The sequence below is a fragment of the Pecten maximus genome, chromosome 18 (assembly GCF_902652985.1).
Source record: "Pecten maximus chromosome 18, xPecMax1.1, whole genome shotgun sequence".
In the NCBI taxonomy this organism is placed as follows: Eukaryota; Metazoa; Mollusca; class Bivalvia; order Pectinida; family Pectinidae; genus Pecten; species Pecten maximus.
In genome coordinates, this window is record NC_047032.1 from 15,695,546 (window position 1) to 15,767,634 (window position 72,089).

The 72,089-nt window shown below is 35.7% G+C and overlaps 3 protein-coding genes and 1 long non-coding RNA gene across 4 annotated transcripts in view; 2 read left to right on the forward strand and 2 right to left on the reverse strand.

Annotated features, from left to right (window-relative positions):
- Nucleotides 1-858: 858 nt before the first annotated feature.
- Nucleotides 859-5,166, reverse strand: LOC117316759. The gene is made up of 5 exons (XM_033871527.1): nucleotides 4,777-5,166; nucleotides 4,414-4,543; nucleotides 3,380-3,526; nucleotides 2,386-2,556; nucleotides 859-2,010 (listed from the first exon to the last, which is right to left on the reverse strand). Exons 1-5 carry the CDS (start codon nucleotides 4,942-4,944, stop codon nucleotides 1,130-1,132), a joined length of 1,497 nt encoding a protein of 498 aa, XP_033727418.1. The 5' UTR covers nucleotides 4,945-5,166; the 3' UTR covers nucleotides 859-1,129.
- A 9,964-nt stretch (nucleotides 5,167-15,130) lies between these two features.
- LOC117316255 lies at nucleotides 15,131-47,760 on the reverse strand. The gene is made up of 12 exons (XM_033870794.1): nucleotides 47,510-47,760; nucleotides 41,538-41,755; nucleotides 40,915-41,071; nucleotides 40,541-40,685; nucleotides 39,180-39,365; nucleotides 37,563-37,727; nucleotides 35,875-36,719; nucleotides 20,651-20,803; nucleotides 19,547-19,691; nucleotides 17,929-18,114; nucleotides 16,930-17,100; nucleotides 15,131-15,684 (listed from the first exon to the last, which is right to left on the reverse strand). Exons 2-12 carry the CDS (start codon nucleotides 41,570-41,572, stop codon nucleotides 15,131-15,133), a joined length of 2,742 nt encoding a protein of 913 aa, XP_033726685.1. The 5' UTR covers nucleotides 41,573-41,755; nucleotides 47,510-47,760.
- LOC117316760 lies at nucleotides 25,798-27,268 on the forward strand. Its single transcript, XR_004529996.1, has 2 exons — nucleotides 25,798-26,047; nucleotides 27,125-27,268. It is a non-coding gene; the product is annotated as an uncharacterized LOC117316760 (long non-coding RNA).
- A 2,600-nt stretch (nucleotides 47,761-50,360) lies between the features above and the next one.
- The window catches only part of LOC117316256, a 28,047-nt gene continuing 6,318 nt past the window's right edge, over nucleotides 50,361-72,089 (forward strand). The window contains 12 exon segments of the mRNA XM_033870795.1: nucleotides 50,361-50,621; nucleotides 51,765-51,821; nucleotides 53,948-54,103; nucleotides 55,068-57,197; nucleotides 57,199-60,034; nucleotides 60,813-61,001; nucleotides 62,523-62,572; nucleotides 63,064-63,201; nucleotides 63,572-63,672; nucleotides 64,685-66,019; nucleotides 67,851-67,958; nucleotides 70,756-72,089. The exon segment at nucleotides 70,756-72,089 is cut by the window's right edge and continues 6,318 nt beyond it. Of these exon segments, the coding sequence (XP_033726686.1) occupies nucleotides 50,582-50,621; nucleotides 51,765-51,821; nucleotides 53,948-54,103; nucleotides 55,068-57,197; nucleotides 57,199-60,034; nucleotides 60,813-61,001; nucleotides 62,523-62,572; nucleotides 63,064-63,201; nucleotides 63,572-63,672; nucleotides 64,685-66,019; nucleotides 67,851-67,958; nucleotides 70,756-72,089 (8,474 nt within the window). The 5' untranslated portion in view covers nucleotides 50,361-50,581.

Consider the following 72,089-nt stretch of genomic DNA (forward strand, 5'->3'; position numbering starts at 1 on the left):
TTCCGTAAGGCAAATAATATCATATTCTCCAGCTAAATCCTTAATGTATTCCATTTTGTTTCTAATACTTCTAATATTTAAATGGAAAATAGCTAATTCAATTGGCCCTGGATTGGATTCTATATCCATGTCAGTTAGTATCAATAGCAAGATTATTAAAGTAAATTCAATATTAAGAAAATATGAGTTTAACAAATGAACTACGGAAAGGGCAAGCCATAGTATATTTTTTCTTAAAGAGTGGAGACAAGTTAAAAAAAAGAATTTATATAAATTTACATGTATATTCAGAAGAATAAAAATAGATTTAATCAAACATCTGCCGTAGACCCTAGAGTAAAAATTCCTAATCGCCATTCTATAGCTCATGATATCATTACCCATTGTCAAATGAGAGAAAATATCTGGCGATTGGACAAATTTCTAAGTACATGTATAACAAAAAGTGCTGACCAACTTTTTGAGCATTTCGGAGAACAACATAACAAAAAAACACAGCTATCAGTAACACATGGAACAACAGCTACATGTATATACATTGATATGTAGAAAAGATTCCACAACATTGATAGAGACTGACCGACTCTTTATTAAGTGTCGATCGGGGTGCAACAGATTAATACTTCAAATTTGAAAAAAGGAACAGAAGTAAAAAAGAAAAGAAAAAAGAAGAAAAGAAGGAAAAGAGAAAAAAAAGAAAAAAAGAATAGAGAGAAAAAAGAAAAAAAAGAAGAGAAAGAGAAAAAAAAGAGTATGAGAAAAAAAAGAGAAAAAAAACAAAAAAAGGACACACATATATATATACAAGGTACAACAACACATGTTAAGAATTTAAAAAAGACAACACTTAGATAAAAGTAAGATAATACATAACTAGATTTGTTTATAATTAAGATAATCAGTACATTATAATATATTTCATAAGTAAGGACAAATATGTCAATTACACGAATATAATGTAAAGAGAAATTAGAATACAACAGGTGATTGGATAGCCCCTACCTAACAAGCTTTTCGGCTGACACAGCATATTCATGACAGAACAAATCTCAACTGCATCATCACTTTGTTCTGTGAATTTTAACGTCAACCAGAATGTATTATTTAGAGATGAATTATTTTCAAAACTTCATTTTGGTATGTGGCCAATGTTAATATATTGCCGTAATTTTATCAAATCGATTTCTTCTAGCTTAAATTCTTTTCTTAGTATATCATCAGTCAGTGACGGATTTTTTAATGTTTTACCGTCGATCCGTCTCTTTTCAAATGTTTTTACTACTTTTGTTCTTATTCCTAACTGTTCCAAACGAGACTTGACATCAATCACAGACATGGATTCGAGATCCTCTTGAACATTAGCACCCTTTACATGCACTAGGGGTTCATGTAGATTATGTTTACTAGACTCTTGATTTCGCTGAATATCTGTTTCCTCTCCATCAGGTTCGTATCTTTGTTTGTCCTCAAAGTGCGCGCGACTTCGACTGGGTACAGGTTGTGGTTGTATTGTGAATGTTCGATTTTCCTGAACACCATATTCGTCCCGTTCACGTTCATGCATTTGTCTGTCTGCTGGACGCACAGGAACTCGAGGGGGCAAAGCTGGCGGTTGTGTTTTTTCTCTTTCATATCTTTGCAGACCTATTGAATGTACCTGATGAACTGACGGTGGAGGTTGCCTTTTACATTTTCTATCATGATATTGTTTTTTTCCTTTATCGGACTCACCTGTGGATGCACATGTATTTTTAGCTGCTGACATCACGCTACTTTGCATATCGACAAGTGGTGTCTTTGTATTATCTAAAGTCTTGACATAAACACGTTTTTCTTTATTAATTATTCCAATGAATTCCTTTCTTTTTGGTAGGCTAGGTTGAATCTGGATATCGCATGGTTCCATGTACAAATGATCCTTAGTGGAGCTACATTCTATAACGCAATAACTGCTGTCACGTTGTGCCAAACCGGTTCCTGTAAATGGCGGATTTTGATATTGCCTTGTTCCTGTTAAACAAGTACGTAAAGTATATATGTCAAAAGTAAGGAATCATTGCAGTGCAGATGGAAGATTCAGTTATCATATCTTCTAGGCAATCAGCCACATTGAAAAAACCAATAAAAAGCAAAGAAAGAGCTAGCAGACGCAATCTGTACAGATATCTTAAAATGTGACAATTTTTTTCCGCGCGTTGCTGCACCTTTTACGTATATTTCTATGCTATTTAAGCAATGCGCATTTTGAATTGTACATGCTAGATGTCAATGCAATTGTTATTATCTGAACTGTGATTACCCATTAGTAACGTGGAATTGGGATATGTATCAAACGGATTTTTTGTTTTATTTCTTAGCCACAGTTTCGGATTATGGAGATTTTACCTTTGCTTCCTGCGGTAAGGTCAAATTTTATATTCCTCTGCGATATAAGATTTGAAAATTCACGAAGTTTCTCTTGAAACTCCACTTGAGATTTCCCTTCGATGCCCGTAATTATGGCACATTTTATCACAGAAGAAAGTGCTGTGTAAACGGGTACTTCCAACAGACGACCTAAAATAGAAACAAATAACCTTTCGTATATATTACTGATTGTATTTAATCAATAGAATGTTCCTTATACATATTGCTTGTTTGTTTTGGAGTTTTTTTAAAGGGGGGAGGGGGGGGGGGGGGGGGGGGGTCGGTAAGGGGTAAGGTATGTGTCCGAGGGGTTGTGTGTATATGTTTATGTCAGTATGGTCATATTCTTTATTCAAATATCAATTTCGTGTCGTTAAATATCATATCAAAGATTTATTTTATCTAAATTCTTCACAAAAACACGTGTATTTCATAACCAATATTGAAATAATGTTTTATGCAAATCAAACAAACGTCACTGATGATTATACTACTTTAGCTAAGGGTTTAGTTTAGCACTTTAGGTTTTATTTATTCCCATCCTTCCTTTTGGATTAGTCCATACTACAACATCAATGAACAGATCTCGAAAGACAAAAAATCTTTAGGATACAATATCATGCACTGTTTTGGATATACGGTATTTTTTAAATTTAAAGCAAACCAGTTTGTTTATTGTTGGAACATACTATGTAGTTTAGAAGCAACGCCTTGATTTTAGGAAGTGTAATCCTCATCTCGTCTCATGACTACTGAAGTATAGCTCACTGTGACATACATTATACTGAAACTGATGGAGACATATTGACAAACTGTACAGGTAGCAGAATCATGGAGCAATAAGTCGTAATGTTATTTATAAAACTAATTAAAATAAACATTCTAACAGTGTGACGTATATTTTTATAATAACGCAGTAATTGAGCTGTACCAAAAAAGACACCCAGTTCTAACAAGTATGTTAATACTGTACCTTCAGATAAACAATTGCCGGCGAGGTAGAATTCTATATATGCCTCTCGTAACGTCAGTGTTGTCTTTGCGTCGGATTCTTTTAGGATTTTTATCGGGAAGTCGTTATTCTCAATCAATATTTCTGCAAGTGTCTGCGGAATGTTTCCTATCGTAAAAATCATATCTATTAATTATCTTATCATGGGCACTTTTTTCATTGCAAATATTCCTTTTCTCTTACCCAGGGCAGGGATATCTTCCATTTTAATGTTGTGAGATTTTTTATCTTACCCTAGGCCTTGGGTTGAGACAAGCTACATGTGCGCTTTGCAAGTTACTCTCGAAAATTGTATGACGTCACGTCAACATTGCCTCGAATTGATATAGAATCAATATCAGATAAACAGAAGGATCTCAATCCTCTGAGTTAAATACGTAAGCTACCAAACACTCGGTAAGCTTCATGTTTATGACAACCTAAGCATGATTCTCCTCAGTGTGGTGATTGCTATAGAACTGATTAAGTCTCAAGTTAATTATTGGCTCTTTTTCGACGTTGGTACCATTTAACTGAAATTATTATAATTATTATTTTACATTTTCTTACTTTTAAAAAATCATATCTAAAAAGTGTTTTTGGTTTTTGTTATGGTTATCAAGTGTTAACGTTATAAGTGTCTATGACTGTCTTTATATAAATAATAAGTCTGCCTGACGTAATGTTTGTGCTCTTAGAACGAGTAATATTGTACTCGAGATCTTGCAAACACAATTTAAATGGATCGGTGCTAAGAGCACACACATTACGTCAGACAGATTTATAATGTATATATAGGCAACCATCAAACACCTTATTTAACATGCTCAAATAACTAACACACCTTTTAGGTATAATTTTCTAAAATGTAAGATAATATGAAATAACAATTATGATAATTTCAATTCAATGGTACCAACGTCGATAAAGAGCCAATTTTACACTTTCGGGTAATTCCGGAAAGTTATTACCGATCACTAAAAATGAACTCGAAAGTTAATATTGATACGACTTACCTATGCCTGACTCCCGAACAACAAAGAACTTGGTGTCTGTCTGCACTGGGATAGATAAATATGTGTTGTCATTGTCTGCTGTTTCAGCCATTACTCGACATTGCTTCGAAAGCTTGTGAATCCAATACACCTGTGAACAATAGAATAAGTAAAATGTAAAATTAGTAAGTATCAGTAAAAATCTGTTATTTTATCATCAACGCCTAGGTAAAAGGCAGGTGTATCACACTTTGCCTCCCACACAACTATACCCTTGATACGGTTTGCCTGATGTGAGTCGCCAAGCTGTGTGGGACATCAAAGGGATCCATATTATTTACCGTTAGTTCTTTGATAGATACTATGCGGTATCGCTGTACCTACTTCGTCAGAGCTCATGTCTTCACATGATTCGCCGTTGTCATGACCTTCGGTAATGATCACTAGTTGTGGCAGTGTGGTTCGGTACTGATCAAAGAACTCTCTCATAGTCGTTTCTTTGGTTTTATCATAAGTAAAGTTGACATCCTTTTCATTGGTAGATGTAGCCATAGTCAATTAATGTCAGTGCTGGTTTCGTATGACATATAAATGTTCTATCATTCAAAGTCTGCGATAAGTTTTCATTTTAGGTATAACGCCATCTACATCTACAAAGCCTTTGTTTTGTAATCACATCTTCCGAACGTTTGTAGTCAATTCCAGTGTTTAGTCTGAAGCAAAACATTCCTTCGTGATAACTTGGCCTGTTCACGACTGCGGTGTTTATGTTAATGATTTCAACACCATACAATCAGGAAGCTTATTATGACTGTGTGTTCCGATGTATTATGGAATGTACATATGACTAGACGCTATTTTTATTATGTTGTGTTATAGGACAATTACCACAACAGATGTATTATGCATCGCTATTCATCTACATTAAACTTTGTGAAGTAGTTCCTAGTGTCTTATTCATTGACTTATTTGGTTTTATCAACCTGCGAATAAATATCAACCGAGGACGAAGTTTATTTGCGTCCTGATCTTATGAGGTATATTTCATCACTTGTAAAATGGCACGACCTCCTTTCCCGACCTCTGAAAGTAGTATATTTAAGCTTGATATTTTGCATTTAAGATATGGGAAATCAAGACGAATATGTTTATTGAGTTGCTCAATCCTTCAACATGGACTCGGGATATCGTGTTTTATCGCTATCTTTTATATAGTCGGCATAGGCAGTTCGTGCTTTGCATCTGTGAATTTGAATAGTGTAATAAAATGAAGCCTTAACGAACAAACCTGCGTCAAGTTTTAAAGGTATGTGTCAAGTCAATGTTGACTTATCGGTGATTCGATAGGCACAGTGGTGACGCACTTGCCTTTTACCTAGGCGGCCGGGGTTCTATTCCCAGGTCGGACGTGAAAAGGTATGGACTTACATCCGGGCCAACAATCGTGAATCATATTAGTTGATTTAACTCGTTTCGCATTCGTTGTGAAAAATAAAATTTACATACGGACAATATTTCCATGGTCATATTTATTCCTGCCTTCCACTTGCTTACATATATGATATGATACATTGATATTTCTAATATTTTATACAACTTTAGATATTGATATTTGTTACATATGTACTTCTTTTGTTTTGTACAAAGCAGCACTGTTTATAATATATACGTATAGCATCAGTCATACTTGGAATTAATTTAACGAAATATATTTACTTACGACATACAAGCAACACATGCTCACGTGTTTATTGAACTTACGCCTTAACATTGCCATAACAGTCGACTGGCACGAGACATGATATTTAACTCCATTTAACGGTATAGAGAGGCTCATAAAAGCAAGTCAAACCAATGTCCCAAACAATGCTGGAGTCTATTATATTTAGCTCTATAAGGTGTTACGTTGTATCGTGTCAGGACAAACTATATAATTTGGCATGATTTCAATCAGCAAGTGTAATGGGGATTTCTTTATGGCAAACTTTAGCTGATCTTTATCAAAAATGAAGACAATAAGGATACCGTGACTTGAGTTACTAAATGTGTCTACATTTATTACCAGCGTGCATTTACAATGCATTGTCTTTAACTACTTCCTCGTTGTTGGTTTTTTTGTTTTTTTTTCTCAAATAAAAATTCAATAAGAAGGACAGAGTGCTTTCCTGCAAAAGTACATATATATGAAATGCTATAAACATTATTATTTCCAATTGGTTAATTGTTTACTACATTTTTAATCATAGAACAAAATTCCAAAAATAATTGATGCATCAAAAGTAACTTTTTCTTTTAGATTTGATGCCAAACGATGTCCCGTTTTCAGTGCGTATTCTAACTTTTTTGCTAAAAGCAGTGAAAATCCGGATTCCAGTGATTTTCCTTTTTTTTTTTTTTTTTTTTTGGAATGAAACGGCAAATTCAGACTTTAGGCAAAATCTGTCGCTTGTTTTGCTTTATTCTGTTTTACGTCCTATTAACAGCAACAGTCATTTAAGAACGTCTCCACAGAAAAACCACCGGCCTACGGTCAGTACCAGGCAGCTGCCCAACGTGGGATTCGAAATCGCGACCTAGATGTGGGTTAGTGATAAAGCGTCGGGACACCTTGCACTCGGTCATCGCAAATACAGTACAATGTTGGAGTTGGACATAATACAGATTCCAACACAATTTCTGGGGAAAAATTAAGCTATTTCCATCTGTTTCTCCGCAATGGAGTATTTTGTTATGTTCAGACTACTCAAACGCTAGGCGAGTACATGTACGAGTACACCTAGCTTAGTGTTATACCTTAGAGTACACCTAGCTTAGTGTTATACCGTAGAGTACACCTCGCTTAGTGTTATACCGTAGAGTACAACTCGCTAAGTGTTATACAGTATAATACACCTAGCTTAGTGTTATACCGTATAGTACACCTAGCTTAGTGTTATACCGTAGAGTACACCTAGCTTAGTGTTATACCATATAGTACACCTAACTTAGTGTTATACCGTTGAGTACACCTCGCTTAGTGTTATACCGTAGAGTACACCTAGCTTAGTGTTATACCGTATAGTACACCTCGCTTATAGTGTTATACTGTATAGTACACCTCGCTTAGTGTTATACCGTAGAGTACACCTCGCTTAGTGTTATACCGTAGAGTACACCTATCTTAGTGTTATACCGTAGAGTACAACTCGCTTAGTGTTATACCGTAGGGTACACCTAGCTTAGTGTTATACCGTAGAGTATATCTAGTTTAGTGTTATACCGTAGAGTACACCTCGCTTAGTGTTATACCGTAGAGTACACCTAGCTTAGTGTTATACCGTAGAGTACACCTATCTTAGTGTTATACCGTAGAGTACAACTCGCTTAGTGTTATACCGTAGAGTACACCTCGCTTAGTGTTATACCGTAGAGTACACCTAGCTTAGTGTTATACCGTAGAGTACACCTAGCTTAGTGTTATACCGTAGAGTACACCTATCTTAGTGTTATACCGTAGAGTACACCTAGCTTAGTGTTATACCGTAGAGTACATGTAGCTTAGTGTTATACCGTAGAGTACACCTCGCTTAGTGTTATACCGTAGAGTACACCTCGCTTAGTGTTATACCGTAGAGTACACCTAGCTTAGTGTTATACCGTATAGTAAACCTAACTTAGTGTTATACCGTAGAGTACACCTCGCTTAGTGTTATACCGTAGAGTACACCTCGCTTAGTGTTATACCGTAGATTGCACCTAACTTAGTGTTATACCGTAGAGTACACCTCGCTTAGTGTTATACCGTATATTACACCTCGCTTAGTGTTATACCGTATAATACACCTCGCTTAGTGTTATACCGTAGATTACACCTAACTTAGTGTTATACCGTAGAGTACACCTCGCTTAGTGTTATACCGTATAGTACACCTCGATTAGTGTTATACCGTAGATTACACCTCGCTTAGTGTTATACGGTAGAGTACACCTCGCTTAGTGTTATACCGTATATTACACCTAGCTTAGTGTTATACCGTATAATACACCTCGCTTAGTGTTATACCGTAGATTACACCTAACTTAGTGTTATACCGTAGAGTACACCTCGCTTAGTGTTATACCGTAGATTACACCTAACTTAGTGTTATACCGTAGAGTACACCTCGCTTAGTGTTATACCGTAGAGTACACCTATCTTAGTGTTATACCATAGAGTACACCTCGCTTAGTGTTATAACGTAGAGTACACCTAGCTTAGTGTTATAACGTAGAGTACACCTCGCTTAGTATTATACCGTAGAGTACACCTATCTTAGTGTTATACCGTAGAGTACACCTCGCTTAGTGTTATACCGTAGAGTACACCTCGCTTAGTATTATACCGTAGAGTACACCTCACTTAGTGTTATACCGTAGAGTACACTTAGCTTAGTGTTATACCGTAGAGTACACCTCGTTTAGTGTTATACCGTATAGTACACCTCGCTTAGTGTTATACCGTAGAGTACACCTCGCTTAGTGTTATACCGTAGAGTACACCTCGCTTAGTGTTATACCGTAGAGTACACCTAACTTAGTGTTATACCGTAGAGTACACCTCGCTTAGTGTGTTATACCGTAGAGTACACCTAGCTTAGTGTTATACCGTATAGTACAGCTCGCTTAGTGTTATACCGTAGAGTACAGCTAGCTTAGTGTTATACAGTATAGTACACCTATCTTATTGTTATACCGTAGAGTACACCTCGCTTAGTGTTATACCGTAGAGTACACCTCGCTTAGTGTTATACCGTAGAGTACACCAAGCTTAGTGTTATAACGTAGAGTACACCAAACTTAGTGTTATACCGTAGAGTACACCTCGCTTAGTGTTATACCGTAGAGTACACCAAGCTTAGTGTTATAACGTAGAGTACACCAAACTTAGTGTTATACCGTAGTGTACACCTCGCTTAGTGTTATACCGTAGAGTACACCTCGCTTAGCGTTATACCGTAGAGTAAAGTTAGCTTAGTGTTATACCGTAGAGTACAGCTAGCTTAGTGTTATACCGTAGAGTACACCTAGCTTAGTGTTATACCGTAGAGTACACCTCGCTTAGTGTTATACCGTATAGTACACCTCGCTTAGTGTTATACCGTAGAGTACACCTCGCTTAGTGTTAATACCGTAGAGTACACCTCGCTTAGTGTTATACCGTATAGTACACCTCGCTTAGTGTTATACCGTAGAGTACACCTAGCTTAGTGTTATACAGTATAATACACCTCCCTTAGTGTTATACCGTATAGTACAGCTCGCTTAGTGTTATACCGTAGAGTGCACCTAGCTTAGTGTTATACAGTATAATACACCTCCCTTAGTGTTATACCGTAGAGTACACCTAACTTAGTGTTATACCGTTGAGTACACCTCGCTTAGTGTGTTATACCGTAGAGTACACCTCGCTTAGTGTTATACCGTATAGTACACCTCGCTTAGTGTTATACCGTAGAGTACACATCGCTTAGTGTTATACCGTAGAGTACACCTCGCTTAGTGTTATACCGTAGAGTACACCTCGTTTAGTGTTATACTTTTGAGTACACCTAGCTTAGTGTTATACCGTAGAGTACACCTAGCTTAGTGTTATACCGTAGAGTACACCTCGCTTAGTGTTAAACCGTAGAGTACACCTCGTTTAGTGTTATACCGTACAGTACACCTAGCTTAGTGTTATACCGTATAGTACACCTCGCTTAGTGTTATACCGTAGAGTACACCTAGCTTAGTGTTATACCGTAGAGTACACCTCGCTTAGTGTTATACCGTATAGTACACCTCGCTTAGTGTTTTACCGTAGAGTACACCTAGCTTAGTGTTATACCGTAGAGTACACCTCGCTTAGTGTTATACCGTAGAGTACAACTCGCTTAGTGTTTTACCGTAGAGTACACCTCGCTTAGTGTTTTACCGTATAGTACACCTCGCTTAGTGTTATACCGTAGAGTACACCTAGCTTAGTGTTATACTGTATAATACACCTTGCTTAGTGTTAAACCGTAGAGTACACCTATCTTAGTGTTATACCGTAGAGTACACATAGCTTAGTGTTATACCGTAGAGTACACATAGCTTAGTGTTATACCGTAGAGTACAGCTAGCTTAGTGTTATACCGTAGAGTACACCTCGCTTAGTGTTATACCGTAGAGTACACCTAGCTTAGTGTTATACCGTAGAGTACACCTAGCTTAGTGTTATACCGTAGAGTACACCTATCTTAGTGTTATACCGTAGAGTACACCTCGCTTAGTGTTATACCGTAGAGTACACCTAGCTTAGTGTTATACCGTAGAGTACACCTCGCTTAGTGTTATACCGTAGAGTACAGCTAGCTTAGTGTTATACCCTAGAGTACACTTATCTTAGTGTTATACCGTAGAGTACACCTCGCTTAGTGTTATACCGTAGAGTACACCTCGCTTAGTGTTATACCGTATAATACACCTCGCTTAGTGTTATACCGTAGAGTACACCTCGCTTAGTGTTATACCGTAGGGTACACTTCGCTTAGTGTTATACCGTATAGTACACCTAGCTTAGTGTTATACCATAGAGTACAGCTAGCTTAGTGTTATACCGTAGAGTACAGCTAGCTTAGTGTTATACCGTAGAGTACACCTCGCTTAGTGTTATACCGTATATTACACCTCGCTTAGTGTTATACCGTATAGTACACCTAGCTTAGTGTTATACCATAGAGTACAGCTAGCTTAGTGTTATACCGTAGAGTACACCTCGCTTAGTGTTATACCGTAGAGTACACCTCGCTTAGTGTTATACCGTATATTACACCTAGCTTAGTGTTATACCATAAAGTACAGCTAGCTTAGTGTTATACCGTAAAGTACACCTCGCTTAGTGTTATACCGTAGAGTACACCTCGCTTAGTGTTATACCGTAAAGTACACCTAGCTTAGTGTTATACCGTATAGTACACCTAGCTTAGTGTTATACCGTAGAGTACACCTCGCTTAGTGTTATACCGTATATTACACCTCGCTTAGTGTTATACCGTAGTGTACACCTCGCTTAGTGTTATACCGTAGAGTACACTTCGCTTAGTGTTATACCGTAGAGTACACATCGCTTAGTATTATACCGTAGAGTACACCTCGCTTAGTGTTATACCGTAGAGTACACCTAGCTTAGTGTTATACCGTATATTACACCTCGCTTAGTGTTATACCGTAGAGTACACCTATCTTAGTGTTATACCGTAGAGTACAGTTAGCTTAGTGTTATACCGTAGAATACACCTAGCTTAGTGTTATACCGTAGAGTACACCTCGCTTAGTGTTTTACCGTAGAGTACACCTATCTTGGTGTTATACCGTAGAGTACACCTCGCTTAGTGTTATACCGTATAGTACACCTCGCTTAGTGTTATACCGTAGAGTACACCTCGCTTAGTGTTATACCGTAGAGTACACCTCGCTTAGTGTTATACCGTAGAGTACACCTCGCTTAGTGTTATACCGTAGAGTACACCTAGCTTAGTGTTATACCGTATATTACACCTCGCTTAGTGTTATACCGTAGAGTACACCTCGCTTAGTGTTATACCGTAGAGTACATGTAGCTTAGTGTTATACCGTAGAGTACATCTAGCTTAGTGTTATACCGTAGAGTACACCTATCTTAGTGTTATACCGTATAGTACACCTCGCTTAGTGTTATACAGTATAATACACCTTGCTTAGTGTTATACCGTAGAGTACACCTAGCTTAGTGTTATACCGTAGAGTACACCTAGCTTAGTGTTATACCGTAGAGTACACCTAGCTTAGTGTTATACCGTAGAGTACACCTCGCTTAGTGTTATACCGTAGGGTACACCTCGCTTAGTGTTAATACCGTAGAGTACACCTCGCTTAGTGTTATACCGTGGAATACACCTCGCTTAGTGTTATACTGTAGAATACACCTCGCTTAGTGTTATACCGTAGAGTACACCTAGCTTAGTGTTATACCGTACAGTACACCTCGCTTAGTGTTATACCGTAGAGTACACCTAGCTTAGTGTTATACCGTAGAGTACACCTCGCTTAGTGTTATACCGTACAGTACACCTAGCTTAGTGTTATACAGTATAGTACACCTCGCTTAGTGTTATACCGTAGAGTACACCTCGCTTAGTGTTATACCGTACAGTACACCTCGCTTAGTGTTATACCGTAGAATACACCTCGCTTAGTGTTATACTGTAGAGTACAGACTTGTCACCAGTTGTTCCATCTGGATAACCAACATCATACTGTTTTTCTGTTTTGCAAAATCTATTGATCCCTTTAAATGTGAGAGAGTTCTTAATACATGTTGGGTGGGTGTCGTGATAGCCATGGAATGTCCTTCGAATGTTGAATTTAGATAACTGTTAAAACGTATATCCACTAAACTCATCTACCTCGCCTGTTAGTATATTTCATTCCCGTCATGTCTCGTTAAAAAAGATCTTAGCTGTACTCCTTTATATCCACATGTTTTAATTAGTATTTAGAGATAAGGATATACAATTATATAGTATCTGCACAGGCTTTTCTGATGAACGGAAAAAAGAAATGAAAACACATTTACACATTTATTAGTTTCATTAGGATAATTACGTTTTTGTCTTATAATTATCTACAACTTAAGTAATTCTTCAGAGGATAGATTACTTGCTGCCACATACCACATAAAATTATGTGAAAGATAGTTCAGCTGTTTTGTTATAAACAAAAAGTGGAAAATACATGGATATCGGTATTCAAAGTAAAACATTAAACGAAAAGAAAATATTCATGATTATGGAAATTATGCACCGGACATGATTGAAATGCTAAAAAAATAATTTACCGGTTTTGAAATTTCCTCAAATTTATTCTTTAGACATTATATATACATATGTATGTAGAAGAAGTTATTAAAGAAGTATAAAATATAGACTGTGATTTCAACTACACAAAATCAAGTTAACAATGTTGGATGCATTATAAAATTTGTGAAAACTATGTTTACTTTTCAAATGAAATGTATCACAACGCTTACTTTATGTATCCCAATATGACATGTTTGGTATCTAAATAAAGTAAATGTATACACTGTAACCTGTTATAATTACATTAGCCCGAGAAAATTCCTAAACATTTTGCTAGAATACCTCGTTCACTCAACTTGGTGTTATGCAAGGAGGTCCACTACGCCTATCATTTGATATGATGATTAATCATCTATGCGAGTATAGCTAATTTTAATGTATCTGCATATGGTAAAAAGTAAAAGAAACTGAAGTAAGAACCGGCGCTAATGTTAAATCTCCATGGGCGTTGACCCTTCCTTTACTAATGTCTATGGTGTCTTTTGTACAATCGTGGAGATTGTAAGAGGAAGACACTGCTGGTGATTCACCTCAGTGTTTGTCGTAATCTGCTTGTAAAGTTTTAATTCATTTGTGTAGTTGCATGCTTCATACTATTGGAATTGAAATATCAAAAATTGTGAAATTTATTGAATAACTGAGCACCTTCTCAAACAGATTATGACATTTTGTTCAGCCTTTTTTCTAGTCTCTTCCCTCATCTCCTATTATCCATATCTGGGGCCCGAAAAGTCACTGACGAGTTGTAGAAGGACGAAACAGTTGTGTGACACATATACTTCATTTTTGTATCTGTTCTTTCAATTTGTTTTGAAATGTCCAAACATGCAATGTGCCCTTTCTACAATTTGTTGAATATGTATTTATTGAAGAATGTGTCCATTAAAGGAAGGAGACAGCAGGTTCATTAAGGAATAGAACAATGCGTCGATTAAATGAAGCAGACAATATGGTCAATAAATAATACAAACAATAGTTGCATGCCTTCTAGATGCATATTTTCAAACCTTTATTACTATACCAACAGTTGTTTTGTGATACATCCTTTATTTAAAGTTTGTCTATTTGATAGATAACTCTGATTTTATTTTTCCAAAATGTTTCCTTATAGGTATTTATACTAAATAAATATTCCTAAGCTGATATATATGTAGAGTGTGTATACACACTTACCGCAATGTAATATTCATATAAAACATATAAGTTGTTGATAGAAACTGCCAGGAATTGGATATTGATTTGAATATATATAATTGCCTTTTCTTAACAATGGATTGGGCAAAGGTGTACCAAATATTGAAAGTCTTTTTCTTACAATATAACATTGGTATGATATATACACAAAAAACAAGATGGCATATATGCATTATCTCGCACTCTCATACAACCACATTTATAAAACAGAGATAGGGGGGGGGGGGGGGGGGGGGGGGGGCAGGCTAAGTTGAGTCCCTATTCATACGGTCCGCAGAATATGGTTAATTTGATTTAAGTCGTACCCTGCATCCACAAGTCAATGAAATATAAACGCCACAGAATATTTTCGTTGGAAAACATTTTACACTCCAAATACCATAAACAATCACAGATTGCTAGACACCACAGCATGACTACCATATTAACATTGTACAACTACACAATCAAATATTTACTCATTTTTCATTTTAACTGTTTTAGCTCCGTTGTGTATAAGGGGTCAGATAGACAATACAATATGTCGTCATTTTAATTAACATGCCGTCACCTTTCGCCACATTCCGCGAAGGAAAATGCTTGGTAAAACAAAATGATTCTTAGCTATCTCCTATGGCTGTTCAACTCATTAATATCACTGTCTTTGTGATCTGTAACTGCAATAGTCAGCGCGGGATATGCCCTGTTTTTATGAACATCAACAATCTAATTATCTCTAGCCTTTGCATATGGAATTCTGTAAGAAGTTCATCTGTCAGGTCAACGAATATTTCCCCATCGATAAGTTCTTCCCGAAATCTTTCCACATACTTATCTAGCTTCAACGCTACCAAGTATTTACTGATATCCGATACACTGCTTTGTTTTAAACATCTTCGGACTGCTTCGGGGTTTGTCCTTTCTCCAATACACAGGTTTTCTATTTCTAAATATGTATAATCCGCATCTGAAGAATTGTCAACACTGACAGTCTGCTGCTTCATCTGTATTGTGAGAAACGTAGGGTGGACGACAGCTTTCGGTTTCGGTTTGGGAATTTGATTTGGAATTGGTGGGAGAGGTCTCTCTAATAATTCCTCCTGCTTACTCTTAGGATTGATCATTTCTCGTTTTGGGAGTACAGGCGGTGGTTTTCTTTTCAGTTCTGGTATAAGGGTTTTCAAAACTTCCGGTACAGGGTTTCCGGTTCCTGTTCCTTCTTCGGACATTCTCGTTACCGCTATGAAAAACAAAAATATAGAAATGAGATAATTTCATCCCAAAATAGACAACTATAACAATATAAATTCAAAAGTTTCTTTAATTTTATTTATATAGTTATTATATATTAGATACTGAATATTACATCAGAATGCGTTTTGCTAATGATAAAAGTATATAATTTGTATTTGGAAGGGTGTGGCAAAATGACGATGATTATTTGCGTTCATAAACTTGTCACCGCAATTTGTCCAAATACTTGAATAAAAGGGTGAAGAACACAGTTCTTGTGTTGATTGCAGTATACATTTCCATTTGCTCCAAAATGTCAATATATAGCCTTACCAAACAACATGGAAAGTTATCAGACCATTTATCGATGTATTGATATAAAGAACCATGACGTCGTTTTGTTTGACGTCACTATATTAAAGTTATTTTGGGGTCACGAAAATCCGTGCCACCGGAGAGAAAAAAAACTATTGATCAATGTAATTTACAATATTTTATGTACATGTATATATAGTTATGTCAAATAAAAGGTGAGTATCCGCACAGTGGACAATATTGATGAAAATTTTGAATATACATGTAAATTAATGAATGTGTGTCTATATTTCTGCCGGGTATAGTCGGATATAGACGTGACGTCTCAAGAACAGTTCCCAATGATAGCCTGAAATTTGACGTTTGAAGTGATAACACTGGTAAAGGTTTAAGATCGGAAAAAACTTATATATAAAGCGGTATTTACTTCTTTTTTGGAAATGTATGGTCTTATCATTACAGCGCATAATACAATTTGTCTGCAATCCTGTGAGAAATATAGGACTATAACTTTCCAAAGAAGGCTGTTTAATATATATATAATCACTTGAAGACTGGATGCTAAATTCAGCATTGAGAACCAAGAGACATTTAACCACGTAATGGAAAATTGGTTTTGAATCTCCATCTAAATAATGCAAATGATACTTTATTTTAAACATCAGTTAATAAATTCTCTGACAGTTCTGCTTCCTAGATATCATTATTCTTCACGGTACTTCAAGAATACTAAAATCATGATGATAGCAATAGAGTTGAAATGCAAAGTTTTTTGTGCGTTTAAATATTTCCCGATTCGGGGGTAAAAGTAAGATGTAAGCATATACAGTTTCACAACAAGCACAAAAATACACGTTGTTCTAGTGAAAGTACATCGAACTTTATGAAATCTAAAGTATACTAAACCAAATAAAAGAGACGTCCTTTCTTATCTTACCTGGATTTCCAGCCGTCCTATCGAACGTCACATCATTGTCTTTGAGAAACCTTTCGAGTGTATTTAGATGCTTTCGGAAAGTCTCGGCTGATTTCCCTTTTATTCCTGTTATCTCAGCATACTCGATACGCGGGCTAAGGGCCGCCATTGTGATTCCAGGATGAATAACACCTGTTGAAGACACAGGTAAACAGAGTAATTTAGGTATCTATTTATTAAGCGATATTTAAAATAGATATATGAAAGACCAGGGAAAGAGTATGATAAAACAACATGACAGAAAGAACCTTTTCAAAATTGTAATAAGATAGTTTCTGTGATAAATCTAATTATGTACCATGTAATATGATTTAGAATATGTATAATATATGTTACATTTATTATATATATCATGATGTTATAAACATTATATCATATACTGCAATATGTGTTTACACGCGTGGTTTGATGTGTTAAAGTGTGGATGTGTGCGCGCGTGTGTGTGGGGTTGGGGCGAGATAAATGCTTGCGTCCGTGCGGTGTAAGTGTATATAGCATTCTTTACATTTATGAACAATATTTATTTGAATTCCGCAATCACTAAAAGTTATATCATCAAATGACTATGAAGATGAGTCAATAGAAGCAACGTAAGATGCTTACAAAGGCGACACCATGAACTATGAACCATGATGCAATTTCATATTCTTTAATGTTAAAACACTAATTGAAATGTGTACTTTTATCAGAATAATTAATGACATAATCTGTCCTCCTTGATAAAAATGAACATGGTTTGATGTTAAACAGTGTTGTGTATCAACTATGAACACTACTATAATTGTATATATCATATTGTAAATATGTTTTTCGCTATGCATCATGTCATGATCAGTATGTGAAAAGATAATAAAATGAATTTGAATTTGAATTTATGCAATAATTACAGTACCAATTAATAAACTCACATTTGAATGTTCTGTTCACCTTTGTGCCTTTTTCACATTGATCAATCCTTACCTTTTTCAAGGCAATTCCCGGTAAAGAATGTCTCCTCGTATGCCGTAATTATAAGCAGACTGCTGATTTTCTCGGTCAGATCCATTGTGTCGTGTATTTTGACGTATTTGCACATGGGTGAAAATTTCACCATGATAGGGAAGGGATACTCATTTAAAATGTCAGCCAATGTCATCGGCTCAGTCCCTGCAAAACACAATGTTTACATTTTACTCGATGATTCATCATCTATAACATGTTTTCGTACTGGTAGTTATTGGATGTGTTGAAGTATTCCTAATCGTTTATATACAAAATTAACAGCTACTTGGCTCACTTTTCACAATATAATTTTACTCAGAGAAGGCGCTGATAATGTTGACATAATCTGTGTCTAATCCACGTTTTTAAACTAACTCCCTCATCGTTGGTCCCCACGGAGTCTTCTTTACGGTTTACTCATTTGACCGGTGAGTGCACCTCTGGCTTGAAATGAGTTTTCATATTTCTTTCGACTAATCAAAATGCTTCTCATCAATCAATAATGAATTAGATTAGTTAGTGGTGGGCTGTGCTGTTTTGATTGTATTAGCACCAAGGGTTGTCGTTAAAAAAAGATGTCATTTCTTGAAATTTAAACATGAAATATTATTACTATCAGATCATCTGTGATAATGTAAATCAAGTATTTACGGCTATTTACGGGACTACTATAGTAAACAAAATCAAGCTTTGAAAACAAGGCGATGATGTATCGTTGTTGTGGTTACAGTATGACAGCTTCATGATGATTTGAGAATACATATACAATGCATTGTGAAATGACCTATAGCTATATCAAATTATTTTGGGCTATTCAGGAAAAAACCAGTTGTCTCGTGCCTTTAATATCAGTCAGCCGTCGAAATTGTTTTTAATGTTAAATGCTGCATAATAAGGCATACAATAACATTAAATTGTAAACGTATTAAATATGGCGCATTTTCTAATTTTAGTATATTAGCACATTGATGATTATGCCCGCCATTTTTATTTCTTTGCTTCTAGCGCGAAAAGCGGTAGAATAAGCTACTCCTAAAATTTATACGAATATCGGATTAGTGCAAATACTTTTCTTTATATAACTTTTTCTTTCAGGATCAAATATTTGTATTGCTCAAAGAAGAAGAACATGCAACTGTCCTCACGTAGAAGGGGATCTATTCGACATACTAGCGATCCATACCCTCGATATATATTATGATTCTAATATGAAGATATATAACTTATTCTATTACATTTGTATCATTCACTTCTCAACTACAGTATAGATTCCAGACATTGTATTGGCTGACGAGGTTGCCTCACCTAACCGTATTGCTTTCCTCTTTCTGTAGTGAGAGGTAATAATATTACTATTTAATTCTTTTTTACCCATTGCTTTGTGTGTACTCTATCTGTTTTCTTATTTTTCTTATATATATATATATATATATATATACTCTCAAAAATTATATTTGGAAAGATTTTATTTTGGGCTGATTTGTTTGTGTGCGACAAATACTTAATTTTTGCTTAAAACCTTCAGTAAACCAGTGAAAATAAACTGAAAAGTTCGTAACAATAGTATTGTGATAATAGTTCATTTTCTAGCACTTACAATCTGTTCTGCTTTTCATCACGCAGAATTTGTAGACTGTATCCACCGGGTAAGATACGAAGTTGTATTTGAGAGGATCCTGTTTCACACGTGTCTCCTTCATGACCGCGCGTCTCTGACATGTAAACGTGTGGATTCTGTATACCTTTAAAACAAAGTGATATACAACATACAAAATTATCTGATTTTATGCAGGTTTTGTTCTTACGACTAAATGCAGCTTCTTGTTTTGTTTTGTTAACATATACATATCATTACATAGATAAAATATACATTTCAGAAGTTTTTATTTCAGATCATTTTGCCATAAAAAGAAGAAGAAAAAACTATAAAGTATATGAAAAATGTACAAAACAGATGTAATATAAATAAATAAAGGCTTAAGTTAAGGGAAAACAAAACATTTACTATTTGCGAAGTAAGATTGGGTTTTAGAGGGATTAACGCCCTCGAAACAGCCATGATCTTATGAGGTCGAGTGTCTTGGAAACAAATGAGTAAAGCCATGAGTAAAGATAGGAAGGATTTAATATATAGTGTTACAATGGTGGTAGACGATCTATTTTGGCCTCTTTAATGTCCCCTAATTAGTAGACATGGAGGGATATCCCGATTATTTTTGGGGGCCAACTTTTAGTCGCCTTGTGGCGTCAACATGCAGTGGTATACAAGAGGCCTTATTCTTGCGCTTTCCAATGTCCCCTGAAGAGAAGATAAAGGAGAAACCAACCTCGACCTTGCAGGAGGCTCCACAATAAGTCACCTCATACAACATGCAGTGAGATACAAAGTAAGAAAACTGAGTATTAGCTTAACTTGGTTAATTAAAAATGTACAAAATCAATTTTAAAGCATCATAATAAACCAGTACTACTCATTATTTCCATTGCAATCCGCCTGATATCTTACGTGAAGTAAAATAAAAACAAAAGTGCTTGGAGCTATTTTCAGGGCCCCATGCTAAATTACGCGCATATTCTGTTTCTAGACAACAGTGAAGTTTGCAACTCTAAAAACGAGTGTCTTGAATTAATAACGCACGCTCCTTGTACAGTTTGACAAATCCCTTTAATCTATCCGCATATACTGAAAACAAATATTTACCTGATCATCACAGAAGTCGTCAAACACAGTTTTCCCATAGTCACCTTGTGTTACGATAGCTAACAAAGGAAACCGGTCTCGATATTTCTGCAGAAGTTCGGAACCGTTGTAGCCCTGAGTTTCATCATACTCGTATGTGTATCTCGCTGTGCCCTAAACGTAAAAGATTTGCATGATGTAATCTCAAAGTTTACTTAGTTATATTGCTATAATATAATTTAAACATACACGTGTAAACAATATGTCAAATTGTACTTAAGTTAGGTTATGCATATTTTTATTAATTGTATTAGTATTTGGCGGTACCAAAAGGAACCCTAAATGTTTAAAGTCTTAAAATAGCATTTCAGTCCAGCAGTCCAGTTTAACAACAATATCGATTGCTATGAATCTAAATTAGAAACAAATTAAACCCAAACTATTGCCATCTAAAACATATTGCGACCATTCCTCATTTTGTAAACATAACATTACTTGGGATACTATAAAATCAAAACAAATGGATTTTGTCATTCTGCCAACCATCAAAAAAACTCTTTTTTATTTATTTATTTTTTTCAAATGTAAGCAATACCTCTGAATCCATCTTGGCATCTCTTTAAAAATCTGAAAAAAAAATAATGAATTGAATTAATTATCAATCAACATCAATATAGAAATGTTACCTTGCAGCAAGATTTGTAGGAGTGCGTGTTTAAGTCCAATAATGTAAGAATAAATAAAACAATTTCTTTGTCAAATTTGTGATAAATGGATCTTTCTTGTTTCTTTTAAATGAGTTTTAATGGAGCACAACTCATCAAAATCAAGCGTTTTGATGAGGCGGAACCATTAATTTATATTTACCATTGTATGGCACTGCCACTATATAACCCTACCAATTCAGTTGCGAGTTCACCAGCTTATGAACTGCCCACTGAAATTTGAATTTGAAAATCTCAAAAAAAAATCGCACGACAAATAATAAATCGCAGATGGTAAATATAAGCATTGAACGGCTTTCAGTTGGCATTCATAGTCAATATGAATGCCAACTGAAAGCCGTTCAATGCTTAAATGTAACTTTGTTCTCGGGGGAGGGGAGGGGCAGTCATATTCTGATTTTCATGATGTAATCTCAAACTCTACTTAGTTATACTGCTATACTATAGTTTAAACTCTTTTTGTAAACAATTTGTGTGGAACATATATCACACTGATGCATTTTAGTGTTAAAAATAACCCATTGGGTGCAACTCGTTAAATGTTCTACCCATAGTTGTATACGTAGAAAAGTGACTATAGACGGCGGGACGAAATCTAACAATAATGTGTGGAGTCATGTTGGCGATAAACCTGTAAACTACTAAACAATTATTATAACCACTTGAGGATGGAATGACCCTAAGGATTAGCATAATAAAAATTCGGAGTAAATGTATCTAAAGTCAAATGTTGCATGCTGATAGCGAAACATTAGCAATACGTAATGGTCCAATTAGCACTAGTTTCGGGAGATGCAAGTTGATGACAACCATGGAAACGTTTTCTGAACTAAATGTACATCATGATCTCCATTGGAAAAATTCTCTCATCTCGTGCGATATGAAGTCTGACACGTCTGATGGTAGATGATATGCCCATTGGTTCCGTTGTCCCCACCCTAGCTCTTATTCTAAGATTATGACTTAAGCCGGTTTTCTCATAGATTTTCAGGTGGGTGACGTCAATGAAAAAGAGGACGCTTTATCTTACAGAACACCTGGACCTGTATTCATAAAACTGTACCCATGCTTACATTCTTTTGGCGATAAATGTCATATCTGAATTATTATCATTTTGAAAAGACCTCAAATACGATTTTTTTTTATGTTACGATTTTTCAAAATGTCTTAAATTGACATTTTAGGAAATCTGATTTCGCTTTATCGTCATGCATAGAAATACAATCATGGAGGGTCATTGTGCAAGAATGATTCTATATTACATACATGTGTAACTGACGTCTTTTAGATAAAGTACATGTACGTTTCATAACAAATGTCAATGCATTATTGCAACTACTTAACGATAGAAAAGCGTATGCTTTAGGTATGTGGTTAGAGCGAAGGATATCATACTATTCAAGGGCGGTATGTAATATACATAGGTCGAGGATCACTGAACAGCGAGGTAAGTTTTGGCAGGCACAAAATAAAAGCAAAGACAAACATGAGTCATTGTTAAGGCCCAGTATGACGGCAATGAAGTGTCGAGATAAAACGAGTTTCTCAAATAATTTTATAAAAATTAAATTGTTTTGTCATTGACTGAGGTATACTCACCAGGATAACTGGTTTGTTATACAGATTTATATGTTTACCTGCATGAACAGTGTATATGATATTTTTCTGAGATATTTTTGTAACTTTTCATTTTTCAGACTTCATTTATCAAATATAATACAATCATCATCATCATCTTCATCATCATCATCATCATCATCATCCTCGTCGTCTTTTCTATTATCAGTTTAATTAACGAGTCATTATGGCACCAATCATTGTCATATCCATTATCAACATCGGCAATCAGCATCTCGCTTCTATTAAATATTTGTATAAATTTACTGTGCGATATTTTTTAGTTATGATGCAATCTTTTAACATGACTTCCTGTATTAATAAATAATGTTTGCAATGAGATTTTCGTAAATACTTAGCAATCAAAGTAACAGATATTCAGTAGGCATAAAATATCTGTTCTCTGCACTCAATTATCAAACCCCCGTCTATAAGGTTCAGTGCAAACGCGAGACGTATGGAGACCTTATGAAATTTCAATTTCTGTTATTTAACATAACCATTTACAGGCATAAGTTACCGTTGATTATAAGATAAATTCTCAATGTTTTGAACAGAAAACAAAGAAACTTAACATACCTGCTTTATGCACGAATGTGTCAACAGCTCCTAGTCAGATATGCTTATTTGCGCAGCTATAAATACATATTGATTTGTAAATTATTGCAAGTAGCCTTCAAGGAATGCCGTCCTACTTACTCACACTGCATTGCATTTAATCAGCAACCAGGAAGTAAGAACAAATGATACGTGTAACCGAATACAAATGTAGCTAGGTGAAGTGTTTAACCCGTACATATATCAACATAATACATGCGTGTTATAATGGCGTAGGTATTCCTGTTATAATGTATACGAATATAACAACATGGGAGACGATACTCATTAGCCAGTATACACATGATGTACGCAGTGTGTCTTATACACCTCGGGTACTACAAATGTTGAACACACAAACATACAATAGGAAATACGAATATACATGTATTAAACAATAATGATTGATTAAATACATGCCTAGGACGATCAAAGGAGAGAGCCAGTCCATATACACAATAACAGCTATGTGTAAAAATCTGTGTTCAAGCACAATACCTGGTGTAAATACGCCGAGAAACGGACGTACACATGGCGGGAATACAACAATAACGTTTTCAGTCAACGCGCATGACATGTAGAAATCCAGACAACCCACGTACACATGGTGTGAATACACCAAAAATGTTGTCTCCAGTCAATGCATGCACACATGATCTAAATACAATGACTAAATTTTCACACAGCGCACATATATAGGTAATACACGTACACAGGGTGAAAATCCGCCGAGAAAGTTTGCAGACAACACACGTAGACGTTGTGCCAAAAACAATTAATACACAAAGTTGTCTTCAGACAACACACGTACATATGGCGTGAAGTTACCATGAAAATTGTCTTAAGTCAACGAGCCTACACATGGTGTGAATTCACCATGAAAGTTGTCTTCAGTTAACACTCGTACACATGGTGAATTCACCATGAAAGTTGTTTTCAATCAGCGCACGTGTACTACATATGGTTTGAAGTTACCATGAAAGTTGTCTTCAGTCAACCAGCGTACACATGCATGGTGTGAATTCACCATGAAAGTTGTCTTCAGTTAACACTCGTACACATGGTGTGAATTCACCATGAAAGTTGTTTTCAATCAGCGCACGTGTACTACATATGGTGTGAAGTTACCATGAAAGTTGTCTTCAGTCAACCAGCGTACACATGCATGGTGTGAATTCACCATGAAAGTTGTCTTCAGTTAACACTCGTACACATGGTGTGAATTCACCATGAAAGTTGTTTTCAATCAGCGAACGTGTACTATAGATGGTGTGAAGTTACCATGAAAGTTGTCTTCAGTCAACCAGCGTACACATGCATGGTGTGAATTCACCATGAAAGTTGTCTTCAGTTAACACTCGTACACATGGTGTGAATTCACCATGAAAGTTGTCTTCGGTTAACACTCGTACACATGGTGTGAATTCACCATGAAAGTTGTCTTCAATCAACGAACGTACGCATGGTGTACATGCATGTAAAAACAACGAGGATGTATTCAAACAAGACAAATCACACATACATGAGGTGTAATCTCGGCTGATTACAATACCTATTTGTGTACCAAAATCAAATGTTACGAAAAAATATAGCTAATATATCATTTATCTATAAAATCCATCGTATACACACCACTAGTGTGCACCATGGTTGGTATCTTACAATACAGGTTTTTTTTAGCGAGGGTTATGAGCCAGGGTCGAGAAAAGCTCTTGTCTATAACTGTCACAGTCAAGCAGCAATCCGATACACAGGACATGATAAACGGAGATAAACATTCATCAGTTATAAATGCCTTTAGATAGAATTACTTGCGTATATATACATGTTGTTAATATGAAGCGTGCATCATAAAAATGGAGTTAAATGGTGAATTTGCTTATGCAATAGTGCTGCTAGTGCTAATGTAACATTGTTGCTAGTGCTAATTGCACAGTGCCGCCAGTGCTAATGTAACAGTGTCGTTAGTGCTAATGTAACAGTCCCAGCAGGCACACAACGTTGATTCAACGTTGATATATAGTTGATCTTTGGTCGTGACGTCGATAAACGTTGATTCAACGTTGAAGCAACGTTGTTTTCTCGACGTTGAAGATTTGTTGAAAAATGACATTGAAACAACGTTGATTTTTTTCAATTTTATCGACATTGGTTAAAAGTCGACGTTGTGAAAATGTTGACACAACGACCGCTTTTCAACATAACAATATCTTTTGGATTAAATAGTGTTGTTCCATCAGTGATTGATAATAAAAAGTGCACTACTTGCTACAACTTTCTATAAAATATAATACCGCGGTACATAGTCCATTATTGCGATTATTAAAACGAAATTAACAGTCCGGATAATACATAGCGCCTATCCCGCAGCGGGCAAGCGCATGCGCATTGTAAGTACAATTTGAAATCCAGTGTTTACAATGCCACGGAAGACGGGAAGCAGAGAAGAAAGTTAACAGTTTCTGTCCTTTCTCTGAAGGTAAGTTTGATAATTTATGGTTTGTGATGATCATAAAGGTTTTTTCCACAGTACCGCTAAGTATCGATAGTGATCTTTCACACAGATTTGTACTAAAGTGAAGTTTATGTGTTGTGTGCCCCACGTGTTAACCGTACTACTGATAGCTACTGCATTTTCCGTGTGTAATAATTATAAGTGATTCGTAAATAAGTTCAATTGTCAGCAGTGGAATATTTCATACAATGCTTTTCTTCATCTTTCTTTACATTAAATTAGTGATTACGATTAAATACAGTCGCTAAATCGCTGTGATTTAAGCGAGTATTATTCATACATGGCGGGGCAAGTCGATAATGAAATGTTCGAGTTGTCTCCCTTCGTAATGGTAATGTATTTCGATCTTTTTATTAATAGATAAGAATAATTAAATCATAATGTATGACTGGTGATATAAATGACATTGGGTATATCAAAATAAGACGATATTTTGAATTTAATCATCGAATATTTTGCGCTGTTAACTTTTTTTCTGCAATAAACCATATCTTGTGATAATGATAGTGTTACAATATGAAAGATACTGTACATTTACAGTAGGCCTAATATTTTTCTGACCAGTACAGTATGGTTTTCACGTAAGTAGACAGATTTTCATTTTATTCTGTCACGTGTGTAACAATATCTAAAGTCCCTCGTGTAACGGTTTTAGTTTGTGTGTTGAATGACAGTCCATGATGCTATCTATGCCTATCAAGTTGTCACTAGTGTCACATTTTACTACATTTGTCTCGTGTGATAATTCGTGTACACTAATATAAGTTAAGTTGGGTAACTTATTATATTTTGTACTAAATTGTGGCCCAGATGTGTGAGAAGTGAGGAAAATATCGTTAAATAATTCCTTTCTTCTATTCCTGCATTGGAAATACTTTGTACAATTTATAGAAATCTATAGACTACGTCCCGTTATTTCATGTATAAAGAATGTAGTTTAAATTGAAAATTTTCAGTGCAATATTCTCCTCTCATTTATGATTTTATAAACGCCTAATAGACTGCTTATTATAGTTATTTCAATGATTTTGTCTTTTCCAGAAGGATGCACTGAAAACCATTCACAGACTACATGTACAGATGTCCTAATAATTCAAAGTATGGCCCAGAACCAGTAGACGGAGATGCCGACCGCTAACTTCACAAGTTTAAAAAATAAATCAATAAAGTATGCATTGAAAAATACTCTGTTTTGTCTTATTTTGTGCCAGTGAGAAATATGTTGTGTCAGAGTTGAAATCCTGACGTTGAATTATGGTACGTTGTCACAACTTTCAAAATCAAATATTAAATCAACGTTGGGTCAACGTTGAAATTCAACGTTGGATCAACGTTGAAAACCTGACGTTGAATTATGGTACGTTGTCTCAACTTTCAAAATCTAATATAAATTCAACGTTTAATCAACGTCAGTCCTCAACGTTTAATCAACGTTGAATCAACGTCATTGTGCCTGCTGGGAGTGTCGTTAGTGCTAATGTAACAGTGTCGTTAGTGCTAATGTAACAGTGTTACTAGTGCTAATGTAACAGTGCTGCTAGTGTTTATGCCATAGTGCTGCTAGTGTTAATATAACAGCGTTGCTAGTGCTTATGCAACAGTGCTGAGAGTGCTAATGAAACAGTGTCGTTAGTGTTAATATAACAGTGATGTTAGTGCTAATGAAACAATATCGCTAGTGTGTATGTCATAGTGCCGCTAGTGCTTATGCAACAGTGTTGCTAGTGCTTATGTAACAGTGTCGTTAGTGCTAATTACACAGTGTTACTAGTGGTAATGAAACAGTGCTGCTAGTGTTTATGCCAAAGTGCTGCTAGTGCTTATGCAACAGTGCTGATGGTTCTAATGAAATAGTGCAAATGGTGCTAATATAACAGTGCTGCTAGTGTTAATGTAACAGTGCTGCTAGTGCTAATATAACAGTGCTCCTAGTGCGAATGTAATAGTGCTACTAGTGCTTACGTAACTGCTATTAGTGCTAATGTAATCGTGCTGCTAGTGATTTTGTAACAGGGCTGCTAGCGATAATGTAACAGTGCCACTAGTGTTAATATAACAGTGCTGTTAGTGCTTATGTAATATTGCTGCTGGTGCTAATGTACCAATACTGCTAGTGCTAATGTTAAAGTGCTGCTTCGCTAATGTTATAGTGATGCTAGTGCTTATGTAACAATGCTATGGGTGTAAATGTAACAGTGCTAGTGCTAATGTTAAAGTGCTGCTTCGCTAATGTTATAGTGATGTTAGTGCTTATGTAAAAATGCTACGGGTGTAAATGTAACAGTGCTAGTGCTAATGTAACAGTACAGCTAGTGCGTATGTAACAGTGCTGCTAGTGTTAATGTTATAGTGCTGCTAGTGCTTATGTAACAGTGCTTTTAGTGCTTATGTAACAGTGCTACGAGTGTAAATGTAAGTGCTAGTGCTAATGTAACAGTGCTGCTAGTGCTTCTGTAACAGTGCTGTTTCAGCTAATGTAACAGTGCAAGTGCTAATATTACAGATATAGTGCTTATGTAGCAGTGCTAGTGCTAATGGGACAGTGCTGCTAGTGCTTATGTAATAGTGCTGCTAGTGTTTAGGTGACAGTGCTACTAGTGTAAATGTAACAGTGATTCTAGTGTTAATGTAACAGTGGTGCTAGTGTTAATGTAACAGTGCTACTAGTGCTAATGTAACAGTGCTGCTAGTGCTTATGTAATAATGCTAATTGTCAAAGTGGATGCATGATCAGGTCAACTTGAAAGTAGGTCTGTATTGACGGATAAAGCAGTGCTTTATCTGACAGTAGCTATTGGTTGATGTGTGTGTTGGTTGCAGGATAGTCTATACATAGCTATTATATTACAATACAGAGTATATTTTGGCGAGGGTTAGGAAAGACGAGATGGCGAACATTCGACAATTACGATTAGCTAATATTGTCACTTGCCCTGAAAGTTGTCATACATGTATAGGACTATGAAAGACTGTTCTGCTGTACCATTGAGTTTCGTTCAATATCTGTCTTATATAATGTTCTGTTAATGGATCAAATTCCATTGGGGATTAAATTCCGTTTATTTCGAGGTTTAAAAAATCAACGAAATAAAATCCAGACGTAATATTGTTTATGCATCTTCGGTCCTGTCACAGACAACACAAAGAATGTATAGATTGAAAATGGCCACCATATATGGCATATGGTGACATTTAATATCAATTCTAAACATATTACAAATTAACAATACAAAATTAACATAGCATAACACAATAATTAAAAACCGTCCAAAAATAAACATCTAAAAATGACAATGGTAGTCAATTACAACAAAAGCCTGTGTGGGGGTTGCCAAACTCCGCCGCCTTAACAACAGGCATGTGAAACATCATTCAATATAGTAAACATAAAATAAGAAGATAAAAGAATCAGGGGAGGAAGTGGGTGGGTTAAGTGTGAAGGCCAAAGGAACTCAGGAAATTAGTAGAATATTTCAAATTACAAAACTTTGTTGACAATTTTTTAATGGCGCGCGTCGAAAGCTGCTACCCATAATTCCTAGCTGCTTGACAGGGGCAGATAAGTATGTATGGAAATATAAGTTATAAAGGGGAATAACTCGTGTATTCAAATAAAACCGACAAAAATATACCTAAAAATGATGTACAAATTTTTAATGTAAAACTGTCCTGATTTGTACGTCGATTGTTACATAGATAACTATACTAAATAAATCACGCAAGTAATCAAGTAACTATTGCTCAGTTCAGGCATTCCATATGTACAATATGTATATATAAACAATGAATATACAAGGAACATTGAACATATTAGGAACAAAGAATACATAGAGAACAATGACTCTTTCAAGATCAACGAATGCATAAGGAACAATGAATTCATAAGGAACAATGAATACGAAGGAACAATGAATACATAGGGAACAATCAATACGAAGGAACAATCAATACATCAGAAACAATGAATACAATGGAACAAAATGAATACATAAGGAACAATGAATATATAAGGAACAATGAATATATAAGGAACGATGAATAGAAAAGGAAAAAGAATACAAAGAAACAATAAATACATCAGGAAAATGAATATAAAGGAACAATGAATACATACGGAACAAAGGATTCAAAGGAACAATGAATTCATAAGGAACAATGAATACATAAGGAACAAAGAATTCATAAGGAACAATGAATACATAAGAAATAATGAATACATAAGGAATAATGAATACATAAGAAACAATGAATACATAAGGAACAATGATTCCAAAGCAACAATGAATACATAAGGAACAATGATTCCTAAGCAACAATGAATACATAAGGAACAATGAATACGAGAAAGGAACAATGAATAAAAAGGAACAATGAATACATAAAAAACAATGATTACAAAGGACCAATGTAGACATAAGGAATAATGAATACATCAGGAACAATGAATAAATGAGGAAAAATCGTTACATAAGGGACAATGTATACAAAAAAACAATGAATACATAAGGAACAATGAATACATAATGAACAATTAATACATAAGGGACAATGAATAAAAATGAATAATTAATATATATGAAACAATGAATACATAAGGAATAATGAATACATAAGAAACAATGAATACAAAAAAACAATGAATACAAAGGAACAATGAATACATAAGGAACAATGAATATAAAGGAACAATAAATACATAAAGAAACATGACTTCAAGTAAGAAACAATACAAACATAAAGTACAATGAATACAAATGACCAATGAATACATTAGGAACGATGATACAAAAGGAGAAATACACAAGGAACAATGAATACATCAGGAATAATGAAGAAATAAGATAAAATGCATTCATACGAAACACTGAATAGATTAGAAACAATGAATAAATAAGGAACAATGAACTTATAGGGAATAATTAATGGATACATCAGGAACAAGGAAACTAGAGGGAACTAGGGATACATCAAGAGCAATGACACTACAGGGAACAATGGATACATAAAAAACAATGAAACTGTAGGGAACAATTGTTACATCAAGAACAATGAAATTATACGGGCAAATGAATACATTAGGAACTACATTTTGTATGAATGCATAGTTGATCATCTTCCAAATTAAAGTGACCCGTCCTTATATAACCCTTAGGTGTTGGTGTTGCTCTTGACACCCGTCGTCATATAATCCTGACTGTTGGTATTACCCTTGACTAATGGTGTTGCCTTGATACCTGTCATCATATAACGCTTAGTTGTTGGTGTTGGGTTCACAACCGTCCTCATATAACCCTTGACTGTTCGTGTTGCCTCGACCTCCGTCCTCATATAACCGCATCCGGAACTCCTCGGAGTTTTATTTTTAAATACACCTAGGAATCGGACGTGAACAGTTATTTTAAGTAACGTTTTGTTACGTGACATATCATGTGGTATTGAAAATAGCGACCACGCCACAGAAGGTTGTGTTTCAGCAAGACACGCTGAATTCTTGCTGCTTTTGCAGTGACACCATACAATTAATTCCACTAAATGGTAACAAATCAAGTAAGGAACACCCAGTCAACCATATACTTGATCTTGGCATTGCCATTGGCCCATAATTGGGTAAAGTAGGTAAGATATGCGAAAAATGTTATCGTAGAATAACTAAATTTTACGATTATCGTGACGCAGCTAGAACACGTGATATGTATAGGGCCATATGAAGCAAACGAGGACCAACAACGATTGCTTCGACCAGGAAATTGAGGCCATCATCAAATAAGAAAAAGAACAGCGTGACCAAGTAATTATTGAAGTCACTTGAAAGAAATGAAAGTTCTATATAATTAACACTTAATTGTGTATTGAATCAGGTCAATGTTTGATGGAAAGTGCTGTATGCTAGCAAAATTTACAATAATCGGTTTTTTTTTCTTTTGTTGAGACTGGCAGGCTGATTGAAATTATTTACAAATTGAAAGTGGAGAACAGACTGCATGGAATGTAAAGCTCTTATGTTGACAAACAGAACTTTGCTAGACTGCAATATAGATATTTGCTATTTATATCTAGTTATCTGTTTTAATTTAGCCATGGGAAAACACTGCAAACTACATTATCAGTCAATTTATCATTATGATCATAGATCAGTTTTAACTACTACAGCACTATTGGTTATTAATGTTTAACTTCATCATCTTGTTTTTTAGGAAGAACCAAAGCCAACTCTCCAAAGGGCTAGGAAAACTCTCCAGCTTGTGTGTCCGGATGAGAACACCACTCATCCTACTGTAAAAGCAGTAACTACTACTGGAAAGGAGAATCAAAATACACAAAACAGAGCAGGACATCATAAAACAGCAGCCATCCACACGGTTATTATCAAAGAAACTGGATGTAGCCCTGTCTGTTTTAAATCATAAACGAAGAACTTTCCTCCAGAAAAAAACACCCATTGATTTAATGACCTGTGATTTAGTTCCAGCTGTTGTAAAAGAAATCTATGAGAAAGTTCCATTTCTGTACAAAGTGTAGGTTGAATTATGTAGGGAAACTGAAGAATCAGCTTCAGAAAGTTGTAAAATACAATGGGAACAAAGTATGCCATGGGTAGCATGCCCGAAACAAACAGTCATCCGCCGTACAAAGGGTATACACTACAATAGCTATTTGAAGTCATGCAGACAACCAGGTAAGGAAATGCTTGTACAGATATATAGCATTATAAACACATATATAAAGTTATCAAAAATATATGAGGTGCAATCACTTTTAAATCTGATTTAACTTTTTAAAATATTTCCCCAGAACATAAAAACGGAGAGGGGTTGCCAAGTGAAAATTGAGGTTGTATTTTAAATTTCCACTCCATCTCAATCTAGTTAAAATGAAAAAGCATTTGGAGGAATAGTGTTTCTGATGTAGATGATTAAAATTAATTATATATGCATTTATTTTTAGCTGCTTAAGAGACTGAACAAGGCACATATTACCCTTTCTCCAGACTCAAAGAGTTACTTCATCCATGACAGGCATTTTCAAATATTAAACAATACTTGCCGAAGCGGAAGTTGACGTAAAACAATGGCAATGATGTCATATAATAACAACAATTGAACAATCACTCTCTGTTACAATGTGATTACTTGATTTAATAAAAAATGAAAAAAGGATCGATTTTGGTTCTATTATTTAATCAAAAGATGTGCTTATTGCATTTGCGTATGTGGGTGTGGGGTGTGGGTGGGGGTGGGGTGTTAAAGCATTACTATGGGGAAGAAACTAAGGAATTTTAACCCCCGGATGAGTCCTTAATTTTAAGTCAAAATTTCTGTCTAGCCCTGGAAGCCTTCGACAGGTGTTAGATTCTCTTTGTATAACATATTTAATTATATTTTAATTCGGGTATCAACACCAAGGCGAAATATTACCACTTCTTCGCATCAGATTTTACACCTGACAGAATGTATGCCTCCAGGTATGAAAATGTTAAGCCCCTGGATAACCCTAAATATGAAGTTGTGTGTAAGTATTGCAGAGGAGGAAAGTTATATTAATAATCTTAAATTTTTTTTTCCCCCAGGGAAACGGTGGATTTCTCAAGGAGATTCTCCTGGCTATCTGCTTTTATTCAGAAACACATTGACAATGATTTGGCAGAAGAAATGTCGATCAAGTCTACACCTAAATTGATGCCCATCATATTGAAAAATGAGGCTTCCGAGGGTAGATACAGCCAACCCTAGGATGACCCGAAGGTGTATAACCCATGAGTGATGCTGTTGCTCTTGATACATGTAAAGCGCCGTAAAAATAACACAATAATAGAAATTCAACCACGTATAATGTGAAAATGAACACACAAATACATATTCATACACGCAATGTGTTTATTTGATCAAGCATCAAAATCAATAATCATGATAATGTATATGTAACGGCAATCACAATGCCATTGACGCATAACGAAGCGATAATCAGGTTTTTGAGAATGATATTTGCATTTGGAAAAAGTACTTGGAACGGATTTTGCGGCAATGGAATGAAATACTGTCATGTTAACATTGGCAGTGAGTTATTGTTGTTTTAGAGCCATCATAAATACATTGTAGAATATAAAATGTGTCATTTATAATCGACGACGTCAAAAACGGACATTATACTTTAAATGTTTAGTTTCGCGATTTTGATAGGTAAATTTTATGCGCGGGGGTTATTTCCGAGTTTCATCACATGTTTGCGCATGTTCCATTAATACTACGTTGATCACAAAAAGTATGGGGGATTTTGTCGCGGCCAAATGATATTTGCGTATTTTGCATCAATTTCCCCTCGCGTAAATTTTCCCATTTACAGTATTTGGTATCTTGCTCTTAATCGCATACATCCAAAACATAGGTAAGTAAAACAATGAACGATATGTATATATCAAAATATGGCACATTTATGCAAAAATCTAAATATTTTCACATTTTTTATGTAAAATGGAATAGTTACATTCAAAGAGTTTTATATTTGGATATTTTCAAGGAAGAATAAACTCACACATTCAACAACACCTTGCTCTTAATCGGACATTCACTAGAATAGGCATGTAAACAACATGCAATATTAAAAATAGGACACATTTATGTAATATGAAAAAAACAATCTCTTTATGTAAAACAAAATGGTTACATTAAAGGAGTTTTATATTTGGTATGCTAAAAACAAAATCAGTTGAGACAATTCTAGTCCGTAAAATACTTTCGCAAGCATCATCCTCCCATACATCTATTCATTTAATAATTTACAATGAACATGCTTATAAAAAGCAACTAAAAAAGAAGGATCTTTGATTTGGTCAATATGGCATTAACCTAAAAAAAATACCTAATTGATAATTGATTTTAAATATTTGTGATTTTATCAGGTTGTTATAAAACCGTATTGACCTCACAAAAATGTCCATAATTGATGAATATTTATGCATATATATCTTTTATATTTGAAGACACTGTGACAAATACCTATATGTAAATAATCTAAAAATAAAATAAAATAAGGTCTAGGTTATGCATTTTCGGTAAGGATCTCATGATTTATTGGCAAGATTGCTCGGATATTGAAAATCATTTTATCTAAGGATTTGGAGCTGAAGTGCAGTGTGAATACTAAAAATAAATACGCTTAACGGCTAATGTTCAGGTCTCTACTTATTTCCAGATAAATGTACATGTACTTAAGCATACAATGAATGGTTTCCTTTTCCCGATATTGGCTTATTTGTCACAATGGAATAAATGTACATGTACTTAAGCATACAATGAATGCTTTCCTTTTCCCGATATTGGCTTATTTGTCACAATGGCATAATTTCAGCATTTAAGTGGTTTCAAATATAACGTTTTAAGAAATGGACATTCTATATACCTTTCTCCACATTGGTAGACTGTTAAAATGGTAAACTACAGAAATAGTGTATTCGTTGGTAATAATACATGACTTAAATGTATTAAATCAACTAAAGTACATCATCTTAACCAGCATTTCCCCACTTACACAAAAACATATGTACTTAGATGTATAGCATTTTGTCCAGTGGTAGTCTTTGACTCTTTCAGGAACTTCATAGATTAGATTGTTTGCTTATTTTATTGTCAGCTACCAGAATTTACTTACATGGTAAATAAACATAAAGTACAGCATATGATACAGCATAAAGTTAATGTCTATTTAAAATTGTTTTATTTTATCACCGGGTACAGGCAAGCTCAGAAATTATATCAGCTTTTTGTCGCCCCAGGTGTCTTCCAAATCAAATGTTATTTCGGGATATAACCGTCCATTATAAATTTCCAGATTTTTATCAGTTCGACTGCTTTGAAGCCATATTCTGCCTTCAAATCGCTCTTGGTCAGTTCAAACAGAATAACACCATCAACCATATCTTCGGCGAACCGACCAACGTATTTATCAAGTCCCAATTTTCGCAAACACCCCCCAATGTCCTCTACCGATAATCCGATCAAATGTTGTTTTCCTCCAATTGTTTGGTCATTTGCAGCTTCCTCGTTTGGCACATCTTCGGTCCTTGCTATTCCAGTGCCGTTTTTGCTATCGTTCTCCTCTTTATTTGGTACGACTGAGCTTAACGTTTCATACGTGTCATCTGCCTCGTTCATATCAAAGTAATTACCCTCACTAAACAAACTACTAGTATCACTTCTCACTAGAGGGCCTTTTGGGGTTGGAAGAGGACCACGTGCCGATACTAAACCGTCTCCTGCCGATTGTGGTTTCCTTTCCGGTGTGGAAGTTGACGAATTGAGAGATGAGGAAGCCGGATTTTTAGTAGATTTCTTAGATATCACTGCAGAATGTTGTTTACCTCCAGTAACCTTTGGGGGTATACAGGTTGATGGCATGGGGCTCACAATAGCCGCATTTTCGTAGACCTGTCTTGCAGCGAATGGATTCCCAGACGTCGTGGTGGTAGTCGGATTTGTCGGCGTTCGCTGTGGTAGGTCGGGTCCGATAGAAGGTTCAATGGGCAACTCATAGAGATCATCATCTGAATCTTCAGAGTCCCCATCAACCGGAAGCAGGGGCGGATCAAGCTTTGGAAGAATGTTTCCGGTTCCTGTACCCTCAGGAGTTATTTTGGTTATACCTGTAGATGATAATATTTGATTATTACAGGCGAAGTTTTAAAAGATTCTCATTATTCAGCTTGTCTAGAATTAACATCAATGTACTATTGAAAACATCTTCAATGAAGAAACCTACATTAATATTTCATATTAGGAATAATTAACGTATCATAGCTACATGTATGTGATAGAAATATTAAACTGTGGATATAGTATCAGCTTTGATAAGTATGCTTATTTCATGAAATTTGTATATGATTATAAAGAACAAACAATTATATCACAGACCATCCTGTATAATACAACTGAAGTCTATGTATTTCTAACATCGACAAGTTCATAAGGTGTAAGAAATATCTAAGGTATAGCTCATATTATCAACTTCTAAATATTTCAAGATTTGTTGAATTATAGACAATCAGTTACTCTAGATTATAGTGGAAATGTTTCATAGATAAATTCTCTTTTTGAAAATAATGCTTGTCCGTTTCTTATCAACAATGAATTCAAAAGAAGTGATGGTAATTTTAGTTTCGATAAATCACTCTATGTGCCTTCCCTGAGTGTCCAGTTCGAAATATCAATGTTACAATTTTCGATTAGCCCGAATAGGCCAAGTCGACGAGATTAATTTGTGCATTTAGCCTCACGTCTGTAGTGATTTTTCAGGAAATCCTGATTGCTTCATTAATTAAGTTAATACTCTTTTTACATTAATTATCAAATAGAGTATATACGTATATATATATATATATATAATGTTGACTAGATTTTTTTTTCAAGGCGAAAATTGAACTTTAACAATGAATACCGTTCAAAATTAATAGCAAATTAATGAATTAAACATTTTTGTTTTTACATACTTGTATTTCCCACAGTACGATCATATTTGACATCAGCTAAAGATGCCTGCAAATCGCTGAGAAATCTTCGGAAAAACTCTGCTGACTTTCCATTGATGCCCGAGACAGGTGCCACGGATATCAAAGCACTGATAGCTGCTACTGTGACAGTTTTACATACTTGTCCTAGTAAACAAAATGCCACATATTTAACATAAAACATAAATAAATGGTGCTTTGAAATGATGATTGACTCGATTCTTCAACTGATACATAAGATATCAACACCATCAAGTAGAATAATAATGAAATCTCGCTTGTTACAAGCATTTCCATTGGCTTAGAATTTATGCTATGAGCCGATAACGTAAAAATGACGCCACAAATTGTAAGATCGCTTTTGATTGGCTGATCCAGTGACGTAATAATTTCTGAGAGAAGAAAAACTCGTCAATAAAAGTGGTTTTCCACAGTGATTGTGTATAGTGAATTACCTTATAAGAATATGTTGGATATATTTTATGGTATTGAGCTATAACACACACACAAAAGCGTACTGTACTCTCATCATAAACCACATATACTTGTTGATTAAGAGTACATCCTGTCCTATCCGCATAACACAAAAGATACATTGTTATATCCAAGGTAATCCTTAGATAATTGAAATTAAAAAAAGGACAACAAACAAACAATGAAAATAAAGAAATGATAAATATATAAATACAAATAACAGGAACAACCCCCCCCCCCCCCCCCCCCCCCCCAAAAAAAAAACAAAAACAAAAAAACAAAACAAAAAACAGAACAAAAAAAAAAAAAACAACACCAAAAAATAAATAAAATAAAACACGAAACAAAACCCAAACTGAAATTCACCTTCACCATACAGCTGTTTCGAGATTGTTACTTACTTTAGCATGGCATTGATGTATGTCTTATGATACTATGTATAACTGTGTCAGTGGGTATTGTACATAGGAATGTATTAAATAAGATATATTTTCAAACTGCATAAACTTTCGAATCAATAATACCTCTTAGCTGGATAGGACACTTGATGCATTTTTTATAATCTAATTATCATAAGAAATAATGAAATGTATTTGATTTATTCAAAATGAAATGCATTTGTAAATTTGAGGTTTAGATAAAATTAAAATATTACATATAAAAGTCTACTTATTAAACAAAATATTTGGGTACTTAAATTATAATCACGTAATCAAAAGTATAATATACTGAAAGTATTACCAGGGCTAGATAAATAAACCTCACATTGATTGGGTTGTAGATACAGCTGTCCCGGAAGGAGAACTTCCTGTCGGAAATACTGTAAATCGCTTATACTTCCGAGTGCTATTTATTTTCACGTTAATATGCAAGGAGAGTCAGCGAATTCGAATCCGTTACGATTATTTGTACAAAAATAAAACCTGGATGCCAGTCAAACTATTGGTTACCTATGTAAAAGTGTTTCAGAGTGTGTGAATCTGAAAGCTCACAATAGGCGAATCTAGAAGTCATTTCTAGATCAACGTTTGCGAATTCACGTATTCGCAAATATGTCGGGAAAAGTAAGTTCTCGCAATAAAGTATTCGCGAAATCTAAGTGATTTACAGAATATCATAACGTACCATTCATTATACAGTTGCCTAGAATGAAGTTCTCTGTATACTCCCGTGTCAACAATATTGTGGCGTACGAAGACACATCTTCGCGACTGTTCCCCACGTATATCTCTCTTTCATCTGGCGCAAACTTCACTTGAATCGGGAACGGATTACTCTCTACAATGTCCTTTAAAGTTTTAGGTGCTTCAGCTTTAAAAAAAGTAACATGTCGATAATCCATACCGTAAAAAACAACTAACAAACAAACAAATATTGCAGCAGGAATGCTTATAAATGCAAAACTAATTGTGTCATTATTCAGTACTGTTTATTTGTTATATATTATCTCTGCATAGACAGAATAATTAAAAGTAATGGTCAGGGGTCATGGTCAGGGGTCATCGATGGAACCACAGAGGCTCGGTTTCGGGATTTGTAGTAACTAGTAACATATGACATCAGTTAACGACCACAACACTATGAACTAAGTATTAATTTCAATTCTGAAATCTTCTAAAAATCGGGGTTAACGAGAAAAAAACAACATAAAAAAAACACATAGTTGATTACCCCAATTTGTATAAGAATTTCAGAATGTATATGAATACTAGTACTTACTCTCTAGTGTTGTGGTTGTTAATTGATGTCATATGTGACTCAAAATCCTGAAACCGAGTCCCTGTGGATGGAGGCACATGCGCCGTTTTTACCAAATGAACTGAGGTGAAAGGGGAAGTTTTGCAGAGGATTAGACAGTATTAACAGTGTATAGACTATAGTAGCATTGCTGAAGTAGCAGCGAAAAAAAGGGAGACAAAATAAACCTGGAGGATGTGAATTGTGACTTACAGCTGTTTGAAAGATGTAGGACATACAGTGGCACAATTAAAGCGTAAACAAACGGAGGATGGAGTGAAAATGCTAATGCAAAGAAACAGATGAATAACAAAGGAGTATTAGAAGAACGAGAGCACAAGAAGTATGTGACATTAGAAGGAAAACAAAGAGAACGTGCAGACAGAGTATTAGTTGTTATTAATAAAAATCTGAAATGTTTTATCCTAAATTCGTCATTTTTTTTCTAAATTGTGAGTATTATTTGTTATTAATAAAAATCTGAGATGTTTTATCCTAAATTCGTCATTTTTTTCTAAATTGTGATATACATTAAAACAAAGATTAATGATATTATATGTGGTACAGTGTCATACTTAAAGCTTCATACACTTATTATTTCACTTTTGGTATTCGTGTAACATTTCTCTCTCCGTGAAAAAATATGAAATCAAAACTTTATAGCCAACCTTTTACTCTAGAGTTCTGATAACATTTGAATTATATGAAATATAGTAGGTTGTTAAAATCAATGATTTAAGCTCGCTTGCCTTTTCCTCTATGTCCCTTCAGCACACAGAACTGGTGTTTAGTGTCGATCGGGAGGGAAAGGTAGATATCAATAAAGCGGTCGTACACTTTCGCTGCTTTGGCTACTATACGTCTCTGATTGGAATACGTTTGGACTCGATATATCTATAAAATAAAGGATTTTAATTGAATCAATCAAGATGATTTAATTAACAGGGAAATGTGAATATTCATTTAGAGGAAAAAGTATTCGGAAATAGAAGAAGTGAATATTAATACATGTATGAAAATAGGGAGTACCCGGATAGCAGATCTTGTCTGTTACTTTAGTGATTACGTCAATCATTTCTGAGAAAGAAATCAAACACTTAATTGCCTGTATGTCTCTCCCTACCTGGTCACTGCAGAAGTCATCATAGACAGTCTCTCCATAGTTTCCGCCGACAATGTATGCCAACAGGGGAAATCTGTCTTTATATAATTCGAAAAATTCTGGCCAATCCTTCTCCTGCTCCTCGTTATACATATACTCCAGTGTATGGGAGGTACGGCTGTGAATAAGTATATATATATATGTATCAATATTATACCGCGACAAATCGTCAAATGTACATACAAGTAATACCTGTACTGTAGTTGCAAATGTATTTCCTTTGGACACTTTCTATATAAACAAAAATATGCCCAAATGACGAAGACAATTTGATAACTCTGATCGCACTTAATCGCTTAGCCAGAAATACCCACAGCTTATACCATTGCGCCACATCCATGTTCTTAAAAAGAACGTTTCACGAAAGATGTAAATTAAAAACGTTTTTCCAGCCATTGGTCAATGGTTTATTGAACAATTTTCTTGGAGAATGCATGCCCTTTCCAAAATAACGTTAGCAAAACTTCGAACATTTTAAGCATCGCTAAAACGTAATCCTTACAGTATATCGAATTCCATTCACACATAATCAGGTTCTTTGAATTGATATCTTTATAAAAAAAATATTAGGCTATAATATTTACGTAAAGTCGACGAAATCCATTTCAGTTTTCCACATTTATCCGATTAATGTTGTGTTGTTGAAGTCGCCTTTGAGCTGCTGAGTGGTACGTCTAGTATGCACGCTCACATAAACCTGTCACATACAGGTTTGTTCAAAAGAGAACTTTCCCAAAGGATACTTCTGTAGACAGGACGGCCAGGAGAGGCAAGGCTTTTATCAGTGTCATCAAACTGTATGCTGAAGAATAAAGAATGGTGCCTATTCGATTAAGGAACTAAATCAGATTTAATGTAAATCATATTAAATTTCAACTGGGGTGAATACATGTTTGAAGTTATCGTAATAAGGATCATTTAGAAGTGTTACAATTCAAAAGAGAAGTCGACATGTGCCCGAGATAAATGTTTAAATATAGGAAAGGGAGTACATATGAAAAAAAAAAGGGGGGGGGGGGGGGGGGGGGGGGGGGGGTGTTGCAATTTGCAATTGTTTGGTATTGGATACTCTGAACCGTTGCCACTATTCATAAGAATTTAACACGGCATAAAGGGTAACGGCAATCTTCGGGGACTAAAGTCCGCCAGCAGAACTTACCAAAATATGAATGTTAATGTTTAATAATATTGTGTGTAATAGAGGATCTAATGGATTTGGTAAAATCATTATATAAAAATTTCTCTATGACGTTATTGAGTACCTAGTTAATCCAGTACATTTAAAACATATCTATATGACGTCACAAAGTGCCTTGTTTTAATGGTAACATTACAGTGTGACATCATTAAACCATTAACTTACCCCAATTGCAGAGCAATGCCTAAAATGTAACTATACTGAACACAGGATTCCGAGTCCTATATGTAATAATATATCGAAACAATATTGATTACTCGCTCTCTGATACTATAAGCAAAAATGATGGCACACCCTCTACTGCTATAAACAATAATGATGAAAACCCCTCTATTTCTTATCAACCATGTTGATGACACGCCCTCTGTTACTATAAACAATAAAGATTGCACGCCCTCCACTTCTATAAACAGTAATGATGGCACGCCCTCTGTTACTATAAACAATAAGGATTACACGCCCTCTGTTACTATAAACAATAAAGATTACACGCCCTCTGTTACTATAAACAATAATGATGACACGCTCTCTAATGCTATCAACAAAAATGATGACACACCCTCTTCTACTATAGACAATAATGATGACAAATCCTCCAGTATAAACAATAATGATGTGATGACACGCCCTCTACTATTCTAAACAAAAATGATGACACACCCTCTTCTACTATAGACAATAATGATGACAAATCCTCCAGTATAAACAATAATGATGTGATGACACGCCCTCTACTATTCTAAACAATAATGATGAAACACCCTCTAAAAACAATAATGATGACACGTCATTTTACTACTATAAACAGTAATGATGACACGCTCTCTACTATTATAAACAATAATGATAACACGCCCTCTACTATTATAAACGATAATGATGACACGCCCTCTACTACTATAAACGATAACGATGTCACGCCCTCTACTATTATAATCAATAATGATGTCACGCCCTCTACTATTATAAACAATAATGATGACACGCTCTCTACTATTATAAACAATAATGATGACACGCCCTCTATAATCAATCATGATGACACGCCCTCTACTATTATAAACAATAATGATGACACGCCTTCTATAATCAATAATGATGACACGCCCTCTACTATTATAAACAATAACGATGTCACGCCCTCTACTAACCTAAACAATAACGATGTCACGCCCTCTACTAACCTAAACAATAATGATGTCACGCCCTCTACTATTATAAACAATAATGATGACACGCCCTCTACAATTATAAACAATAATGATGACATACCCTCTATTACTTATAAACAATAATGATGACATACTCTCTATTACTTATAAACAATAATGATGACATACTCTCTATTACTTATAAACAATAATGATGACATACCCTCTACTATTATAAACAATAATGATGACATACTCTCTACTATTATAAACAATAATGATGACACGCCCTCTACAATTATAAACAATAATGATGACATACTCTCTACTATTATAAACAATAATGATGACACGCCCTCTATTATTATAAACAATAATGATGACACGCCCTCTATAAACAATAATGATGACACGCCCTCTATAATCAATAATGATGACACGCCCTCTACTATTATAAACAATAATGATGACACGCCCTCTATAAACAATAATGATGACACGCCCTCTATAATCAATAATGATGACACGCCCTCTACTATTATAAACAATAATGATGACACGCCCTCTACTATTATAAACAATAATGATGACACGCCCTCTACAATTATAATCAATAATGATGTCACGCCCTCTATTATTATAAACAATAATGATGACACGCCCTCTATAATCAATAATGATGACACGCCCTCTACTATTATAAACAATAATGATGACACGCCCTCTATAAACAATAATGATGACACGCCCTCTATAAACAATAATGATGACACGCCCTCTACTATTATAAACAATAATGATGTCACGCCCTCTATTATTATAAACAATAATGATGACACGCCCTCTATAAACAATAATGATGACACGCCCTCTACTATTATAAACAATAATGATGTCACGCCCTCTACTATTATAAACAATAATGATGACACGCCCTCTACTACTATAAACGATAACGATGTCACGCCCTCTACTATTATAATCAATAATGATGACACGCCCTCTACTATTATAAACAATAATGATGACACGCCCTCTACTATTATAAACAATAATGATGACACGCCCTCTACTATTATAAACAATAATGATGTCACGCCCTCTACTATTATAAACAATAATGATGACACGCCCTCTACTACTATAAACGATAACGATGTCACGCCCTCTACTATTATAATCAATAATGATGACACGCCCTCTACTATTATAAACAATAATGATGACACGCCCTCTATAATCAATAATGATGACACGCCCTCTACTATTATAAACAATAATGATGACACGCCCTCTACTATTATAAACAATAATGATGACACGCCCTCTATAATCAATAATGATGACACGCCCTCTACTATTATAAACAATAATGATGACACGCCCTCTATAAACAATAATGATGACACGCCCTCTATAAACAATAATGATGACACGCCCTCTACTATTATAATCAATAATGATGTCACGCCCTCTTCTATTATAAACAATAATGATGACACGCCCTCTATAAACAATAATAATGACACGCCCTCTACTATTATAAACAATGATGATGACACGCCCTCTATAAACAATAATGATGAGACGCCCTCTACTACCCTAAACAATAATGATGTCACGCCCTCTACTATTATAAACAATAATGATGACACGCCCTCTACAATTATAATCAATAATGATGACACGCCCTCTATAAACAATAATGATGAGACGCCCTCTACTATTATAAACAATAATGATGTCACGCCCTCTACTATTATAAACAATAATGATGACACGCCCTCTATAATCAATAATGATGACACGCCCTCTACTTTTATAAACAATAATGATGACACACCCTCTATAATCAATAATGATGACACGCCCTCTACTATTATAAACAATAATGATGACACGCCCTCTACTATTATAATCAATAATGATGTCACGCCCTCTCCTATTATAAACAGTAATGATGACACGTCCTCTATAAACAATAATGATGACACGCTCTCTATTATTATAATCAATAATGATGACACGCCCTCTATAAACAATAATGATGACACGCTCTCTATTATTATAAACAATAATGATGTCACGCCCTCTACTATTATAAACAGTAATGATGACACGTCCTCTATAAACAATAATGATGACACGCTCTCTATTATTATAAACAATAATGATGACACGTCATTTACTGGTGTAAAGAATAATGATGACACACCCTCTACTTCTAAATGCAATGATGATGACACTCCCTCTATAAACAATGATGATGACACGCCCTCTGTTACTATAAACAATAATGATGACACGCCCTCTACTACTATATACAATAATGATGACACGCCCTCTACTACTATAAACGATAACGATGAAACGTCATTTACTGCTATAAACAATAATAATGCCACGCTCTCCAATCATATAAACAATAATGATGACATACCCTCTATTACTTATAAACAATAATGATGACACGCCCTTTAAGAAAGAAAGAAAGAAAGAAAGAAAGAAAGAAGAAAGAAAGAAAGAAAGAAAGAAAGAAAGAAAGAAAGAAAGAAAGAAAGACGTATAGATGGCACAGAAGATAATACACGGTTCTATAGGGGTGGACTGTACGGGTACATCATATAAATTAATATATGTGGGCGAGGCTAATAAAAAAGCATGTGAAACCAATTTGGGAAATGAATCAGCACGTATGGTTTTCTTGGAATTCTCGTCAAAATCGGAATATTTACAATGCATGCTTACTTTAAAAGATGTATTCATGGATATGTTGTGAAAGGTAATTCAGGTTTGAAAATAAACACGTACTCACTAGCAATTGAGTATGAATCAGGCAGGACGATAGTAAACTTAATTGATGAGCATAATAACTACTTGATAGCATTCAAGGTTAGTCTAATTATCTTAAGTAAATAGAATTTACAACAGAGGATTTTCAATATAATAGAGACTCCGCCCATGTTCCTGTTAAATCCCAGGCGATGCTTCCTCTTATTCATACAAAATCAATAACTGATTGTTGTCCTTTTGAACGAATTAGATTTCTCTACAGTAGAATAGCAAAACACGTTACAGGTAGCGTAAAATATAGTTAAGGCTAATTAATATATTGCCTTCGCCGCGACAATACTTTCAGAACTAAATGTGATCGTTTATTTGAAATGTTTGATTTGGATTCTTAGAAAGAAAGAAAGAAAGAAAGAAAGACGATGCTCTTCTTTATTGTAGTAACAAACAAAAAAGCAGTTCTTGCTTTCTTCATTAATTGATAGTTTGATACAAATTAAAAATATAAGTATTTGGTATACACATGCTAGATGTACATGTTAATACTACAGTATGATCTATATGTGATTATATATCACATGTCCCAATGAAAATTGTGTTTTATCATGATCACAGATACCGACCTCCTGTATTGACAGACGAGACTACACAAGTAGTATTTGTATTTACATCACATGATCGACTTATTCTAGAGTATGCACGTGCACTCATACCAGGGTAGGTAAGACTTTAAACATCCATATATATTCTCTATTCTGGGTTGTTTTTGTTTTTGTTTTTGTTTTTTTTTTGGGGGGGGGGGGGGGGGGGGGGGGAGAAATCTTTCCCAAGGTGAATTTTAATTTTAATCCTTAGACTGATCATGAGTTTCCTATTTCCTACGGGCCCCATACACTATGTATCAGTGCAAGAAGAAATTCGGGCTAGTACATGTACATACATGTACCACAGGGACATGATAATTTGTAATTTGTTACAGTCTCTTCTCTATTAATGAATACCGGGAGTTTTAACAAATTTTAACATTCTCCCCCTCCCCTAAAAAAAATATAGTATGGTTTACAATATAGAGAAGGTCCAAATACACGTGTACCGTGTCTCTGTGGTAGATACTGTCAAGCTGAACCACAAGGACTCGTCACAAAATCTCAGTCAGCGTTACATTTAATGCATATACAATGTATATGTAAACATGTATTTGGACCATGGGTTTGAAAGTAGAGCTTAGTCCCTTGGTGCTGTATTGAGAAATTTAACGGGAATAAATAAATAAATAAATAATGTAACGACTTTAAACGTAATACATCAATAAACAAGCAAAAAAGGTGAGTCCATGTACCCCTAACAGGTGTCTAACGTTTGGCGAAATTCGGACTAACATATATGTGCATTGTCAAATACATAATTATGTACTTACGAACAGATGTAAAGCTACGGAAAGAAGAGATGTCTCCGACTGGTAGTCCGGGGTAGGACTGAAACCGACTGTAGTCCGGGGTAGGACTGAAACCGACTGGTAGTCCGGGGTAGGACTGAAACCGACTGTAGTCCGGGGTAGGACTGAAACCGACTGTAGTCCGGGGTAGGACTGAAACCGACTGTAGTCCGGGGTAGGACTGAAACCGACTGGTAGTCCGGGGTAGGTCTGAGACTGCAGTTATAGATATTTAAACAGGCATTTTATGCTTCCTCTATGTATATGATTTTACGATAACAAAGTTCTATTTTTATACCAGGAAGTTAACGTTTAAAGGTCATTAAATATATATATATATAACACACATATCATGCCATGCAATCTTCATTGTAATGCGAAACAAGTAATTTATTTTGGATAAATGCCAATCATATAGTTAAGCAAATAAAAAAAACATATTTTAAGAGTCTTAACTCATTCGTGTGGCCACAGGAAGTTTGTCAACTTAATATAAAAAACCTATCTTTCTACAGTTTATTTAGCCTAACACAGGAATGATTTTCTGTCCAAAGGTGAGCGGAATTACAGAAACATTGACCTGTCGCAAGGACACTACAAAATGATATTTATTTATTTATTATTAAAAAATGTATCCATTAGTAAACTTCAAACAGTCGGACGTTTCTCTTCAACTAAAACCACAGGAATTTGAAGGTATGTCCTACTAATCACGGTCCATAAAATACTATTATAAGGGACCGTGAGTTGGGAATTTGTACCAAGCCCCTGTGACTATTGTGAAATGCCAATACTCGCGAACTTGAAAAGGTTTCTGACAAACATGGAAAAAAATCCAAAACATTTTTTTTTTTTCAATCCTCTGCTGCGTTTTATTTGACGACCAAGTATTTGCACAATTCTATAACAATACAGAAAGACTCTTCAAACTCCAAAATTATCTTCCTACAACAATTCTGTATGCCGCTGAGGAATGAGAATTTCATAACTAGAGTTGATTATTGATAATGATAATAAATTAATTTATTGATGTTAATAAATGAATTACTAATATTGATAAATGAATTATTATTAGTTATAAATGAATTACTAATATCAATAAATACATTATTTATCAATATCAATAAATTAATTATCAATATCAATAAATTAATTATCAATATCAATAAATGTCATTTCCCCCACAACGGCTGGTCATAGATCCTATTTAACACATAGCTTATATAATAATACATATGTATGTACATATATTTCACTCGTATGACAGAATATTTCGATATTTTTCACTCGTGCTTCGCACTCGTGAAAATATCGATATTCTGTCATACTCGTGAAATATATGTTATATTAAACGGGAAACCATTCAATATCCTCTATATATTCATTTTGTTTGTTTGTTTGTTTGTTGTTGTTGTTTTTTTTTTAGCATGCATCTAGATCTTAAAAAAACCATTCAATATTACTTTTAAGCAGCATGAGATTATACAGCGCTAAATACGTACTAATGTTATTCTCAAGGTCTATATCAAAGTGGGTCTATCTTGATAAAATTATTTAAATCTACCATCTCAGTTTCTGGCGCTATGGGGCTACGGATTATTCTTGATTTTGTCATTTCGTCATAATCGTATGGTGTATACAAAGATCCTGAATTTATCGAATAGTTTATGACATAAAATATACATGTACACAATACATGTACATTGTACCACGTGGTAACAGTGTAACTTTGTTTCAGAGAATTATTTATCCGTGCCAATGAATTTTCTCGCGATATTCGCGGTAAACAACTGAGATGAGCCGGTGGTATTTCAGTTATTATCTACGAACTCAAGGGCTATTTTAACGTTCTAAATTAGCTTTTCAGTACGTCGACCCGGTTCCATATATATCCATCATTGAAAATGGACCCTAGAATATTTTAACGTTTAAAATTCAATATCGTGCGAGAAAGCGACCCCTGGGATTTCGATGGTAATGGTAACATGGAAGGAACGCCTATTCACATGTTTTCTGTAGTGCAGTTAATTTTACTTCGACTAATTATATAATATATCATTCCATGGGCACAGATAATTCATTCTATACTCCTTGCTGCCAAATGATTATTGTTGTTTCTCTGATACGTGAAGCGTTTATCTGTATGTAAATTGAGATCTGAGTATTTTGTCAATAAATACAGATATCTAGCTTTAATTAGTGAATAAATAGATATCTGCATCTTAAAGAGTTATTTATCATTTTAATCCAGATGTCTCTATTTTGAAATAGAGATATCTGTATTTCTAAAGATATTTGTATTTAGACTTAAGATATGTGTATTTTTAAAACTTGAAGGTGTCTCTATGTAAAATTCAATAATAGACTATCTAATGATTGAATAAATATATATATATCTGAATTGAAAATAGATATCCTATTTTTGAACAATTAAAGATATCTATATATAAATACAGGTATCTGTCATTAAAATACAGATACCCATATTTTAATACAGGTATATGTATTAAGCATATGCAAAAAAATATATGGCCGATTATCAGGGACGTAGCTTATTCTACAGTATCCATGTGTGATTTCACTTATCATTACACTAGATATATCTACACTGTTATTTATGTTTTTATGTATTCAATTGTCCAGTGCTCTCTTGTGAATACGATTGTTGATAAATCATCTTTTACGATTGAAGATCGTTCCATGTAAATTACAGAACAAATATTTCTCTCGAGTTGGACCTATCTCGTTCTTCAATTATTCCGATGTCAATGTTTCGGGGTTGCCGGGTTTACCCGAAGCCTCGTTCTGGGCTATAAACCACTGGTGATATGACGTCATGAATGTCTGTGTTGTTGAGAATCCCCGTGATCTAGAAGAGGATTCCTACAGTTTTGTAGTGTAAGCTCGATATATTTGAAGAAAAACTTAATACCATGACAATCTATGGCTTTGGTCCTGTCGATTAGGGAAGATCAGATAGCTATTTGTGAGAGGTAAAATCAGAAAATTCCGAGTTGTAACCACAGGGACATCCATGCCGCGACACATTGGGAAATGCCACGTCGGAAACCCACAATTTCTCTACCGATGAAACGTGAGTTAAATTAATGTTAATATGCCATTTTGCATGTCATTTCAATATTTTAAAGGTGCATGTTGATGTTAATCCACTGACATATTATTCGATGCATTAACATGGGTTCTACGCATGGAATAATGTTTGTTGATTGTTTGCTGGGGAAACACCTTTCTCAAGGGGTTACCCCGCGTCCCCGCTCGTCAAAAATATGCAACACGGCAAAACATATTTGCTTGTTCGAACGCAAATCAGGCTGATTTCTGAAGCACATACACGAATATGCTTGTGCATTGAAGATTATATATGTCGAATGAGTAACTATATGTGAATTTATGCGATTAAACAGTCATTTTCTGTCAAAAAACGAGGGAATTTCAGTCCAGCAAGCCGGGTTAATACACTATCGATACACAAGAGGGAGAGGAGGCTCCCCTCATACTGAATTTTTGGTACGGAAATCCGTATTTTCATTACTTTCGATATTTTCAAAGATACAAGTGTCATCACATTAAACGATTTTAATTGAAATGCAACAAAGAGAACCATAAAAACCGTGAATGCATGAACTTGCGTAAAATCTTTATATTTTTACTTCCCCACGGTTGATATATGGACTGTCCCGATGACGTATGAGACATTCGCGGAACAACCTTTAGCATTCAACCTAAATATATTATTATTTCTGGTTTATTATTATTTTGGTTTAATAATCAGGACAATATCGTCGTATTTATGAATAACCGTGCTATTATTTGAAATATATATATTTATCATAGATAGAGCTAGGTACAACATGTTGTTCAAAAATACTAATGACGTCATTAGGAAGGCCAAGGAAGGGTGACTATTTGTTTTCATAATGATTAAATATAGACTAGAGTCTTAGAGTAGATCTATAATCTATATAATTGCGTTTTGTAATATTCATTTTTAAGCATTATATTTTTGAAGTCAGTATGTACTTAACAGTCTTGAAATGAAAGAATTCTAATGTATATATATATACATATCAATGAAATATAACATTAATATTTGCTATACATAAATATATTGATAAATAGAGGAAATTACTCACCCTGCATGGAAAGTTATTAATTAATTATGATTTTTTGTATTTTTCATTTTCATGATAAAATAATTATGTATCATATTTTTCAGGTACATTAGAGGATGAAAATGGTGGCAAAGATTCCAGTAAAAAGGCAAAACCCTCAGGTACCTCGATCATAATTGAAAAATACATATACTATTTCCTTTCAATTCTGTCTCATGATTATTTATAGATCCTATGTATATGTGTATATGTTTATGCAACCCTGGTAAATTCTAGCCGCAATACACCACTCCACTAGAGAGATCTTCTCTTTAGCTTGATCGGTTGAGCCAGAGTAAGCCACAGGTCCCGGGTTCGATCCCTTTTAATTAATCATGCGCTCTGTTACATTGGCGTCTATGTAGGGACTCGGGAAAAATACTCAGTAAACCAGTTTTACTTCACAAACATCGCTATTACCCCTGGAAACTTGAAGACAAGTTTTTTCCTGGAGGGGGAGTATGTAACAATGTTCACAATGATTAAAAGGGTCGTTAGTGAGCAGATCAGGGTTCTGCATTAGAATAATTTATATAGAATAATACTAGTTTGAAATTTAAGATAAGAAAACTGAAAATGGTTATATACCTACATCATTATGGTTTTTAGCTCACCTGCCCGAAGGGCAAGTGAGCTTATGCCGTGGCGCGGTGTCCGTCGGCCGTCCGGCCGTCTGTCCGGCGTCAACTTTTCCATTCAAGCAACTTCTTCTCAATAACCAAAAGGCCCAGAGACCTAATATTGGGCCTGTAGCATGCTGGGGTGAAGGGCTACCAAGTTTGTTCAAATGAATAAAGTTGACCTTCATTCAAGGTCACAGGGGTCAAAAAGGCTAAAATCTTTTAAACGACTTCTTCTCAATAACCAAGAGTCCCAGGGAGTTGATATTGGGTCTGTAGCATGCTGGGGTGAAGGGCTACCAAGTTTGTTCAAATGAATGACCTTGACTTTCATTCAAGGTCACAGGGGTCAAATATGCTTAAAAAATATTAAACGACTTCTTCTAAATAGCCAAAAGACCCAGGGACTTGATATTGGGTCTGTAGCATGCTGGAGTGAAGGGCTACCAAGTTTGTTCAAATGAATGACCTTGACCTTCATTCAAGGTCACAGGAGTCAAAAAGGCTAAAATCTTTAAACGACTTCTCAATAACCAAGAGTCCCATGGAGTTAATATTGGGTCTGTAGTATGCTGGGGTGAAGGGCTACCAAGTTTGTTCAAATGGATGACCTTGACCTTCATTCAAGGTCACAGGAGTCAAAAAGGCTAAAATCTTTAAATGACTTCTCAATAACCAAGAGTCCAAGGGAGTTGATATTGGGTCTGTAGAATGCTAGGATAAAGAGCTACCAAGTTTGTTCAAATGAATGACCTTGACCTTCATTCAAGGTCACAGTAGTCAAAAAGGCTAAAATCTTTAAACGACTTCTTCTCAATAACCAAGAGTCCCAGAGACCTAATTTTTGGCCTGTAGCATGCTGGGGTAAAGGGCTCTCAAGTTTGTTCAAATGAATGACCTTGCCCTTCATTCAAGGTCACAGGAGTCAAAAAGGCTAAAATCTTTAAACGACTTCCTCTCAATAACCAAGCGTCCAAGGGAGTTGATATAAGGTCCGTAGCATACTGGGGTGAAGTGCTACCAACTTTGTTCAAATGAATGACCCGACCTTGATCTTTATTCAAGGTCAAAGGGGTCAAAAAGGCTGAAATATTTAAACGTCTTCTTCTCAATAACCAAGAGTCCCATGGAGTTGATATTGGGTCTTTAGCATGCTGGGGTGAAGGGCTACCAAGTTTGTTCATATGAATGACCCTGACTCACATTCAAGGTCACGTCGATCAAGTATGCTTAAATCTTTAAATGACTTTTAGTGAATAGCTTAAGTGCCGAGAGACATTATATTGGTCCTGTAGCATGCTTTCAAATAACTGCAGGATCCATATATGAAAAGATCACTGCATTGCAGGTGAGCGATTTGGGCCCATTGGGCCCTTGTTATTTAAATGCAAATAAAATCATATCATTATATATAATCACTGTCCAAAAATTACAAGTCGAGTGATTATGAATATTTTAAACTAATCAGAAATGAACTTTTTATTTATTTATTTTTTTTTTGGTGGGGAAAAATTAACCTCTATTTTTCAAAACAACTTGCTTTCATCATGGTAATATAGATATATATATATAGAGCAGACAGATATATTTTAGAATGGCATCTTAAATTTGATTTCATTATGTAATAGGTGCAAGTATCACACCATTGCCTACCCCAGGAGAGGAAAGTGAGGCTATGGGTTCCGTACAGTTTAATGAGACAGACGAACCCTCACCCTCGGAGAAAGACACCGGAATCAGTGATCGGCAGATAGCGGAGACAGGCCCTTCCACAAATGAGACAGGCATGTTATAGAGAGACTGGGAAATTGCTTATGATAAATTCATATTTATGCGTAATATTAGAGAGTTAGTATATATACGTACTAGTGTTCAGAGGTCTTAGGTTCGAACCCTAGTCTGGCAGTGCATTTTTTTTACTCCTCTTACATATGTAAATCATATGGACAAATCAAGTAGTATACACATTGTTTGTATTTTATATATGTATATATACATAATAATTAAACATTGTTATCTCAACCTCTGATAACTGGAAGACCCTGCTAACTCGAAGTAGAAATTCATTACAACAGTAAAGATTTAAGATTATAAAATACACTTAATTATCTTGAATATTTAAGACCTATCAAAATTTTGTCAATACTTAAATGACTTTGAGATAACTATGTTTGACTTAAGTTATCTAAATCAGGATAACTTTTTCATGGACATTTTTAAGATGATATTAACATATTTGGCTCAGGTTCTTTAATTTCTTCCCATGCCTTCAAAGTCATGGAATTTGGCCTTATCTTAATGTTTTGAAAATTCCTTAAATTTTGCCTAGGTGTTAAAATGAAATATCTAAGGCAATTATGTTTTCCTGAATAAATTCCCATTAGAAATTTACAGAATGTTGCAATGAAATCTGCTTAATTCAATTTTTTTTTTGCGATTGGCAGTGATATGTTTTCAAAACTGTTCAACATTATTTGTAATGTGATGAAACATAGTAATTTGATGTTGTATCAAACTTTGTACTATGTTATATAATTATCAAAAGTTCTCAAAAATAAATGCCCTGCTAAATTGAAACCTAGGAAAAATATAATTATAAATAGATGATGTTGCAAATTTGAACAAATATTGACTTGACGTTGTTTCGACCAATTAACATAATAATGTTATGATTACAAATACAAAAACACCTATTGGAAACCAGTTGTGTTGAAGTGAAATCTTACAATTCTTTTTTTAATCCGAAAGGTACATCCAAGGATCAGCAACCATATGAGATAAAGGGAGATAACTCTAGCACTATGGAGGAGGATACAGCTCCAGGATCCATTGGAGGTCCAACAGGGTCATCTTCGGAGAAAAGAAACTTGTCTTTGGAGGCTCTATTCCAGGTGACAGACAACGAACTACAGAATATATCTCGTCAACGTCTCAAATCCCCTCAACAGCTTGTTATTGATGAGACCCAGAAGACAACAATACAGGATGTTGATGGAAATATCGTAACAATTTTACCGAGTGATTTAACCTTGGAAGAGATCGTGAATGGAATAAACTATACTAAACAGATAGGCGTACCTTTGGGTGAGTCCAGTACCGAAACTGTCGCATATCAAAGCATACAAATCGACACAATCGAAACACAACCCGCCGAGACTGTGGTTCAGACAGGAAGGACACCTCTTCTACAGGCAATCCAAGCAGAGACAACAGGGCGGAGGAGGAAACACCCGCAGAAACCTGGACGACACATATGTCCATTTTGTGGAAGGGGTTGTGCTAAGCCGAGTGTTCTCTTAAAACATTTACGAGCACACACCGGGGAACGTCCGTATCCATGTGTTTCTTGTGGATTTTCTTTCAAGACAAAAAGCAATCTTTATAAACACTGTAAGTCACGAGCTCATGCCCTGAAATCTGGTCTTGTAGGTGGTCAGTCAAGCAGCAGTCTTGATATAAGTGAAGAGGAAACCACTAACATTGAGGATATTGAGGACTCGGAAGATAATAGTAGTGGTACGGAATCAGGAAGCGAATGTCAGAAGGAGGTAGAGGCAGCACATGAAGTCGAGGAATTATCTGAAAAACGGGAGCATGCTCAGATTCATGTGCTGCAGGAAGTTGCCAAATATCTTGAAAAACCTAAAGAGGAACGTCCGAAAGTAGAAGTTCCTCAGTCCAAATTTGACGGAAAGCAAGACAAATTTAAGACTGTTCATGATAAACTTAAAGCTAAACTAAAACGGTCATTTTCCCTAACAGAGCCACTTAAACATGTAACAATACCACAACTGGAGAGAAAATTCAGCCAACAAGATGAACAGAAGTTCCATAAAGTTCAAAGTCAGTACTTAAAGATTGCCCCGAAGCAAGGAACATCTGGTGCAACGGTTAAGATTCCTTCAGAGAAGACAAAGCAGGGACTAGTTTCTCCTATTATTATTCAGACTTCTAATCCTGTCACGGCTCCTGCCAGTGTTCCTATGAAGAAGGCAATGATTCCGCAATCTGTACCACAGTTTTCTGGTAAGAAAGAAGATATGACTTGTCATACAGGATCAAGTACGGGCCTGGGTGAACACAAGAATCCTCGTCTCCACGCTCTATCTTTGGGACTTCCGCAACTTACTCAAGTTCGCCAAGTGCCAGGGAAAGACTGCTCTGGGCCGTTAGAGACGGTAAAACTTCCACAGCCAAATGCTAATCCAGCAGTTGCTACAAAGGCATTGCGAGATCTTGAGGCATTAAGTGAAAGTTTTAAAAATGCATCGCGAGCAGGGTTAAAACTTTACACTTCTGTTAACAATCTCCCTGATCGGTCTTGTCAAATCACTATTGAAGTTCTACCATCCAATTCTACAGGGGATCAAGTTACGCCTTCCAGCCTTCCGTCACAAGCATCTGTGTGTACGACTATGATAAAACCAATTACACCAGCCACACCAGATCCAGAGCCTCGAAGCGCTGGTGTAGACTCGAAAGGGTTTACATCAGAGATGTTAAGTGAACGGATTCAGAAACTGATTTCAGCAAACGCTGCTATTGTAAGTACTCCAATGGCGGACCCTCCCCGACACAAACGGATATCGCGTCAAAACAGCGAGATTGGACAGCATGGTACACCTCCACCTAAGATGGTGTTAGTCCCTGTAACAACTCATTCGTGCATGCCAGTACCCCTGAGGTCACTCAGCGTAGACCCAGAAAACAGTTATATACACTCTGACCCCATTTCTATTCATGAGCCTACTCTGAATAAAACCTTCAGTAAAGAAACACAAGGTTTACCAGATTTTGGGGCACTAGGACATAAAAATAAATCGCAGGAGAAAAATACATTAGGGAGAAGGACAAGATACACAAGAAGTGCTGGACAGTGAAAATGTGTCGGAATATCAGAAAGAGATTCCAAAATCAATTGTACAGGATTTCAGAGATTCAGATGTCTCAAGTCAAGAAATACAAGTCGCTAGTTCCGACGGACAAACTAGGAAAATGGAACTGAAGTCTCGACCACCTTTAGTTCGACAAAATTCAGTGTCAAGTTGTTCATTCTCATCACAATGTACTGTACTTTCTGATAATGGTACCAGTCCACAACCAACTGTTAACGTGTCTCTTGGGAACAGCAGCACTTCTGATCTCCACACTAAGACAGTGGTGGGCAAAAACCAGCAAGGGCAAGAAATTACAATCAAAATACAACTATCAAAGCCCACAGACAGTAATGAAAACAGAAAGCAGGACAATATTCAAAGGGAGAATTCTGCAAAAGAAGGGGATAGCTATGGCCCTCACTGTTGTCCAAAGTGTACTGTATCCTTCAAGAAAGAACAGACCCTGGAACTGCACAAATTATATTACTGTAAGCCATCTGGGACTGCATCCGTTACAAAGCCTGTCCAATCACTGACTTCAGCACGAAGTCTGGAGATGATCGATCAAGAGAAAGTCGTCCGTTTGTTTACACATGGAGAAAATGTCATCAGAAAAGTAATCCCTCAGGGCAGTGTTAGTTTGGCAAGCACTATCGCCGGAATACATGCTGGGGTTAAACCAGAGGTAAGCACCCCTCAACCGAAATTACAAAGCGAACTTGGTCAAGTTGCCATAGCAACACCAACTACACCCATACCAGTAATGTTACCTTCTTCATCCTCTGCATTTGCAATCACCATGCCGATGACCCCTACAACCCCACAGACTGCAGAAAGTCAGGAGCTTAGTATATTTCCTCGAAAGAAGGGTAGACCAAAAGGCTCCAAAAATCGTCCTAAAGACATGACCGATTTTGACTTACAGGGTTATGTCCCTGTTCAAATCATAGGCCCAGTTGCAGGGCCTACTACTTCTGGCACTGCAACTACACAGGACTCTGTTCCCATTCTCATCAATTTAGGATCCCAGAGTAGTGTTGCCCGGATGTTGGTCCCCGCTTCTCCTGTCATTTTGTCAGAATCTGGTTTGAAGATGTCCGATGTGAACTTAAATCAAACTCCTTCAGTCACTTTTGCCTCTTCTTTTACAAAAGAGATATTGAATAGCAGCACACTTGGTAAACCTGGAAGTCCATTGATTTCCGTGGCTCCGAATACTCCAGTGACACCTGGAACTCCAATACTTGACCACAGCGATTCCCAATCTCATCTCAAACAGAGACTCAAAGGAAAACTTTTGATGAAAAGGTCATTGAGTATTGATAAAGGGTTTTCCACTGAAAGCTCTAAATCTATCACTTCTCCACTGGTTGAGTTATCTACTAGTCAAGAAAGCTTATCAATCCCCATGGCAACAGATTCTCAAGAAATGTTTAACAGAAAGAGAAAAATACCAGAATCTCCTATAATCGCAGGATCAAATTTAATAAGGGCCTATTCAGAACCTGTAACCAAGTTGAAAAGGTTAACGAGCCTGTCTGTGTATGATTCGGCACAAGTTTCATGTATTGATGTGGAACAAATATTGTCGGAAAAATCTGATGTGCTAGTCATTCCAACGGCAAGGGAACAATATATATTTCATCCATCTCAGATTCTTAGTCATCTTATGTTTACTGCAAGTATTGGCAACTCTAAACAAAGCACAGCAAAGATAGCTGTTAGTATTAACGAACCAAGTCAAAACATTCTTCGTAGTCCATCCAAGTCCAAACTCAAGGCAGCACTATTGGGAGAAATGGTTGGGGACTTGTCCTCAAAAGCTTGCAATGGAGCTGTCGAAAGCCAGTCCGATCTTCCATCACCTACTAAAAGTGATAAGAACTTGGCATCTCTGACATTGCTTGGACACTCCTTTCCCTCTCTCAAGGTCAATACTCATACGACCTTCTGTTGTGTACAGCGTCCCCAGCCAATGTACGTTTTACAAGGTGTCAACAAGAAAACATCCATGTACTCAAACTGGAAGTTGTCACAGCATGATCCAAACCCAGCAGGATTAAGCTGTAAAATGCTACTGGAGCTCTACGATTCCCACTACACTAGTAACCCCGTGTGTGCCATTCCTAACTCGGGCATTTCCAAAGGAGGCGTGCTCACTCACAGCAGTTACTGGTCGTACAAACAAAACCAGCGTTATAACGACACCATGGTCACGAAGGCACAAGTGACACAGACAGCCGAGTCTGTAACCACGGAAAAAAACAATGGAAAACAAGATCAAAACGTGTGTAAGATTTCTGCCTTCAAAGGTGGGTATAAAAGTATGGATGAGTATACATACATCCGAGGAAGGGGACGAGGGAAGTACGTATGTGAAAAATGTGGAATCAGGTGCAAAAAGCCGAGCATGTTGAAAAAGCATATTCGCAGTCATACCGACCTTCGACCGTACCATTGCAAGCACTGTAGGTTCTCTTTCAAAACCAAGGGCAATCTGACTAAACACATGAAATCTAAGGCCCATCATAAGAAGTGTGTTGAGTTGGGTATAATTCCCATTCCAACGCAGGTGGATGAGTCCCAGATAGACAACAATGCATTAGCTGCTCAATGTGCTCTGTCGAAGGTCGCACGCATCGTCAACGACCGCGAGGGTAAGGTCAGTCTCAGCACTGAGGATTCTGACGATGATGAGGACAACATGGATATGTCTGAGGATGATGATGACATGGAGGAAGGAGACGATTCAGGGGAGGTGACTCTGATAGAAGTAGAGGAGGATGCACGTCCAGGCAGCGTTGGGGCTGAAGAAATTATTGATGATACAACAGAGAGGTAAGCTAGGTTTCTGATATCGTACATGTATGCTATTATCTGGCAAACGTCTCAATAATTTCCTCTATAATAAATCAAAGAGTGAGAATCATTATTCAATTATACTCCCCTAGCTGTAGTTTAGAATATTCAATACATTTCTTGAAATCTTCAGCAATGCGCTTAAGAGACTTAAAGGCACAATTCACAACTCCACCCACAGTCCATATATTATGTATAGGTACAGCACAGCACCTAAATATATGGAGAATTATGTAGATAATTATGCAGGGTTTGGATCTGTAAGTCCATGTAAGTAATGCTTTCCTGAGATGACTTGAAGTTATAGGATACTTTAATGTATATGAAACTGGCCTAGGGCATTGGTGTAATCTAATTAAGGTAATTAATGCTTAAGGTATACGTATTACAGATCAAAATCAGGAATTTTAACCATCTTGATAATAAAATACATTATGTCTGTTAGTGAACACATTTCATTTAAAAATTATTAGAAATTACTTGTTTTCTATTTCTGCATGAATTTTTCTTTGAGCTGTTTTAATGAAAATTGGAGATAATAAAATGGAAAATATTCTTATTTGGGAATACAGCTGCTAACTGTTCCAAACATAATGCTGACATAACTATGTGTGATATATCCATTATAACAATAAACGGAAATTAATGTAAACAGACAACTCCAGAATATCCAAAGCATGACTGTGAAAACAATTTTCTAGCTGCTTGCATTTACCAAATTTCTAGCTTTGAGCCGTCTGTAACTTGTACATTCTAGCAGTACTGCCCTGCCCCTACCATCGGTAGAACAAGGTTTGCTTGGCTTGGTACCTGTCATCTGCTCAACAATTCAGCCCATCCTACAGACATCAGAAAAGACAGTTGTCTCCAAGGCAATGGACAATACTGATGATTCCACTGCAGTAGGGGAGAGTGTTACTAAAAATAGACAAAATGGAACTACAAGGTGTGTAGCTTTGGTGTTTGTGTTCATCATGTAGGAGGATCAGATCCCCAGGTTTGTCAAAATGAAGGTATTAAGCATGCTCATTAGTCCAAGATTGATATGTCTGTATGTGTCATAATTGATTTTTGACTAATGAGTGTGCTAAACACCTTTGGTCAAATAGGAATCACTGAAAACAATTATTCCGTTAAAAGGAAAAATATGCCTTGTAATTTACTCAAGCACCCACTTCACATAAAATTTCCTTGTTTCTTGAGTCACCAAAATGGCCTCGATAGCTCAGTTGGTAAGAGGACCGGCCACATACCCTCGGGTGAAGGTCTAAGGTGAGGGGCTCAACGCTCCCTGTCCGTGTCAGTTTGTGTTTCTTGGGAAGCTGAGAAAAAGTCTGGTCTGTGCTGTCGTGGTTGTGCCCTTAGGGAAGGCACTTCACCCTAATTGCTCTGGATGGCAATCGATTGGCCTTCATTATGTTGTTCAGTGAGGTCGTCACTAACTACCGTATAGCGGGAAATTTTAGCGGGGCTTTAATTTGGCGATTCCATACATAGATCGCAAAAATTTAACCTGTCAAATTTTAACACCACCAATTATAAAGATGCGAAAAATTTCAATTTCGCAAATAGTTTCTGTTCCGACCGTCATTTACCTTTGATAACTCCTAAGAGTAACGAGTGGTGTGTAACGTTGGTTGTTGCCAGGTAACTGTCAGCCAAAATGCCGATAGGTACATTGTACATACGAATAGCTAGTGAACAACTACTCACGATACGTGTATAGCATACAAGTATCGACATATATTGCATAATTATTTTTTGTGAAAACAAAGCCATCTACCAATACCATTCAATGAACTGATGTTAACACTTTACCTGTAGACTCATTGTTAAACTTACCTGTACGTATACACATCATAAATAGATAACAACGGCGATATCATACGGTTGATTAAATTCTCTTTGTCTGTTGCTTGTAAACATACTCATATAAACACTAATTTAGCAAATCTACAAGTATGTGTTCGTCTGACATTTTTGGTAATAGTTTCTGGTTTCGAGACAGAGGATTGATAATACACAACACACTTAATTGACATGGATATGATGTATGGACATAATATAATTATATATATATACCGGTAGGTAATACATATGCTCAATGCCAAATTAAAACCCTAGATTTAAGGGAAATCGCTAAATTTTAACCCGCTAAAATTTCACTTCAGTTTTATGATCAAATCGCCAAATTTTATGACTGCTAAAATGTCCCGCTATACGGTACTAAAAAAGATCCTGCCTCAAATGACCTGGCTGGAGTGATAAACCCAACCAACACAATGTCTGGAGTCACCCTTTAAGATATGTATTTTACTCAATATTCCTTCCCTGTTGTTTGATTGGGGTAGTAGTTGTGAAATGAGACTAAAAACAGTAGTAGTTGTGACATGAGACTAAAAAAAGACCACCTATACTTTGTTAAGAAAAAAAGACAAAGTAATATTTTTCATTTCTTTTGTTTCAGATTAGGAACTGTATATGGATTTGGGCAGTCGGAGTCAAACTCAAGCCAAGGTATAGAAATCACAAAATATTATGTAAAGACCAATCTGAATTCTGCTTCTTTGAAATATTTTACATCTGTTTTGATTTGCAGCTGATCCTTTAAAAGTCAAACATGCATACTTGCCAACTTGCTATTTACACTACTGTTAGGAAAACTCCTTAAAACCCCTTTACAATACCCTTAAAGTTCCCTCAAACATTAAAAACTCCTTAAAACCACAATTTCGTATTGTACCAATGTTTATAAGGACATTTTTGTTTGCCTCTTAAGATCCCATTAAAATCTTTTTAAGAGTCATTAATACCTGGTAATCAAATGGACCCTTAAAATGCCTTTAATTAATTTTGCAGAAACTACATTGATTTTAGAGGACCACTGAATCTAGATACGATTAATCAGTATATAATCTTTATTGTTCATAAAACATTCAGTTAGTCCAACAGAAAAAGCATTTTGAAGTATACAGTATAAACAATCAACTTTGTGTCCAATTTTTAAGACATAAACCTAGGAGATGGTGTGGACTCAGAAATAGCCTGCAGTCTTTTGGCATTGTCTAAACAGAGCCAGCCCAGCACCACATCTGTGACAGACACGCCAACTTCTGACACAACCAGCAGCACAGCTAAAACAATAGGTAATGTTCAAAACAGCACTACCTGGGGACTTAACCTAGTATCAAATTAAATTGAAGATAATCATTGAATTATTGTGGATTGATAATCTAACAGAAATTATGAAAAATATTTAGAACATATTTGAAACTTTACTTTTCTTCCTATTACTGTTTAGTTTCATTAAAAATATTTTTTTAGGACCTGAGACAGGATATCGACAATTTACAATTTAATATTATTGGTAGTTTTTTTTGTATAAATGAGCGTAAAATTTGACAGAAATAATATTCAGTCAGGAAGGAAAAAAATCAGATCAGATTAGACATGTTTTCAGAGTACACTGCAGTCAGATGAGATAGGTTTAGCTTACTGCTCACGTTTTTGTTACAGAGACTCGCCTGGGTAACCTGATCAGTGAACTGATTATGAGAACCATGACTGATGAGGGTAAACGAGTCCTTCTTCCCAGTAGCACGAGTCCTGGCGACAAGGTGACTGCAGTTGTCTCCCCTGCTCTAATACATCCACAACAGCTACCTCAATTATCTTTAAGCTATTGGGTCACAAAAACAACATTTTCATTAGGATATTGTGATTTTTTTTATGATATCATAAAGATTAAGAATGAATGATTCATGAAAATATGAATGATTTTTCATCATAAGATTGAAGGTTTTTTGTCTCGCCTGCAATAAAGCGTTTCTTCGCAAAGTAAAACCCTATGGTGTCGTCAGCATTTCACTTTAAAGTTTTGTGTTTAGCTCTGTTTCTCAAAAAGTATCAATGTGGTTTCAACCAAACCTGGAACACAGTTGCATTGTACAGTATGGACATCTCAACACACCCTACGGATAACATGAATTTTAATTTTTTGCACTATTTTTGGGTTAAAAACCTTAGATTTTGAGAAATTGATATAAAATCTTTATTGCTTCTCTTAGTGGTGTACAAATTAGTTCATAGCCAAATTTGAATAAATTCTATCATAGATCAAGTTTATTTTTCTCTCACTTTTTAGAAAGGGTAATATTTTTGGAAAAAATTATCAATTTACGAGAATTTTAAGAATTAGTGATTTTGTGAAATTTGATATTTGTTTTGCACTGCATCAATATTAACAAGTCTGTAATGTATACATCATGCTTCCATATTGTTTGGAGGCTTTTGGGTTGTTTTTGGAGAAAATACTAAATTTTTTAGTGTATTTTGGAGTGTGATTCTTGTTAAGAATACTATTGTTTAAATGAATGATATAACTTTGTATTGTTGCATGTTTTTAATGTTTGAAAAAGAACCTTTTCTGCTGAATCCTTTTATACATTTTGACGAATTGTAATTTGAGTGAAGGGGTAGGGTGACCTTTGTATAGCTATTTTAACTGTCTGTACTTATATTATATATGTATATAACAAACAATTATATTATATATATATATAACAAACAATTATATTTGATATGATTTTGATTATTGACCAATGATTCGTCTCTATTGGTGCTTTTTAGAATACGGAAGAGAAATCCGTCACTGGTAATTTGACAGAGGAAAACACCCAACTTGCTTCATCAACCCTTGATCAGTCCAGCTATGAGCCACATACAACTTCGCCGCAGAAAGCTTTTCTGGTCACAGTACCACTTGGTGGCTTCATGCCGCCAATGTTGTCCTCATCCACACCAAATACCACCAGCAGTGAGATATCTATTGAACTTGCAAAACTTTTCAACATTGGTCTGAAAGAACCAATCAGATTGCATGTAACAAGTCCCGATCAGCCTTCATCGGAGGCCAGCCAATCAACAACCTCGTACTTGCCATTTCAATTCAGTCATCCATTCCATAGTTATCTCACTCAAGCCTCAGGCTCTGAAGGTTTTGAAAAGTTGATTACACATCTTAATGACCAGGCTAGAAAGTTGAGTTCAGCATCAGTAGATTCTTTGAAAGTTAAAGATTCTGAAAATCTGACTCCAGTTTCTATGGAAACCGGAGATCAAGACTGTGTTTTTATTTGCTCTGAAGTTACATCACCAAAGAAAAAGGAGAGTTCTGGAGCTTGTAATTATGTGATCATGGGTGAGAACTCTTCCGTGAGAGGAGGCAAGTTTGTTTGTGATATTTGTAAGAAAGCATTCCAGGAGAACCAACAGTTAGTACTCCATAGGAACATTCACTTCATTGAAAAGCCATTCAAATGTGACACTTGCCACCTGGCTTTCAAGACACATAGCATCTTCATGAAGCATCAACAGTCAGAGCCGCACCAGACTCTAATCCGCGGTGATTTATCATCCTCCGATAATCCACGTCCATTCCGTTGTGATGACTGTGACATTGCATTCCGCATGAAAGGTCACCTTGCAAAACACCTTCGGTCCAAAAACCATGTACAGAAGTGGGAACAGCTAGGAAAAGTTCCGATTGGTACATACAACAAATACGAATCTGCAATTGCTGGGTTAGAAGCATCTGACATATCAGTGTTTTTGCAAACCCTAGTGCAGTTTACAAAAACAGAGGGAACTGTTCTCAGTACTCCACCATCTGGCGATCATGGTTCCCCGGCTGTCAACCCACCTGAGTCTTCAGGAAAAGGGATTGATTCATTCCAAACTCACAGAAAAGCGGCTTATGAAAGACATGAACATGCATCAAATGAACGTGTGACAGTAGAACTGATAAAGCAAGAACCAATAGACATAGGGAACATTGGAAAGGATGAGGAAGAAGAGGAGAAAGATGCCTCGCGAGGGGGTTGTACTGAAGACAAAGGGTTGGCAGAGGGACCTCACATGTGTGGGATCTGCAGAAAAGGATTCAGAAATTTAGAACATCTGAAGGTATTTATACCAGCAATCCATTTTCATCCAGGAATTAACCAAATAAATTTAGAATTTACTCATTACAAAAGAATATTGTCTGTAAAAATAATAGCTCATATGAAGTCTGATCATGAGTTTATGGTTAATTTAATGCATCAGGTATTTGCTTGAAAATAGATGCAATATTAGTTTTGAGCTCAAAATCGTTTTAATTGATTTAAAATAATTTATCCTTCTTTGATATTACATTGTATTTTCACAATTCATCGTTGAAGCATGGAATTAAACTATAGTTAAAGCTGCACTGACAACAGACGCTCTTCTCACATAAAAATGCAGTAATATAGAGTGTATTTTGAATTATTTGAATTTTTAATTTTTGTTATTAATTAACATCAACAAATATAGAAAGAAGGATGATAGCTGCACCTTATAATGATTTCTTTTAGGCCAAAAGTTACATACAAAATATAGAGGCGAAGCAAAATATAACGTCTTTGAGAAGCCATTAATTTATTTATCAACTTTAAATCTAAAATATACAATTAGAAGTTCTAACTTATAATTCAACCTGAAATAATACTCATTTTTTTATTGGTTTTCCCATTAGTAGGTGACCTTTCCATGGTACCCCATAAAATCTATGGAATTAGCAAGTTTTTAGGTCACCTGAGACGAAGTCTCAAGTGACCTATTCTAATCGCCTTTTGTCCGTCGTCGTGCGTCGTGCGTCGTGTGTCGTCCGTCGTGCGTCCGTAAACTTTTTACATTTTCGACTTCTTCTCCAAAACCACTTAACAAAATTCAATGAAATTTGGCAGAAAGTTTCTATGGCTGAAGGTCAACCAAAATTGTGAATTATATGGTCCCCACCCCCCAGGGGCCTGAGGGGTGGGGCCAAAAAGGGTCAAATTGACTAAAACTTCAAAAATCTTCTTCTCTACTCTCAGATATGGTAGAATCAAATACTCTTCATAGATGGAAGGGCCTTAAGGTGCTTTACCAAAATTGTGAATTTCACGACCCTGGGGTCTCAGGTTTGCCCCTGGGGAGGGGATAAACTTTTCTATAGTTTATATAGGGAAATCACATTTTTGACTTTTATTTGTTGGATTTGTATTGGAATTCATTCTAACTTGGTTCAAATTATCAGCATGGGATGACAGTTTGATGGTATGTACATGTTGGCCCTGGTTGACCCCCAGGGGCTGGTGGGCGGGGCCAAAACGGGTCAAATTGACTAAAATTTCAAAAATCTTCTTCTCTACTCTCAGATATGTTAGAATCAAATACTCTTCATAGATGGAAGGCTCTTCAGGTGCTTTACCAAAATTGTGAATTTCATGACCCTGGGGTCTCACGTTTGCCCCTGGGTAGGGAGTAAACTTTACTATAGTTTATATAGGGAAATCACATTTTTGACTATTATTTGTTGGATTTGTATTGGAATTCATTCTAACTTGGTTCAAATTATCAGCATTGGATTACAGTTTGATGTTATGTACATATTGGCCCTGGTTGACCCCCAGGGGCTGGTGGGCGGGGCCAAAAAGGGTCAAATTGACTGAAATTTCAAAAATCTTCTTATCTACTATATGTTAGAATCAAATACTCTTCATAGACTGACCCCATTAGGACTGATGGGTGGGGCCATGCAAAAAGGGTCAATTTAGTTGGCCGAAATATTTCAAATCTCAGGTGACCGTTAAGGCCCTTTGGGCCTCTTGTTTTGTACAAATAAGCACTTTCAAAATTCAAGGGTTCTACCTTTGATATACAAATCTTCCCTGCAAAACAAGGATAAAAAATAATACAGTGCAAAGTCATGTTACTTTCTTTCTTTACACAGAGTCACTTGATCACTCATGCAGAACTACGGCCCTATGTGTGTGAGTACTGTGATGCAGGATTCACCAACGCCCAGTCACTAAAGATACACCTTCAGACGCATGCTCAGGTAAGAGAAAACTTGAATACATTTTAGGACTTTCCAGAAGCACACAGATAAGGGGCAGCTCACTATTCCCTTTCAGAAACATTTCTAGGTAAGGGAAAATTTGAGTACCTTTTCAAAAATACACTGATATTAAAGGGGGAAAACAATAAACCTTCAAACATATATTCAGATGTAGGGAAACGTGTATACACAAAGATGTATATGTGGCATTTTGTAATACACATTAAGATGCAAGTTCAAGGCATCTGACAACACATATTAAATAATCACATGTTTGGGTAATAGAAACCAGATACTCTTTCAGAAACATATATATGTAGCATTTAATTGTTATACACATTAAGATGCATGTTCATGAATGATAGAATCCATCATATGTAGGTATGTGGGAATAGGGAAATTCTACCCTCGGGTGTAGAATTTGGGTCAGAACGGAGGCTTGCATATGATGGACTATTTTTCTCACACCTATTTCGTGAAATGCATGGGGAAACCTTATAGAAACTTTGTATATTTTTTCTCGGTGACCGACAATAAAGCCAATTACATATTTGGAAAAAATATGTTATACCATGAAAAATAAGCTGACTCAAAATGGCAAGATAACAACAAATATAAATTAATGTTTTTCAGAGGTGATCGGCTTTCCAGAATTTGACATCACGTCATATTCCTCCGCCTATGCTTGCTTGCAGAAAGAAAAATATTTAATCTTCCACTGTAAAAAATTAATTCTTGACAAACAGTAACAATATGACTGAATTTATAGGTCAATGATCACAATCAACAATTTTTGCAAATGACACATAGAAAAAACGGAACTGTTAACAGTGGATTTGTGAAAGTTATTATTCATATAACCACACAGAAGTGTTTTCCCAGTGACGTCACACAATTAAAACGTAGTCCCGGACCTGAGGTCACTCGGTGCACCTAGTGGCTGTGTGGGATAGAGATATCCCACATGGGCAAATATATCTTACATATGCAAAGGTGTTAGAAAAGGAAATCTAAAATACCTTGCACATATACTTTCATTCTCACACAGGTAAGGGAAATACACTTCTGGTATATGAACGGGCCTGAAGGAACAAATCAAGGGACACCTTACAATACAAAGAGAAATCTCAAACTTCAAATATACAAAGAAAATTAACAAAGAGTGTTTTCTGTCAGAGAGACTAGTAGTAAGAGTTCTGTGTGTTTCTATATATATAGCTTAAGTATCTGCAAAGAACTTTGGTTACAGCTTCACCTGACCCTATAACAGCATAAAGAAAGTGAAAAAGTTGATAACACATCATCACACTTTCATTGCATTTTGGAGATTCTTCAGGCACCAAGATGCGATGAAAGTACTATTGGGCCTGTAGCATGCTGGGGTGAATGGCTATAAATACTGTTCAAATGAATGATCTTGACCTTCATTCAAGGTCACAGGGGCCAAATATGCTAAAATCTTTAAAAAACATTGTAGGTTATCTGAGACAAAGTGTAAAATGACCTATATTCAAACCACCTGTTGTCCATTGTCCATCTGTAAACAATTTACATTTTCGACTTCATCTCCAAAACCACTGAACCTTTAACATTTTCGACTTCATCTCCAAAACTGCTGAACCAAATTCAATCAAATTTGGTAGACAGCTTCCATGGTCAAAGGTCAACCAAAATTGTGGATTATAGGGTCCCAACCCCCAGGGGCCTAAGGGGCAGGGCCAAAAAGGGTGAAATTGACTAAAATTTCAAAAATCTTCTCAATTCCCAGATATGGTAGAATCAAATATTCTCTTAAGGTCCTTTACCAAAATTGTGAATTTCATGATCCTTGAGGCTAACGTTTTTCCTTGGGAAGGGGGCAAACATTACTAGAGTTTATTACATTTTTACCAGTGAAATATCAAAAATTATTCATTCTATAAAAGTGATATTTTTCACTAGTGAAGAATATCATATTTTTCACTAGTGAAAAATATCACTTTTGCTGATTTGATCAATCAAATTAATGATTAGAAAATACCAAAATAATTAACCAATCAGAAAGCCCGACATATATGTCAGCAACTAGACAGGGGAAACTACTTTTTTTGTTTACAAATTATCGCTGTAGTCCTAGTAAGCATACGGGGTAGGGTTTTCGTTGATAAAAAATGTAATAAACAGAATATCTAACAGTGTCTTCAGTAAAACCAAATATATTTCACTCGTGTGGCTAATATTTTGATATTTTTCACTCGTGCTGCGCACTCGTGAAAAATATCTAAATATTAGCCCCACTCGTGAAATATATTTGGTATTACTGAAGACACTGTTAGATATCCTCTATTTATATAGGGAAATCATGTTTTTGGCTAACATTTGTTTGATTTCCATTGGAATTCATTCAAATTTTGTTCACATCATCAGCATTAATTTTTGAATGACAGCTCAATATGGTATGCACATGTTGGCACTGACTGACCCTCAGGGGCTGATGGGCAGGGCCAAAAAGGTTTTTAAATTAACTTAAATATTTCAAAACTCAGGTGACCATTAAGGCCCATTGGCCTCTTGTTCTTTTCCTTTATGTATTTCATTATTTGTATAAACAATGTCTTTCAGCTTTCTACCGTGCTGGGCTTATATAGTCATCACGATACATGTAGATTTACTACCTAAGAAGGGTTCTGGACAATTTCTCTGGTTGTTTTTTTATATTTTGATACATTTTAATAAAACAATTTAAAATCGGCAATGATGATCTTGTTTACTAATGCCTATTTTGAACTCAAGGGACTGTGTTTGAAATTTGTTTCAGGAGAGACCCTATGTGTGTGGTATCTGTGGAAACACCTTTGCTAAGGCTGAGAACCTTAAAATACATGTGGAAGAACACAACAAAGTGATGTCGTCATGGGGTTCAGTTACCATAGAAACCAATAACCAGGGGGAACTGAAAGTCACCACCCAAGAACATCCTGACAATGAGGAGAATGTTGCCATGGAAACAGAAACTCAGGGAGCAATTGGACAGTCAGACTCTCTGTCAACCGTAGAAAAAGACATTAGGGAAGTGACTGATGATGTTGGTGAAGATTCTGATGAAACAGAGATCGTTTATATGAATATGAGCAGTGATGAAACTGGAGATTTTGTTGTAGTACAGAATACTGAGGATTTTAGTTCTGAAAGAAATTCTAATGATGCTGAAAAAAGCACAGGCATGGAAGTTGTTCCCCTAGAAACAACAACAGTTGATGCCAATGTTATGAACATTTTGCAGGATTCGTCAGAATCGGAAAATATTTTGATCATAAGTGAGGAGGGTGCTGCTGGAGAGGAGGGTAGTTTTGTTATCTATACAGATGGAACAGACTCAGATGTTAAACAGATGATGAGTGGACAAGATGGTATACCCAATCACAGAAAGGATAATAAAATTGGCTCAGAGGAACAATTACAAGATAAAAGTGCTGAGACAGATTCTAGTGCTGTAACTTTGGAAACTGCATCAAATCCAATAGCTTCTGCTAATATCAATAGAGAAAACAAGGCAAATGACAATGACCTTGGGTCAGAAATCAGTGTAGAAAGGTCAAAGGTCTTTAAAACAGATGTAAATAAAGCTTCAGTATGTGTCGATGTTCATAATGACAACGTCAAAATGACTGATCTGAATCAAGTGTCAGAAAAGATGCATTTTAGTGCTAGTCAAACTACTACAAATACAGCAGAAGCAGAAGGTAGCGAACTTAAAGAACACACAAATTGTAAAACAATATATACAGATATCGCTGTAACAAATACAAATTCCTCAGTGGTAAATACAGATATTTCAGTTGAACACATGGATGCATCATTCAAGTGTTTTTCACCAACGAAGAATACAGCCATAGCAGACCTTGGACCAACACGATTATTAGATGAAGAATGTTCTGACAGTCTGACAAAATCAAAAATACAAAGCAAAATTGCAGATTCAGATGAACAGTGTTTAGAGAAAAATACTGAAACCGGTGATAAGGAAAGACAGACATTTTGTGCAACATCTGATGTGAAAAACCGATCATGCAGTACAGTACCTTCTGAAAAGGGAAATAACTCTAGTACAATATCTTCTGAGTACGTAGGTAATTCTAGTACAGAACCTTC

Coding starts and splice junctions, on each gene's coding strand:
- LOC117316759 (XM_033871527.1), bottom strand. CDS start 4,944: ATGGCTACATCTACCAATGAAAAGGATGTCAACTTTACTTATGATAAA. Junction 3,527..4,413: donor TGTTCGGGAGTCAGGCATAG/GTAAGTCGTATC, acceptor TTTTTACGATAG/GAAACATTCCGCAGACACTT. Junction 2,557..3,379: donor CGGCAATTGTTTATCTGAAG/GTACAGTATTAA, acceptor TTTCTATTTTAG/GTCGTCTGTTGGAAGTACCC.
- LOC117316255 (XM_033870794.1), bottom strand. CDS start 41,572: ATGTGGAAAACTGAAATGGATTTCGTCGACTTTAC. Junction 41,072..41,537: donor ATGGATTTCGTCGACTTTAC/GTAAATATTATA, acceptor ACTTATTCACAG/CCGTACCTCCCATACACTGG. Junction 17,101..17,928: donor CGGGAATTGCCTTGAAAAAG/GTAAGGATTGAT, acceptor TGTCTTCAACAG/GTGTTATTCATCCTGGAATC.